Source organism: Dendrobates tinctorius, unplaced genomic scaffold, assembly GCF_039654945.1.
Source record: "Dendrobates tinctorius isolate UK_male_01 unplaced genomic scaffold, ASM3965494v1 ptg000058l, whole genome shotgun sequence".
In the NCBI taxonomy this organism is placed as follows: Eukaryota; Metazoa; Chordata; class Amphibia; order Anura; family Dendrobatidae; genus Dendrobates; species Dendrobates tinctorius.
The window spans coordinates 14,496,534-14,568,622 of NW_027361726.1; the positions used below are offsets into that span (position 1 = coordinate 14,496,534).

At 45.4% G+C, this 72,089-nt stretch overlaps 1 long non-coding RNA gene across 1 annotated transcript; it reads right to left on the reverse strand.

Annotated features, from left to right (window-relative positions):
* Positions 1-4,428: 4,428 nt before the first annotated feature.
* On the reverse strand, positions 4,429-43,223 carry LOC141092220 (uncharacterized). The gene is made up of 3 exons (XR_012232712.1): positions 43,087-43,223; positions 40,886-40,950; positions 4,429-4,866 (listed from the first exon to the last, which is right to left on the reverse strand). It is a non-coding gene; the product is annotated as an uncharacterized lncRNA (long non-coding RNA).
* Positions 43,224-72,089: the final 28,866 nt, after the last annotated feature.

Here is a 72,089-nt window from a genome sequence, read left to right on the forward strand (position 1 = left end):
ACTCCTTTGTGAATGAGATATTGCGCATGTACTGGACTCTCGTAGGCGACTCTGATAAGCTATATTAGTTTTGAGCTATATGTACTTATATCAACGTTACTGGTGTTTATTTTAGGGATGTTTATGGACGTCTGTTCGCATATCACCGCGAGCATGCGCATTCGCTAAAGCAACATTGCCCACAGTGACTGTGGGCGAGATACCACGCATGCGCTAGATTCAAATTTGTGACTTCTGTAAGATGCTAAGAGCGCGCAAGCACATTATGTGCTCTGACCTTGATCAGTGACGGCTTCAGGGTTGCCCACTGTGCGTCACCCACAATGCCTCACGCTGATCTCCTGCCGCCGGCTGTCAGCTGGTAAGAATCCGTTGCTAATTATTTATGTTTAAATAGATAGGCTTAGCAGAGCCAGATTACACTCACCTTGAAAAAGACACCTCGAGTGTCGGAACGCGTGGGTCTCTCTATACCGTTTTTGCTGTATGGCTGACCATTAGACGACGAGGCGACCGCTTATATCTTTCTCTGACTGGACTGGTTCATGGTGATGTATTAGTCTGCCTGTCTCCATTCTGGCTAAGCAATTTTTTCCACCACTGTATTTAGAGTTTGTGAGTGCAGCATACAGCAGGATCTGATTCTAGCTGTAATCACCTTCATGTGTGTCGCCGCATTGAGAATGTGGATTATATTTTGGTCACATCTCTTATATTTTTGAGCTTATACTAGCAGCACCGCCCACCCCGGTGAGTATAATATAGCGTGTTTTTCTTATCTTTCAAGTTACATCGGAGGCTTATCTACAGCATTACAGAATGCTGTAGATAAGCCCCCGATGTCTATGCCCGCAGCTGCAAGCCGAAATAAATGGGTGACAGATTCCCTTTAAATTTATTCAGTGAGTTGGCCATCACCACTTCCTCAGGAAGAGAATTCCAGAGCCTCACTGCTCTTACCGTGAAGAACCCTCTTCTATGCTGGTGCAGAAATTCTTTCCTCCAAACGAAGAGAATGCCCCCTTGTTCTTGTCACAGTCCTTGGTACAAACAGTTCATTGGATCTCTGTATTGCCCTCTGATATACTTGTACATATATATTAGGTCTCCCCTAAGTCTTCTCTTTTCCAGAGTAAATAGACCTAATTTTGATAACCTTTCTGGGTATTGTAGTGAACCAACTCCATTTATCATTTTAGTAGCCCGCCTGCAGTAGTTGGTAAAAATTTTGGGGGTGGGGATCCATTAAAAGGCATGAATCCCCTTCATTGGACGGTTATGTGATGGTGGTCTGGTGATAGGTACAGTTGTGGCCAAAAGTATTGACACCCCTGCAATTCTGTCAGATAATACTCAGTTTCTTCTTGAAAATGATTGCAAACGCAAATTCTTTGGTATTATTATCTTCATTTAATTTGTCTTAAATGAAAAAACACAAAAGAGAATGAAGCAAAAAGCAAAACATTGATCATTTCACATAAAACTCCAAAAATGGGCCAGACAAAAGTATTGGCACCCTCAGCCTAATACTTGGTTACACAACCTTTAGCCAAAATAACTGCGACCAACCGCTTCCGGTAACCATCAATGAGTTTCTTGCAATGCTATGCTGGAATTTTAGACCATTCTTCTTTGGCAAACTGCTCCAGGTCCCTGATATTTGAAGGGTGCCTTCTCCAAACTGCCATTTTTAGATCACAGGTGTTCTATGGGATTCAGGTCTGGACTCATTGCAGGCCACCTTAGAAGTCTCCAGTGCTTTCTCTCCATCCATTTTCTAGTGCTTTTTGAAGTGTGTTTTGGGTCATTGTCCTGCTCGAAGACCCATGACCTCTGAGGGAGACCCAGCTTTCTCACACTGGGCCCTAAATTATGCTGCAAAATTTGTTGGTAGTCTTCAGACTTCATAATGACATGCACATGGTCAAGCAGTCCAGTGCCAGAGGCAGCAAAGCAACCCCAAAACATCAGGGAACCTCCGCCATGTTTGACTGTAGGGACCGTGTTCTTTTCTTTGAATGCCTCTTTTTTCTCCTGTAATCTCTATGTTGATGCCTTTGCCCAAAAAGCTCTACTTTTGTCTCATCTGACCAGAGAACATTCTTCCAAAATGTTTTAGTCTTTTTCAGATAAGTTTTGGCAAACTCCAGCCTGGCTTTTTTATGTCTCGGGGTAAGAAGTGGGGTCTTCCTGGGTCTCCTACCATACAGTCCCTTTTCATTCAGACGCCGACGGATAGTATGGGTTGACACTGTTGTACCCTCGGAATGCAGGGCAGCTTGAACTTGTTTGGATGTTAGTCGAGGTTCTTTATCCAACATCCGCACAATCTTCCGTTGAAATCTCTTGTCAATTTTTCTTTTCCGTCCACATCTAGGGAGGTTAGCCACAGTGCCATGGGCTTTAAACTTCTTGATGACACTGCGCACGGTTGACACAGGAACATTCAGGTCTTTGGAGATGGACTTGTAGCCTTGAGATTGCTAATGCTTCCTCACAATTTGGTTTCTTAAGTCCTCAGGCAGTTCTTTGGTCTTCTTTCTTTTCTCCATGGTCAATGTGGTACACACAAGGACACAGGACAGAGGTTGAGTCAACTTTAATCCATGTCAGCTGGCTGCAAGTGTGATTTAGTTATTGCCAACACCTGTTAGGTGCCACAGGTAAGTTACAGGTGCTGTTAATTACACAAATTAGAGAAGCATCACATGATTTTTCAAACAGTGCCAATACTTTTGTCCACCCTCTTTTTTATGTTTGGTGTGGAATTATATCCAATTTGGCTTTAGGACAATTCTTTTTGTGTTTTTTCATTTAAGACAAATTAAATGAAGATAATAATAACAAAGAATTTGTGTTTGCAATCACTTTCAGGAAGAAACTGAGTATTATTTGACAGAATTGCAGGGGTGTCAATACTTTTGGCCCCAACTGTAGGTGACACCCGGCGATGGAATGTCGGGGTCACATTAACGTGGAAATGGGTGACACCCGGCGATGGAATGTTGGGGTCACGTGGTTATGATTCGGTTATACCGGTAACGGTGGAGACAACCTCTTCCCCGGGACTCACGGTGCGCCTGAGCTAACAGAAAACATGGCCAGGAGTAAAAGCGGGGGGGGGGAAGGGGCAATGCCCGGGGGTAAGTCACCAGACCTTACAACTTTAGAATTTCGAGGACCCCACCAAGTGTCTTTGAGTGAAAATATATTAATAAATTGGTTGCTGCTGTGACCTTTAACATCCAAGAGAAATGTGGTCTGTCGTTTGCTATTGGGAGTGGGAGGGGATGTTGGCAGGTGACGGGTAATTGACCACTCCAGGCATCATGCTCCTCATGTTCTCTCCGCATTGTAAGGGACACTTCTTTCACAGCTCTGGGTGGGTGTAAAAATTATCTCTTCTGTTTCCTTCATTTTAAACAGCAGGACATTGGTGGCGACACAAAAGATGTCCTGTATGTGAGGCGACTAATGAGGCACAATTAATTTATTTTTTCTTCTTTTAAGATTTCAAACACAACTTTAATTCAGCAGAAGTTTTTTTACATGTTTGTTAATGACGGTTAAATAGTAATGCATCTTACGCCAGCGTTCTGCATTCTGAAGATATTTTTCATGGAAGACACTGAAGAACGGAGCATAACGGAAAGATTTTTTATTTTTGAGAGTTAAGATGGTGGGAAATGTATAGAAGCAATTATGGCTGTGGACGCCCATCACTGGTGCCATTGATAAATCATGGATTCTGCTTTTAAAGGAGACATGACGGTCATGATGATCTAATGGATCCTGCTAAATAGTAATACTGTCAGTTGGATTTTCATAGAAGAGCCAAATATGCCAAGATAATTTATTGGGATCCATAAAGTTTCTGTCCCAGATTTGTTATTTTTGACAGCAATATACAAAACATTCCTTTTTTTTAGATACAGTGCTGTGCCAATTAATTGGGACAAAGCATTTTTTTTTAAGTAAAATCGTAAGTTGGTTACCAGTCTGTGATTCAAACCAGTTTTAACTGCTTTCAACAGCCACTCACACCTGCTCAAAGCAGTTATAACTGGTTTGAATCACTGACTTGTAACCAACTTACGATTTTACTTAAAAAATGCTTTGTCCCAATTAATTTACACAGCACTATAAATAGATAATAGTTAATAGATAATATATAATAGATAGCTAGATAATACATTGTGGGCCATTTATATGGATACACCTAAATAAATTGGGAATGGTTGGTGATATCAACTTCCTGTTTGTGGCACATTAGTATATGGGAGGGGGAAACTTTTCAAGATGGGTGGTGACCATGGCGGACATTTTGAAGCCGGTCAGTTTGGTTCCAACTTTGTTTTTTTCAATGGGAAGAGGGTCATGTAACACATCAAACCTATTGAGAATTTCACAAGAAGAACAATGGTGTGCTTGGTTTTATCATAATTTTATTCTTTCAGGAGCTATTTACAAATTTATGACCACTAATGAAATGTGTTCAAAGTGTTGCCCATTGTGTTGGATTGTCAATGCAATCCTCTTCTCCCACTCTTCACACACTGATAGCAACACCACAGAAGAAATACTAGCACAGGCTTCCAATATCCTTTGTTTCAGATGCTGCACATCTCGTATCTTCACAGCATAGACAATTACCTTCAGATGACCCCAAAGATAAAAGTCTAAGGGGGTCAGATCGGGAGACCTTGGTGGCCATTCAACTGGCCCACGAGACGACCAATCCCCTTTCCAGGAAACTGTTCATGTAGGAATGCTTGTACCTGACACCCATAATTGATGTTAATCTCATAGTCCTTTCTTTTTTGGCAGGGTCACTTCAATACTTAGCTCAAAATATTCCACATGTACCTTGTAGGAAAGAAGTGAGGATAACAGAAAATGTATTAAAAACATTATTCTTTATTAAATATTATTAAAAAATTGTAGAAAATTAAAATGACAGGGCAAAAGGCCTCCAAAAGAGGGGGATAGGCTACGGCAGAGCGGAATAGGTGGAAATTACATGAAAAAATCATAAACAACTCTTTAAATTATATGCAAATACAAAGGTTTTTCCATACAGGGATCAACATGCCTTCGTAAATGACATTAAACTGCTATTGTTTGCTGCTACTAAGTTTTGCAAAAAAGCAATATTGCACGTTGCCCAAATTGATTGATAGAGACCTAAAGTATAGCAGAAGGGTTTGTTAATTAGGGTACATCTGGAGATGCACAGAGAGATAGGTTGTAAGTAAAGTGCATGTGCATAAACCAATAAATGCAGTGGTTTTTTACCTGATGTTTAGAAGTGTATCGAGACTAGTGCAGCGTCCACAGGTGGGGACAGGTTAACTGCCGCAGGATGTCTCCCCCCGCCCAACAAGCGCCATTTCGCTAAGTAGCAATCCTGAGCCGAAATGTCGCCATTTTGGGCAATTAAATATCCACAGTTTTTCACCCTGAACTGGTGTGCTGCCTTCATTTTTTGCCTGGTGATTGCCTTGGAGGCACGGCACCCAGGAACACTGCCGGTGCTGCTTTTCGTTTTCTTTTCTTATATTATAGATAGAAAGTTAATATATGACAGATAGATAATAGATAGATAATAGATAGATATGTAGATGATAGATAGATAGATAGATAATAGACAGATAGATAGATAACAGATAGATGATAGATAGATAATAGATATATAGAAGATAGATAGATAGATAATAGACAGATAGATAGATAACAGATAGATGATAGATAGATAATAGATATATAGATGATAAATAGATAGATATGTAGATGATAGACAGATAATAGATATATAGATGATAGATAGATAGATAGATAGATATGGGATAGATAGATAGATAACATATATTTAGATGATAGATAGCTAGATAGAGAATAGATAGATGAGAGATAATAGATAGATAAAAGACAGATTGTAGATAAGGTAGACAATAGATAATAGATAGATAATAGAAAATAGATAGATAATAGATATGTACATGATAGATAGATAGATAGATAGATGATAAATAGATGATAGATATATAGATGATATCTAGATAGAGAATAGATAGATGATAGATAATAAATAGATAAAAGACAGATTATAGATAACAGATAGATAATAGATCAATAATAGATGATAGATAAATAGATAGATAATAGGTAATAGATCGATAATAGATGATAGATAATAGATCGATAATAGATGATAGATAAAAAGATAGATAGATGATAGATAGATAGATAATAGTCAAAACATAGATAGATAATAGATAGATACATGATAGATGATGGATAGATAGATAATAGAGAGATAGATAGATAGATAATAGAGAGATAGATAGATACAGTGGGGCAAAAAAGTATTTAGTCAGTCAGCAATAGTGCAAGTTCCACCACTTAAAAAGATGAGAGGCGTCTGTAATTTACATCATAGGTAGACCTCAACTATGGGAGACAAACTGAGAAAAAAAAATCCAGAAAATCACATTGTCTGTTTTTTTTTCATTTTATTTGCATACTATGGTGGAAAATAAGTATTTGGTCAGAAACAAGCAATCAAGATTTCTGGCTCTCACAGACCTGTAACTTCTTCTTTAAGAGTCTCCTCTTTCCTCCACTCATTACCTGTAGTAATGGCACCTGTTTAAACTTGTTATCAGTATAAAAAGACACCTGTGCACACCCTCAAACAGTCTGACTCCAAACTCCACTATGGTGAAGACCAAAGAGCTGTCAAAGGACACCAGAAACAAAATTGTAGCCCTGCACCAGGCTGGGAAGACTGAATCTGCAATAGCCAACCAGCTTGGAGTGAAGAAATCAACTGTGGGAGCAATAATTAGAAAATGGAAGACATACAAGACCACTGATAATCTCCCTCGATCTGGTGCTCCACGCAAAATCCCACCCCGTGGGGTCAGAATGATCACAAGAGCGGTGAGCAAAAATCCCAGAACCACGCGGGGGGACCTAGTGAATGAACTGCAGAGAGCTGGGACCAATGTAACAAGGCCTACCATAAGTAACACACTACGCCACCATGGACTCAGATCCTGCAGTGCCAGACGTGTCCCACTGCTTAAGCCTGTACATGTCCGGGCCCGTCTGAAGTTTGCTAGAGAGCATTTGGATGATCCAGAGGAGTTTTGGGAGAATGTCCTATGGTCTGATGAAACCAAACTGGAACTGTTTGGTAGAAACACAACTTGTCGTGTTTGGAGAAAAAAGAATACTGAGTTGCATCCATCAAACACCATACCTACTGTAAAGCATGGTGGTGGAAACATCATGCTTTGGGGCTGTTTCTCTGCAAAGGGGCCAGGACGACTGATCCGGGTACATGAAAGAATGAATGGGGTCATGTATCGTGAGATTTTGAGTGCAAACCTCCTTCCATCAGCAAGGGCATTGAATATGAAACGTGGGTGAGTCTTTCAACATGACAATGATCCAAAGCACACCGCCAGGGCAACGAAGGAGTGGCTTCGTAAGAAGCATTTCAAGGTCCTGGAGTGGCCTAGCCAGTCTCCAGATCTCAACCCTATAGAAAACCTTTGGAGGGAGTTGAAAGTCCGTGTTGCCAAGCGAAAAGCCAAAAACATCACTGCTCTAGAGGAGATCTGCATGGACGAATGGGCCAACATACCAACAGTGTGTGGCAACCTTGTGAAGACTTACAGAAAACGTTTGACCTCTGTCATTGCCAACAAAGGATATATCACAAAGTATTGAGATGAAATTTTGTTTCTGACCAAATACTTATTTTCCACCATAATATGCAAATAAAATGAAAAAAAAACAGACAATGTGATTTTCTGGATTTTTTTTTCTCAGTTTGTCTCCCATAGTTGAGGTCTACCTATGATGTAAATTACAGACACCTCTCATCTTTTTAAGTGGTGGAACTTGCACTATTGCTGACTGACTAAATACTTTTTTGCCCCACTGTAGATAGATATGGGATAGATAGATAGATAGATAGATAGATATGGGATGGATAGATAGATAAATAGAGAGATAGATAGAGATAGATAGATAGATAGATAAGTCAAAAAATAGATAGATAAAAGATAGATAATAGACATTCTTCTTGATGTAGTGTCACTTTTCTGATATGTTCTTGAGTGGCAGATTTCCCGTAGCTGTGGCGTTCGGCCCCTCAGACCGGCCAGGACAGATGTTATTTTCGATGCTCTGTTTACATGCAGACATCCAAGTATCTCATCTGCTTTCCTGCTTCATGAACATTAAGGGGAGGCAGAAGCACAGACTGCTCATTATTTCTGCACAAATATGTATTATTGTTGTTGTGTTTGCCAGTAGGCATCAACGCCAGATAAGGGCACGGCTTACTCATGAGTGACATGCCAGCTAATCCCGCATCACACTGCATTAATATTTTGGATAATTCAGGAAATGGCAAATAAAGACAAATTCAGCAGAAATATATCTGCATAATACAGATATAATCGATGAGCTGAGACAATAATCTCGGCAATCGCCCTGGTTATCAAATCATTAGGTAAAATTAATTTCCTTCTAAAATTCATCATCTGCTGTTCCTGTCTCCTGCAGTTCCTGTCTCCCCCCATCGTACACCCAGCCAAAATGAGCTGTAAAAGTGCACGACTTTGTGGCGCTGATCTCCGACTTCCTTCCATTTCCTACTCTGGGTAGATCGTGCCTGGAGTACTGGGATGTTGACCATTTAAAGGAAATCTTTCACCCCATTTTTGGCCTATAAGATGTGGCCACCACCATCAGGGGCTTATCTACAGCATTCTGTAATGCTGTAGATAAGCCCCTGATGTAACCTGAAAAAGAAGAAAAACAAGTTATATTATACTCACTCGGGCGTCCGGTCAGATGGGTGTCGCGTTCAGGTCCGGCGCCTCCCATCTTCATACGATGCCGTCCTCCTCCTTGCTTCATGCTGCGCTCCTGCACAGGCGTTCTTTATCTGCCCCGTTGAGGGCAGAGTAAAGTATGCAGTGCGCAGGCGCTGGGCCTCTCTGACCTTTCCCGGCACCTGCGCACTGTGGTACTTTACTCTGCCCTTAACAGGGCAGATAAAGTACGCTTGCGCAGGAGCACAGCATGAAGCAAGGAGGAGGACATCATCGTATGAAGATGGAAGGCGCCGGACCGGACCGCGACACCCACCGCACCCGCCCTTGCCCCCTGGTGAGTATAATCTAACTCGTTTTTCTTATCTTTCAGATTACATCGGGGGCTTATCTACAGCATTACAGAATGCCGTAGATAAGCCCCTGATGGTGGTGGCCGCATCTCATAGGCTGAAAATGGGGTGACAGATTCCCTTTAAAGGTAATGATCCCACAGCTCCGTTGTCCGCTTCAAGCTTCCTACATAGGTCCTGATAGTGAGTGAGACCAGGAGATGCCAGAGTTGCACAAATGACCCTTTGCCTGCATGCCCAGCCTGAAAGAGCTGAGAGGCAGAGTTTACCACGGAGACCCCTAAATGGAGGTAAATGTGAAAAAATAGTGACCAAAACCTGCAGAAGAGATGCCAGCGGGGAACATGAAAGAGCGCAGATCCTGTGACACAGCTGAGAGAGAGAGCAGAATCTGCGAGTGAGCAGAATGTTTCCCCATGATGTTCAGTCAAATTTTCCAACATTTAGTCCATTTGCAAAGTACAAAGTATTCCGCCAGCACAATATGTCCACAGTCATGCCCTTTTGTGCCAATTCCCCACTTTTCGCACCCCTTTTGCTACTAGCACATGCCAATTATTATTACATTATTAGCCTCAGCACCTTGATGAAGCCTGTAAAGGTGAAACATACCGAGGAGGGTTCTTTGAAATTTTAAATAGCACTCTGCCCAAAATTATACACTTTATATGGTTATATGGCTTCTAGCTTCCTGACTAATGGTGGACAGCAGCAGTCTTCTATTAAAAGATGCTATTAATATGATAGCTACATTATTACTGATGGTTTAATACAATATTACATTAAGTTTCTCATAAGATGAGACATATCAATAGCAGTGTCTGGCCACAGCAGCATATACATCAACAGCAATAACTAGCTGTAGGAACAAACCCATAGTTGTGACTTTAGGGATCATCAATACATTACTGGCATCATCTAGATACAATAAAAATTGCATTGATGGTATAGAAATATATTATGGCTAGATTTAATGATCAGAATATTATGCAATTGTCCACTTCTCTGTGTATAGAGATTCTCAATGTATCAGAGGTTGCTGATAGCTACAGTTGTAAGGGGTTACAAGGCCCCAAGCACGTCCCAGTTAAGTATTAATGCTGTACATATTATTGTATATATTCTTGTTTTAGGTCTTGGAAATGCTGCAATGTATATAGTGCTAATGTTTTATAATATCATATTGTATGTTCATAGTTGTCTAAGGACAGTGTAGTTTGGCCACTAGATGGTGCAGTTTAGCCTACATACTATTAGATAGGAATTCCACATAGTGTATATACTATAGTAAGAATAAGAGGGTTAGCATGTGAATAGTTAAGATAGTGTATAAGTCGGTGTATAAGTCAGGAAAGACTTCCTGATAGGTCTCAGTTGGGGCCAGGGCACCCACTCAGCTCACTTGAGCTAACTAGCTCTGGGCAACACCGTGCCGCACAATGTTTGCAAGCGTTAAGGCCCAGCCATCTGATATTTGTGGCCAGGTCATCATCATAAGTAGAAGCAGCAGCAACAGTTGCTAAGGAAGACTAAGCATTATGGGCAGGTCACTCAACATGTGGCAGCTTATTGCATGGGCTGATGCTGTCAGGACTGGGGCGAAACAGTCAAGGGAGTCCCCAAATGGAGTAAGCCTACACATGGAGGATGCTGGAGAACCGAACGGTATGGTTCGTTCCGGAAGCAAGCTTAGTGACACAGAGAAAAGGGCAGGGACAGAGGAAGAGTTGCATGATGTGAAACCTTTTGCTGATGTTGGAGCAAATATAGATATGCTGTGTACAAGGATCAGTAAAGTTGTTAATTTGCAAGTTGATTTGGACTGTGGCTCGTGTTGTGAAAAACCGGACCGAGGAAGCCTCCAGAAACGTACAGAGGGCCATGACGGTGCAGGTGAAGAAGCCACAGGTATGCAGAGCTATGGAAAGTATGTGTATGTGATGGGGGGGACAGGGTGCGCTAATGCAAATGCTACCACCCTGTACCTGCCTCACGCATTAACAAGTGAATTCATATTTGGCTACAGTAGTAATATATTTTACCCAGGTTTAAGGACCAGAAATAATGTGAAATAATAGCTTATAGCTTTCCCATAAAGTTTTCCAGTGTATAAATTGTTGGGGATTTGGTTATTTATTGTGAAATTTGTGTCTGCCCATTAACGGTTATAAACTTTACTCTTTGGGTACAGTGTGATCTTACTCTACACTTGATCAAATGCTCAATAGATTTACTTTATTTTTTTGAGCTAGTTACAAGTTAAATGTTTTTTTTTTTTTTGGGGGGGGGTCTGGTTATAAATAGTGTTGAGCATTCCGATACCGCAAGTATCGGGTATCGGCCGATATTAGCGGTATCGGAATTCCGATACTTAGTTCCGATACTTTTGTCATATCGGATTCCGGAATCGGAATCGGAATAGGAAGTTCCCATCATGCTATGAGCCTGCTTGCTTTGATTAAGCCAATGGGAATCCTCCGAAGTGTGGGCACATCCTGTTAGGCATGTAGGCATGTTAACTATTGGCATGGGTGTGATTGGCTGCCGAAATGATGTCATGATGCACTATAAAAGCCACCGCAGCCGCCATTTCTGGTCACTCTGCTGTGAATTCAGTTAGGGACAGGCTGCTGTAGAAGACTGTGAGGGACAGTTAGAAATAGCGATTCCACCAAACATCTAGTGCTTTACCCAGGCTACATAAACCACCACTGTAGCCTTCTTTGCCCTAGCAGCAGTGTTCACAGCTGTCTGCAAGGGCTGTGTGAGTGCAGCTCACGCTGTGGAGTGGGTCCTGCAGCCACGTCAGGCTGTAGGCCACCCAGTGTGATCACTGCTGCCTCATACATCTTTTATTTTTTGAGCTGCATTTTTTACATAATTTCAATCTAGTGTGCTTCCATCCGTATCCATATACGTTGGTTGCAAACACTAGTAGTAGACAGCGGAGCCTTTCTGCAGCCTTTCAGTGCTAGTGTCCACTTTGCTGCACTGTTCACGGCTGTCTGAGAGGTCTCTGACTGTGTGTGAGTGCAGCTCACGCTGAGTAGTGTGTCCTGCAGCTACGTCTGGCTGTAGGACGCTCAGCGTGCGTCAGTGCCTCACACATATTTTTATTTGAGTGCAGCTCATTTTTTCTTCTATTAGTGTGCATCCATCCGTCTCCATCTACGGTGGTTGCAAACACTATAAAGGAGTACACAGCGGAGCCTTTCTGCAGCCTGTCAGTGCCAGTGCCCACTTAGCTGCACTGTTGACGGCTGTCTGAGAGGCCTCTGACTGTGTGTGAGTGCAGCTCACGCTGAGTAGAGTGTCCTGCAGCTACGTCTGGTTGTAGGACGCTCAACGTGCGTCACTGCCTCACACATATTTGTCTTTGAGTGCAGCTCATTTTTTCTTCTCCTATTAGTGTGCATCCATCCGTATCCATCAACATTGGTTGGTTGCAAACACTATATAGGAGTAGATAGAGGAGCCTTTTTTTCTGGCTTGTGCCCTGCCGGCGCAGCCAGATTAGTATTACCCAATTTTTTTGGAGCCTCATCTTTTGCATTGTAGGTTACCTGCCTGCATTGTAATAGCTCCAAAAAGTTGGTGATACTATCAGTTTCAATTCTTTGTTCACATACTTTGAGTTTGTTTCCAACAAAGAAACCACAAAAAAAGTTCACCAAACACTACATTTTGAACTTGTGTAGGCCACATCAGCTCCTATTAAACTCTAGTCCACACACACACACACTTCATAAAATTAGTGTTTCTTGTACCTGTAACCAGCTGTTCAGGAATAAGCACACTAAGGCCCCCCTTTGTACTTTTTTGCCTATCTTAAGCAGTCTTGCAAGATGAAGAAGGCAGGGAGTAAGGCGCGGGGCGTGGAGTTTCAGCAGGGAGAGGACGTGGGGATTCTGCAGGGAGAGGACGTGGGGATTCTACAGGTAGAGGACGTGGGGATTCTGGGCCTGCTGCGGGCACCAGTGGATCAGCATCCCCCAGTTTTAGCAGGCAACAGTCCTTTATGCGCAGCTTTGTAGGACCTCAACGTACCCCACTGCTGCGGGAGGAACAAATTGAAGCCGTTGTCGGATGGATGGCAGCTAACGCATCGACTTCAATTACTTCCGCATCCTCTCAGGGTCAGAGCACCGAAGAGCAACCATCTGTCTCTTCACCACCTGCCAAAGTGCCCAGGCAGTCAGAGAGACATGGACAGGAGCCATCACAGTCTCTACTTCTGTTCTCGGAATCTGTTGGCTTGGAAAGAGGGGGCCAGCCAAGCAGCATTCCTGAATGTGAAGAAGAGGGAGTATGCAGTGATGCGCAACTTCTTTGTCCCTCTGAATCTGAAGAGGCGAGTGGGCCAGTGCCTATGGTCAGCACACCTCAGTACGCATCAGATGATGACGAGACTCAGTTGCCACTTTCTGGTGCGTACGGTGCTGGCGAGACAACCCCGGAGAAGCAGCTGTTTGAAGAGGGGAGGGAAGATGATGAGGTCCTTGACCCATCATGGCGTGAGCAACAGGAAGGTGGTGGGAGCAGCTCGGAGGAAGAGATTCCCCTACCGGCCAAAACAGGAGGCAGAGGGAGGGGGAAGACTTGGTTGCCTGTACCCTCCACTTCGGCACCCGTTAGGAGCATTCCTCCTTCCAAAGGCAAACCGGGCGCTCACAAGAGTTGCAGTGCGTGGTCCTTTTTTGACACAGTTGCAGATGACATTTGCTTTGTCAAATGCAAGCTGTGTCATCAGAGAGTCAAAAGAGGGAGAAATGTCAGCAACCTCAATACCACAAATATGTGGAAACATGTGCGCACCAAGCACGAGTTGGAGTTGCAGAGACACCCTGAAGACGTAGGCCAACGTACAGCACCACCTACCACCTCTTCAGTTCGTGTTGGGCCCTCTTCCTCCAGCTCACACACTGCTGGTTCGGCTTCCTCACAGGATCGCCAAGGAAGAACCTCTGCCACTGTTGTCCGGAGACCCTGTCAGATTACACCCATAGCAGCACGTTCCCATCCATCACAGCCATCGGTAGCACAGGCATGGGATAAAAGGCGCCCTTACTCGGCAAACCATCCCCGAGCAGTCTCTGAATGCTGGCATTGCCAAACTTCTGGCAGTTGAAATGCTGTCATTCAGGCTGGTGGACACTGACACCTTCCGGGACTTAATGGCATTGGCAGTCCCCCAATACAACGTGCCCAGCCGCTTTTATTTCAGCAGGCGAGCCGTCCCTGCCCTGCAGAAACATGTTGAGGGCAAAATAAAACATGCGCTACTAAACGCCGTTAGTAGCAAGGTCCACCTGACCACCGATGCGTGGACCAGTAACCATGGACAGGGACGATACCTTTCCCTCACTGCCCACTGGGTCAATGTTGTGGAGCCGGGTACGGATCTGGAGAGTGGCGCTGTACGTGTTCTTCCAACGCCACGGATTGCAGGACTCCAGTCTGTACACATAGACTCCTCCTCCTACTCAAGTTCCTCAGAAACAGCAGAGCAGGAGCCTGTTACGACCGATATGAGCACAGCCGTGGCCAAACGTCAACAGGCTGTACTCAAATTAATTTCTTTGGGGAATCGAAGCCACACAGCGCAGGAGCTCTGGAATGCTATCAAGCTGGAGAGCGATGTGTGGTTTGGGCCAGCGAATCTCCAGCCGGGCTTGGTAGTGTGTGACAATGGCCGAAATCTGGTGGCAGCTCTTGGCCTAGGCAACCTCACACACATCCCATGTCTGGCACATGTTCTTAACTTGGTCGTGCAGAGCTTTCTGAGGGACTATCCGGATCTTGCTGCACTGTTGCACAAGGTCCGCATAGAGTGCGCTCACTTGCGACGTTCCAGCACGGCAAGATCGCGCCTCGCTGCTCTGCAGCGACGATTTGGCCTTCCGGAACATCGCATCATATGTGACCTACCCACCCGGTGGAATTCAACGTTACATATGTTGGAGCGGTTGTGTGAGCAGCAGGCAGCAGTCATGGAGTACCAGCTGCATCAGGCGCAAACAAGTCGCACTGTGCGCCGTTCACACTTCAGCACCATTGAGTGGGCCTCTATGAAGGACATCTGCCTCGTTTTGCGTGCCTTCGATGAATCCACGCGGATGGCGAGTGCAGATGATGCACTAGTCAGCATGACTGTCCCCCTTATCTGCCTGCTTCAACAAACACTGCAAGCACTAAGGGATGAGGTTTCAGAAGAGGTGGAGGATGAGGAGTCCCAAATGCCATCTGCTTCTGGACAGTCTGCGCTACGTGTTTCCTCACAAAGGCCTAGGCAGGGGACACTTTGTGAGGAGGATGAGGAGGAGTCGATGGAGGAGGAAGACATCTCTCCAGAGGAGGGAGGTACACAAACCTCTACTCAGTATGTACAGCGAGGGTGGGGTGATGCAGAGCAGGCCGAGGTCACGCCTCAAACAGGGGACAGCGGTTCTTTGGCAGTTGGGAGTCTGCAGCACATGGTTGATTTCATGCTGCAGTGCCTGAGAAACGACCGCCGCATCGCCCACATTCTCGTCTCGGCTGATTATTGGGTGTACACCCTCCTAGATCCTCGCTACCGGGACAGCGTACAAAGGCTCATACCAACGTTGAACCGGGAGCGTAAAATGCGGGAGTACGAAGAGTCACTGGTGCAGTCCATAATGTTTTCCATTCCACCCGACAGCATTGTTGCTAGTGCTTTACAAAGCAGCTCTGTGCGTCGAGGCAGTGGAGGAAACTCTGCACAAAGAGGGAGCAGAGGCAGCGCCGCAGCACAAGGCAAGACCACTATGGCCCAAATGTGGCAAAGTTTTGTGTGTCCACCACAATTGTCTACACCATCAGCGACGCCTCGAGTCAGCAGGAGGCAACGCTTCCGTCAGATGGTGTCAGACTACATGTCTTGCCCTGTCGCTGTACTCCCAGATGGCTCTTCCCCCTTCAAGTTTTGGGTCTCTAAGCTGGATACATGGCCAGAGCTTAGCCAGTATGCATTGGAGGTGCTGGCTTGCCCTGCTGCCAGTGTATTATCGGAACGTGTCTTTAGTGCCGCAGGTGGTGTACTAACAGACCGTCGCACGCGACTATCTTCCGATAATGTTGACCGGCTGACTTTTCTGAAAATGAACAAGGCCTGGATCTCCAAAGACTTTGCCATTCCTCTTACAGACTAAATTAGTGGTTGGCAACTGTATCCAGGTCTGCTGGTGTGTTCATTTTTCTACCACCTGAACTATAATCCCTTTGCTTCAACACAGCCAGTTGTCGCTCAGATGTGTCGTCTGCACAGAGAAACACACTAGCTCCTGTGTTAGTGGGGTTCAGTAATGCCAGCTGATCCCCTGCTGTGTGGACGGCAAAGTCACCAGCTCCATCAACATTCAAACCACTACTGATTTTTAACCGTGCCCAACTTAGGTCTCTGGCTCCACTGTCTCTACTATTTCCCCTGACCTCCAACCCCGCCATCTACATCTCTGAAGTGGCGTCAGCACAATCTACACTTGTTCCTGTGTTCCTGTGGCTCAGTCCCATCAGTTTATCCCCTGATGTGTGTCCGGCAAGGTCTCCTGCTCTGTCCACATTCCCATAACCAGTAGTGGGAATGAGGACAGAGCTGGCGAACTTGCCGGACAAACATCAGGGGATCAACTGACGGGACTGAGCACCAGTAACACAGGAACAAGTGTAGATTGTGCTGACGCCACTTCAGAGATGTAGCTGGCGGGGTTGGAGGCCAGGGTAAATAGTAGAGACAGTGGAGCCAGAGGCCTAAGTGGAGCATGGTTAGAATCAGTAGTAGTCCACAACCTCCATAAAAACCGCTGCCCATTGGCCTCTGCATGCGGCATGCGTAATCCTGGGCTCCAACAGCGTCAGTTGGTGTTCAGAAGTGTCGTCTCCACAGAGCCAAACACATTCGTTAGAGTGTTAGTGGGGTTCAGCACTGCCAGCTGTTCCCCTGCTGTGGAGATGGCAAGTCTCCTGCTGCCTTCACCTGCCAAAATCCAGTAGGCCACAGCCTGCTCCTTGCCTAATCCTGGGCTCCAACAGCGTCAGTTGGTGTTCAGAAGTGTCGTCTCCACAGAGCCAAACACATTCGTTAGAGTGTTAGTGGGGTTCAGCACTGCCAGCTGTTCCCCTGCTGTGGAGATGGCAAGTCTCCTGCTGCCTTCACCTGCCAAAATCCAGTAGGCCCCAGCCTGCTCCTCGCCTAATCCTGGGCTCCAACAGCGTCAGTTGGTGTTCAGAAGTGTCGTCTCCACAGAGCCAAACACATTCGTTAGAGTGTTAGTGGGGTTCAGCACTGCCAGCTGTTCCCCTGCTGTGGAGATGGCAAGTCTCCTGCTGCCTTCACCTGCCAAAATCCAGTAGGCCCCAGCCTGCTCCTCGCCTAATCCTGGGCTCCAACAGCGTCAGTTGGTGTTCAGAAGTGTCGTCTCCACAGAGCCAAACACCTTCGTTAGAGTGTTAGTGGGGTTCAGCACTGCCAGCTGTTCCCCTGCTGTGGAGATGGCAAGTCTCCTGCTGCCTTCACCTGCCAAAATCCAGTAGGCCACAGCCTGCTCCTCGCCTAATCCTGGGCTCCAACAGCGTCAGTTGGTGTTCAGAAGTGTCGTCTCCACAGAGCCAAACACATTCGTTCAAGTGTTAGTGGGGTTCATCATTGCCAGCTGATCCCCTGCTGTGGAGATGGCAGTCTCTCCTGCTGTCTCCGCATTACAAAGACAGTAGGCCTCTGCCTACACCCTCCTATTTCCTGGGCTTCAACACAGCCAGTTGTAGTTCGGAAGTGCCGTCCACACGGAAAGAGATACTTGCTCCCGTGTCTCAGTGGGGTTCAGTAATGTCAGCTGATCCCCTGCTGTGTGGATGGCAGTCTCTTCTGCTGTCACCTCATTCAAAATACAGTAGGCCTCTGCCTATACCCTCCTATTTCCTGGGCTTCAACACAGCCAGTTGTAGTTCGGAAGTGCCGTCCACACGGAAAGAGATACTTGCTCCCGTGTCTCAGTGGGGTTCAGTAACGTCAGCTGATCCCCTGCTGTGTGGATGGCAGTCTCTCCTGCTGTCACCTCATTCAAAATACAGTAGGCCTCTGCCTACACCCTCCTATTTCCTGGGCTTCAACACAGCCAGTTGTAGTTCGGAAGTGCCGTCCACACGGAAAGAGATACTTGCTCCCGTGTCTCAGTGGGGTTCAGTAACGTCAGCTGATCCCCTGCTGTGTGGATGGCAGTCTCTCCTGCTGTAAACTCATTCAAAATACAGTAGGCCTCTGCCTACACCCTCCTATTTCCTGGGCTTCAACACAGCCAGTTGTAGTTCGGAAGTGCCGTCCACACGGAAAGAGATACTTGCTCCCGTGTCTCAGTGGGGTTCAGTAACGTCAGCTGATCCCCTGCTGTGTGGATGGCAGTCTCTCCTGCTGTAAACTCATTCAAAATACAGTAGGCCTCTGCCTACACCCTCCTATTTCCTGGGCTTCAACACAGCCAGTTGTAGTTCGGAAGTGCCGTCCACACGGAAAGAGATACTTGCTCCCGTGTCTCAGTGGGGTTCAGTAACGTCAGCTGATCCCCTGCTGTGTGGATGGCAGTCTCTCCTGCTGTAACCTCATTCAAAATACAGTAGGCCTCTGGCTACACCCTCCTATTTCCTGGGCTTCAACACAGCCAGTTGTAGTTCGGAAGTGCCGTCCACACGGAAAGAGATACTTGCTCCCGTGTCTCAGTGGGGTTCAGTAATGTCAGCTGATCCCCTGCTGTGTGGATGGCAGTCTCTCCTGCTGTCACCTCATTCAAAATACAGTAGGCCTCTGCCTACACCCTCCTATTTCCTGGGCTTCAACACAGCCAGTTGTAGTTCGGAAGTGCCGTCCACACGGAAAGAGATACTTGCTCCCGTGTCTCAGTGGGGTTCAGTAATGTCAGCTGATCCCCTGCTGTGTGGATGGCAGTCTCTCCTGCTGTCACCTCATTCAAAATACAGTAGGCCTCTGCCTACACCCTCCTATTTCCTGGGCTTCAACACAGCCAGTTGTAGTTCGGAAGTGCCGTCCACACGGAAAGAGATACTTGCTCCCGTGTCTCAGTGGGGTTCAGTAATGTCAGCTGATCCCCTGCTGTGTGGATGGCAGTCTCTCCTGCTGTCACCTCATTCAAAATACAGTAGGCCTCTGCCTACACCCTCCTATTTCCTGGGCTTCAACACAGCCAGTTGTAGTTCGGAAGTGCCGTCCACACGGAAAGAGATACTTGCTCCCGTGTCTCAGTGGGGTTCAGTAATGTCAGCTGATCCCCTGCTGTGTGGATGGCAAAGTCTCCTGCTGCCTACACAGTCGTACCACTACTGATTTTTAACCGTGCTCCAATTAGGCCTGTGGCTCCACTGTCTCTCGTATTTCCCCTGTCCTCCAACCCTGCCAGTTACAGCTCCGAAGTGGCGTCTGCACAATCCACACTTGTTCCTGTGTTACAGGTGTTCAGTCCGGTCAGTTAATCCCCTGATGTGTGTCCGGCAATGTCGCCTGCTCTGTCCACATTCCCATCATGGGAATGTGGACAGAGCAGGCGACATTGCCGGACACACATCAGGGGATTAACTGACCGGACTGAACACCTGTAACACAGGAACAAGTGTGGATTGTGCAGACGCCACTTCGGAGCTGTAACTGGCGGGGTTGGAGGACAGGGGAAATATGAAAATCAGTGAAGCCACAGGCCTAAGTGGAGCTTGGTTCAAATTAGTAGTCTACAACCGATCTTAAAATTTCTTCAATGCAGCCTCAGCCTGCTCCGTGCTTGTCCCTGGGCTTCAACACAGCCAGTTGTTGCTCGGAAGTGCCGTCTTCACAGAGTAAAACACTAGCTCCTGTGTTTGTGGGGTTCAGTAACGTCAGCTGTTCCCCTGCTGTTTTGATGGCAATCTGTCCTGCTGCCTCCCAATTGACAGCACATTAGGCCTCAGCCTGCTAAGTGCTTGTCCCTGGGCTCCAACATCGCCAGTTGCTGCTCATAACTGACTTTGGCACGAGTACTCCCTCCTGCCCAGCTTGGTTCCAGCCCTGCCTGCTGTTTCCGGGAAGTGTCAATGTCAGTTTGCCACCCCAAGTTGCCATGTCGTGTTGCGGTTGGGTTAGCCGAGGCTAGGGTGCCAGCAGTTTAGGTGCTTCCTATGTGGACTGCGGGTTCTGGTAAGAAAGGCTTGTTCCATAGTGCCAGTAGGACAAGCACCCCCTGTAGGACTGTGTGATTCGGTAACTGCGGCCAGCTTGCGGCATGCCAACTTTGCTTTTCAGGGGTAACTTCTGATACCCCTCCGGGTTCCAGCACCGTCAGCTGGTTCTCGTCAGAGCCTTTGGCCTAGGTGCCTCCATCTCGGTATCCGAGTTCCGGCAACGTCTGCTGGTCCTTGGTAGTGCTTTGTAGCACAGGTACCTCCTGCTTAGTAACCGGGTTCCAGCACCGTCAGCTGGTCCTCGGTTGTGCCATTGGCTCTTATTCCTTCTGCTGCCCCTCCGGGTGCCAGCACTGTCAGCTGGTCCTCGCTATTTCCATTTGCTCTTGCAGCTTCTGCTACCCCTCCGGGTTCCAGCACCGTCAGCTGGTTCTCGTCAGAGCCTTTGGCCTAGGTGCCTCCATCTCGGTATCCGAGTTCCGGCAACGTCTGCTGGTCCTTGGTAGTGCTTTGTAGCACAGGTACCTCCTGCTTAGTAACCGGGTTCCAGCACCGTCAGCTGGTCCTCGGTTGTGCCATTGGCTCTTATTCCTTCTGCTGCCCCTCCGGGTGCCAGCACTGTCAGCTGGTCCTCGCTATTTCCATTTGCTCTTGCAGCTTATGCTACCCCTCCGGGTTCCAGCCCCGTCAGCTGGTTCTCGTCAGAGCCTTTGGCCTAGGTGCCTCCATCTCGGTATCCGAGTTCCGGCAACGTCTGCTGGTCCTTGGTAGTGCTTTGTAGCACAGGTACCTCCTGCTTAGTAACCGGGTTCCAGCACCGTCAGCTGGTCCTCGGTAGTGCCATTGGCTCTTGTTCCTTCTGCTGCCCCTCCGGGTGCCAGTACCGTCAGCTGGTTCAAGAGGACAAAGAACAGGAAGACAACCACCAAGATGCAGAACAACAAGAGAGAGAAGACAAAGAAGCATAAAAAAAACAAAGCAGAAGAACATTAAGCATAAGACTAATACTCTGAGCAAATGATATTATCTTATTTATAAGCAGAAGAAGACTAAGCAGTGTATGGGGGTGAGTCCGTTCCTCCTCGTGGTGCCCCTGGAAAAGGCCTGCTGCTGCAGGCCAAACTGAACGTGGACAAATCCTGTTGTAAATCTTTTGTGACAGGCAGAACGGAAGGTGTAAACTTCTAACTTTTCTAGATAACAACTACAGGAATGCCTGACACAAACAAGAATATGATGAAGAAGAATAGGAAGAAGATGAAGAAGCTGAATATGTAGAATAATAATTGTTGAATAAGAAGAATATGAAGAATGTAAGAAAAGGAAGAAGAAGAAGAAGAAGAAGAAGAAGAATGTAAAAAAAGGAAGTAGAAGAATTTAAAAAAGGAAGAAGAAGAAGAATGTAAAAAAAGGAATAAGAAGAATGTAAAAAAAGGAAGAAGAAGAAGAATGTAAAAAAAGGAAGTAGAAGAATGTAAAAAAAGGAAGAAGAAGAAGAAGAATGTAAAAAAAGGAATAAGAAGAAGAAGAAGGTAAAAAAAGGAAGAAGAATAAGAAAGAAGAAGAAAGAAGAAAGAAGAAGAAGACATACATGTCTGGCAAAATATAAATGAGGCTAACATAGTCAATATCTTTGTAACTCCTAACATCTTTAAAAAAAAAGTTTAATTCCTGCTATTCCATTTGATTGGGCTAAACCTCTATGGCTTTAATGTCTCCTCCACCTCCCACAATACATTCTACATTATTCTTAGTTGTTTTTCATGTAGAATTAACCTACAAGGAAAGAAAGGGTTTTTTTTAATTCCGATATTTTGGCCCCATTGACTTGCATTGGTTCCCGGTATCGGAATCGGCGATACCGATACTTTTTTTTAAGATCGGCCGATCCATTCCGATCCGATATTTTCAAGTATCGGCTGGTATCGCTCAACTCTAGTTATAAATGATTTTTTGACCTTTCCCAATTGGTTTAAAATGATTATAATCTAAAGCCTTCCAATACCCGAGAGCCTTTCTATAGGATATTGTCACCAGAAGGAGCCACAAGCTTATGTTACATGCTCCAATTGTTTGGACTTTTAGGAAGCTATGTAGCAAACTTTTTGGTAAAAGTCAAGTTCAGATATGCAGGATAGAAGATAAAGGGTGGCACATGGAGGCAGGGGAGCGCAGGTGACCGTGCGGACTACAGACTTTTCTCGTACACACAATACTTCAGCAGGTGCAAGTACCCACGCTCCCCCGCCTCCATTTTCCACCCTTCATCTTCTATGTTGCACATCTACAAATACAGGTAATGATAAAAGAGACAATTTCTATTTTATAAAAATACATTTAAATAGGGTAACAATAGTAACACAACACGTGTCCTCTGTGTAAGAAATAGTAAAAATAATTACATATATAATAAAATAAAATATATAGCAGGCTGGCAATTAATCAATCCAAGATATATATATAAGAATAAATTGGTATATATTTATAACGCTTCTCATACAAATGAGGGAAAAGAGGGGGGGATAGCAATCTAGTTACACAGTGTACCTAATCAATAATCAACTGTGATTTTAATACAAAGTGCAAAGTGCATAAATAGTGTGACCATTACATACAATAAACAAGTAAGTGTAAAAAATGCAGTTAAAGCACTTATTGTAGAATATGGCTTTTAAACAAAAAAAGAGCCAGGTGCAAAAATGTAAACAACCAAGTAGTGTGGCCTTTGAATAGTGCCCGTGTGCATATATATGAAATCAATATAATAGGAAGGGATTGAGAAGAATATATACCTGAAGCACAGCCTGCCGGTCACAGAGAAACACTGCCCCAACGCGCATTTACTCCGAAACGCGCGTCGGGGCAGTGTTTCTCTCTGACCGGCAGGCTGTGCTTCAGGTATATACTCTTCTCAATCCCTTCCTCTTATATTGATTTCATATATATGCACACGGCACTATTCAAAGGCCACACTACTTGGTTGTTTACATTATTGCACCTGGCACTTTTTTTGTTTAAAAGCCATATTCTACAATAAGTGCTTTAACTGCATTTTTTACACTTACTTGTTTATAGTATGTAATGGTCACACTATTTATGCACTTTGCACTTTGTATTAAAATCACAGTTGATTATTGATTATGTACACTGTGTAACTAGATTGCTATCCCCCCCTCTTTTCCCTCATTTGTATGAGAAGCTTTATAAATATATACCAATTTATTCTTATATATATATATCTTGGATTGATTAATTGCCAGCCTGCTATATATTTTATTATATATGTAATGATTTTTACTATTTCTTACACAGAGGACACGTGTTGTGTTACTATTGTTACCCTATTTAAATAAAGGTATTTTTATAAAATAGAGATTGTCTCTTTTATTATTACCTGTATTTGTATATTTTATACTTCTTCATTGACCTTAAATTCGAATAATGCTTTTTTGGTTTTTCTAAATGTCTTCGAATGGTCTACCATTCTTTTTAGCTGCTGTATATTATCTATGGGAAATAACGATTAGGATACTTATAGATTATATTATTTTTTAGAAAGATATATACAGATATTGCTAAATTCAGGCTATTTTGGTATTTATGTTGCACATCTGAATGAGCTCATCTGCCGGGGTGCTCACATGCACCGGTGAGTCTTTGGTGTGAGAAGCAATCTGTCCACAAGCCCAATCCTATGCTTGCGTGGACTTATCTGACTTTGTTTAATGCGGTTTTCCTTCTCCTTTCTCAAAAGTCGAGCTCGTATTCCCTGATTTGTTGACTAGAAGAAGCCTTCTACTGCATGACCACAAAGACCTTTCAATCCATGTCTGATCAGCTACATTCAGTCTCTAGGAATATTTTATTCCTTTGACACAATGACTAATAATATTAATGACTGCAGTAGATACGGGGTACACAGTATATGGCGCAAATAGACCAGGGGCGTAACACCCGTGGTCGCAGTTGCGACGGGGCCCCTGAGCGCTTAGGGGCCCGGGCCCCAGGGCCGCCAGTCAGGGTATTAATGCCCTGACTGTCGTATGGAGCCCCGATGAGCAGAGAGGGCCCGCATCGGACCCCAGTGGTGGGGCAGGCTGGGTGGGAGGGGGGGTCAGAGACGCACCATGTCAGTGCCGACTCCCCCGTCACCGCATTGAACTATACCGGCATCTATGACGCCGGCACAGTTCAAAGCAATGATAGAGGAGAGAGCGTCAGCTGACACTCCCTCTCCCATCATTCCCCGCTCTGCCTCTGACACAGGGGGTGTGTGATGATGTCATCACGCTCTCACTGTGTATCAGGCAGAGCAGGAGACAGGAGCAGCCAGCATCGTGGGTACGAGGAGGTACAGTCAGGACTGTGGGGCCATTCTCGGGGGAGCTGTATAACATGGGGGGTGCTGTGCTGTATACCTTGGGGGGGTGCTGTGCTGTATACCAATGGGGGGGTGCTGTGCTGTATACCATGGGGGGTGCATACCACAGGGGGTGCTGTGCTATATACCATGGGGGGTGCTGTGCTGTATACCATGGGGGGCGCTGTGCTGTATACCATGGGGGGTGTATACCATGGGTGGGTGACATGCTGTATACCATGGGGGGTGCTGTGCTCTATACCATGTGGTGCTGTATACCATGGGGGGTGCTGTGCTCTATACCATGCGGTGATGTATACCATGGGGGGCTGTATACCATGCGGTGCTGTATACCATGAGGGGGTGCTGTATGCCATGGGAGGCTGTATACCATGCAGTGTTGTATACCATGGGGGGTGCTGTGCTGTATACCATGCAGTGCTGTATACCATGGTTGTATGCTGTGCTGTATACCATGGGGGGCTGTGTACCATGCAGTGCTGTATACCATGGGGGTGCTGTGCTGTATACCATGAGGGGCTGTATACTATGGTGGGAGTGCTGTGCTGTATACCATGGGGGTGCTGTGCTCTATACCATGCGGGGCTGTGCTCTATACCATGCGGGGCTGTGCTCTATACCATGCGGGGCTGTGCTCTATACCATGCGGGGCTGTGCTCTATACCATGCGGGGCTGTGCTATATACCATGTGGTGCTGTGCTATATACTATGCGGCTGTGTTATAAACCATGGGGGTACATTATATTCTATGGGGGAGGCTGTGTTATATAATATGGGGGGCGACATTATATTCTATGGTGTAGCAAGTCAGACTCCTGTCCTCCGCTCCTTTCATTCTCTATGTGAGGGTGGAGTTATGGAAGCGGTGGGGCTGTGGACAGTTCGAGGGATGGAGCCTGGGCTGGTCTCAAGGGGGCGCCAAAAATTTTGCCAGTATGTGGCCCCGAAATTCTTAGTGGCAGCCCAGGGTGGGTGGCCCCATTTGAAAGTTCGCACCGGGGCCCATAACTTTGTAGTTACGCCACTGAAATAGACGGTACAGAAGGTATATGGAGAGGATTCACATACTGCAACTATGTGACATGCAGATATCCTGTGTATATACAGTAACACTCCCATTGTGATTAAGACTCCGACTCCTTATATTTCACATTTTACAATCTGTGCAACTCGGACAGCAATATGTTCATCATGTCTTAGAGGCAAATGATGCTATTCTCATTTCAATGAACTGATTTCAGACACTGATCTGATGAAATTAGAGGGAAATCTCACAAAAGAATGTAAGCTCTAAGGGCAAAATATAACATTTTAACTTATAAAGTAAAAAAAATCTCATGATATCCTAATTAGCGATGAGTGAGCACTAAAATGTTCGGGTGTTCGTTGCTAAAACCAAGCAAATGTTCATTTGGAGGAACAGGTATAATGGTAGTCAATGGGATAGCCAAGCTTTTTTTCTGGAAGACCCTACAAAGAGGTCTGGGGGCAGTGAAAATATTCAAATGGATGGGAAAAGTGCTTAATGGAAGAAGAACAGCATGGGGATGACCCCTGGATCTCTGACCCCCAGATCAAAGATGCAGGGTGAGGAGGAGCAGGAAGCGGTGCAGGAACAGCTGTAGTAGGTGGAGGAAACTCTGATAGAAGTAGGGCCAGCAATCCTCAGCGTTGGAGGCACATGTGCTGTGCTAAGGTGTGACTCGGCCTCGGCCTCCACAATGTTCCTCCTCCTTATCCCAAATTTACCATTCCCCAGCATCATCTTCTAGTGGTCGTGGCTGCTCTAAGTTTTGTGCATCGCTAAAACAGCAATTCGTTCTGTCCCTCCTTGAGCATGACGGTTGAGAGGCCACAATCAAGAAATATTGTGGAAAACATCTCCTCAGAGTGTCCTAGTGTGGGATCACTGGTCTCCTGGGACTCAACAAGGTGGGAGGAAGGAGGATAAGGGTGTGGATTAAGTGACCAAACTTTAGGCTGGTGAGACTGGACTGTGTGGAAGACTGGGTAGTGCTGTCAACCCTGCTGTAAGCATTATCTACTAGCCAACCGACCACCTGTTCACACTACTCTGGCTTCAGAAGCGTTGTGCTGTGCCTCCCTGCAAAGTGGGACAGGAAACTATGTATTGTGGATGGGCATGTTTCTTGTGCTCCAGCAACAGGCGTAGACATACCTGTCTTACGTCCTCAGCATCTGAGAGCACCACCATCATTACCTCAACTTCCCTGTCCTTTAATACGCATTATGTAATTGCTAGGTCTCTTGAAACCAAGTTTATTTTTAATAAAATAAAAAAATTGGTCACCTGCATCAAAGCATTTTTGTGAGTTTTCTCCACTGTAATATAACAGAAAGTATATAAAAATGTATGGATGACAATCAAATTTGATCCAGAAAAATGTTTCAATGCTTTTTCAGAGTTTAAGACAACACAGAAGTACTCACAGACCAAGTAACAATGTATGTCTGAGAAACGGAAGCCTACAAATTTTTTTTCAACAAAAAATAAAAAACGAATCTGAACTGAAATAGTAAGTTAATGTGTATGCACAATGTAAGTACATATTAACACATGACCATTAACCAGAGAAAGCAAAAAGCAAAAAACACAAATATCCTGAACTAAAAAGTAAAAAATAAACTGCAAATAATGCATAAAGGTAATAATAATAGTAATAAGGGTATTTAGTAAACATAATTTTGATCAAAATAATGTAGAAGCCATCCCGCCATGTCACGGCAACCCTTGTGGGACAGTCCCTACTCTAGTATTTAAAACCTTTTCACTTGCCAAGTGACGTGAATGTGAACAAAGAACGAGCAGCTGAACCACTAGTAAAAGCTTAGGCCAGACAGGATGGTTATTATTATTACCTTTATGCATTATTTCCAGTTTATTTTTTACTTATTAGTTCAGGATATTTGTGTTTTTTGCTTTTTGCTTTCTCAAATTTTTTTTCAACACTGTTTATCAGTTTCAGAGATCACAGAAATATATGAAAGTGTAAGTGTAAACCAAGACAATGTTTCAATGATTTTTGGGTATTTTATGTAATAAAAAATGACCTCAAAGCACGTAATACTTTATGGATCAAAAAATATATTTAATTTTTTGCAGCTATACATTTACCAACAGACTGCACAGGCCTAATCCCTGTCTACAGACTGGATTCTGTCACTCTACCTGCTCCTGCGACTCTCTCTTCATCCCTAGGCTAAATGCAGATTGTATGTGGTACAAATAATTAGCCCTTAGAAGGGCTGTTAGTGTGATGGTTCAGTTTCAGTACTAGTATCAACTCTACAGGCCTCTGATTCGTTATACTGTGCATACACCGGCCTGGACAAGTACTCTCTCCCTCTAAAATGAAATGTCTCAGAGCTGTGCAAAGGCATCAGTGTGCCGAGCCTGTCCTTTTATAACCCTTGATGATATTGCATGGCCAACCAATTACAGTATTGCCACAACCAAGATGGCTACGGCATTACAGTGATGCACAGGCAATGCCCACATCGATCACCGTATACTTGAGTGATAACCGAGTATCAATGAGTACGATCACTCATCACTAATCCTATTTCAAAATAATGACTGTGAGACCAAGTACAACATTTTCCATTTCCCATAAAATAAAGGGCATGTTGCCCGCTAATAATCCAAGTAAAATACTGTCACCTACATACAAAATAAAAACTAATATAGCACTGCCCTCTACAGTATGTACAAGAATATAACTACTAAAATACTGCCAATATGTACAATAATATATCTACTATAGTACTGCCCCTTATGTACAAGAATATAACTACTATAATACTGCCCCTATGTACAAGAATATAACTACTATAATACTGCCCCTTATGTACAAGAATATAACTACTATAATACTGCTCCTATGTACAAGAATATAACTACTATAATACTGTCCTCTATGTATAAGAATATAACTACTATAATACTGCCCCTATGTACAAGAATAGAACTACTATAATACTGCCCCTATGTACAAGAATATACTGTAATACTGTCCCTATGTACAAGAATATATCTACTATAATACTGCCCCCTTGTACAAGAATCTAACTACTATAATACTGCCCCTATGTACAAGAATATAACTACTATAATACTGCCCCTATGTACAACAATATAACTATTATAATACTACCCACTATGTAATAGAATGTAACTACTATAATACCGAAAATATACAAAAAAGTTTAGTGTCTGCTCACCACCTCCTAGAGGGCGCGGATCCTGTTGTGCAGCAAGTTTTCAGAACTTAAAAAGAATAAGTCCAGCGCTGGACTTATTCTCTTTAAGTACTATAATACTGCTCCTATGAACAAGAATATAACTACTATAATACTGCTCCTATGTTCAAGAATATAGCTACTGTATTACTGCTCATATATATAATTGCCTTAAATTGTCTGCCATCCACTTCCATCTGGAAGTCCCCGAATCCCACAATCCATCGCACTGCACCGAAAGTACGCTGACCACCATTTTGGAACACCCAAGTGATGCCGCTCAGATCCAGGACACAGCTGCAATCCCAAATGCCATTGCGATCTTGACCGCTGCTCGGATCCAGGTCACCGCTGCGATCCCGAATGCCGCTGTGATCCCAGCTGCCACTCGAATCCAGGCTGCCGCTGCAATCCCGACCGACGCTGGGATCTCAGCTGCCGCTCGGATCCAGGCTGCCGCTGCAATCCCGAATGCTGCTGTGATCCCAACAGCCGCTGTGATCCCAGCCGCCGCTCGGATCCAGGCCGCTGCTGCAATCACGAGGCTGTGAAAGAGGTGTAACGAGGGGGTATAACGAGAGGGGTGTAATGAAGGGGGTATAATGAGAGGGTGTAATGAGGGGGGAGTAATGAGAGGGGTGCCGCAGCCGGACCCCCGCCAGGACTTACCGCCTGACTACACGTGCCGGATCCCGCCGCTGCCTGCCCGCCCACCTCCATGCAGTCACAGCTGGCAGGAAAGACCGCGGCTTGAGGCCTGTGCTGGAGATTGGGTGCGGCCACCCTCTGGTGGCGCCGCACACCAACTCCGGAACAGGCCGCAAAACACCGTCTTTCCTGCCGGATGTGACTGCACGGGAGTGGGTGGGCCGCCACCCCCAGTGCCACAAAGCTGCCCCCATCGTGATGTTACTGCCCTCCCGATGCGATAGCATCGGGCAAACATCTAGTAAGAATATAAATACTATAATACTGCTCCTATGTGCAAAAATATAACTACTATAATACTGTCCCAATGTGCAAGAACATAACTACTATAATACTGCCGTCAATGTACAAGAATATAACTACTATAACACTGCCGTCAATGTACAAGAATATAACTACTATAACACTGCCCTTTATGTACAAGAATATAACTACTATAATACTGCTCCTATGTACATGAATATACCTACTATAATACTTCCTACTATGTACAAGAATAAAACTACTATAATACTGCTCCTATGTACAAGAATATAACTACTATAATACTGTCCTCTATGTATAAGAATATAACTACTATAATACTGCCCCTATGTACAAGAATATAACTACTATAATACTGCCACTATGTACAAGAATATACTGTAATACTGTCCCTATGTACAAGAATATATCTACTATAATACTGCCCCCTTGTACAAGAATCTAACTACTATAATACTGCCCCCTATGTACAAGAATATATCTACTATAATACTGCCCCCTATGTACAAGAATATAACTACTATAATACTGCCCCTATGTACAAGAATATAACTACTATAATACTGCCCCTATGTACAACAATATAACTATTATAATACTACCCACTATGTAATAGAATGTAACTACTATAATACCGAAAATATACAAAAAAGTTTAGTGTCTGCTCACCACCTCCTAGAGGGCGCGGATCCTGTTGTGCAGCAAGTTTTCAGAACTTAAAAAGAATAAGTCCAGCGCTGGACTTATTCTCTTTAAGTACTATAATACTGCTCCTATGAACAAGAATATAACTACTATAATACTGCTCCTATGTTCAAGAATATAGCTACTGTATTACTGCTCATATATATAATTGCCTTAAATTGTCTGCCATCCACTTCCATCTGGAAGTCCCCGAATCCCACAATCCATCGCACCGCACCGAAAGTACGCTGACCACCATTTTGGAACACCCAAGTGATGCCGCTCAGATCCAGGACACAGCTGCAATCCCAAATGCCGTTGCGATCTTGACCGCTGCTCGGATCCAGGTCACCGCTGCGATCCCGAATGCCGCTGTGATCCCAGCTGCCACTCGAATCCAGGCTGCCGCTGCAATCCCGACCGACGCTGGGATCTCAGCTGCCGCTCGGATCCAGGCTGCCGCTGCAATCCCGAATGCTGCTGTGATCCCAACAGCCGCTGTGATCCCAGCCGCCGCTCGGATCCAGGCCGCTGCTGCAATCACGAGGCTGTGAAAGAGGTGTAACGAGGGGGTATAACGAGAGGGGTGTAATGAAGGGGGTATAATGAGAGGGTGTAATGAGGGGGGAGTAATGAGAGGGGTGCCGCAGCCGGACCCCCGCCAGGACTTACCGCCTGACTAAACGCGCCGGATCCCGCCGCTGCCTGCCCGCCCACCTCCATGCAGTCACAGCTGGCAGGAAAGACCGTGGCTTGAGGCCTGTGCTGGAGATTGGGTGCGGCCACCCTCTGGTGGCGCCGCACACCAACTCCGGAACAGGCCGCAAAACACCGTCTTTCCTGCCGGATGTGACTGCACGGGAGTGGGTGGGCCGCCACCCCCAGTGCCACAAAGCTGCCCCCATCGTGATGTTACTGCCCTCCCGATGCGATAGCATCGGGCACACATCTAGTAAGAATATAAATACTATAATACTGCTCCTATGTGCAAAAATATAACTACTATAATACTGTCCCAATGTGCAAGAACATAACTACTATAATACTGCCGTCAATGTACAAGAATATAACTACTATAACACTGCCGTCAATGTACAAGAATATAACTACTATAACACTGCCCTCTATGTACAAGAATATAACTACTATAATACTGCTCCTATGTACATGAATATACCTACTATAATACTTCCTACTATGTACAAGAATATAGCTACTATAATACTGCTCCTATGTACAAGAATATAACTACTATAATACTGTCCTCTATGTATAAGAATATAACTACTATAATACTGCCCCTATGTACAAGAATATAACTACTATAATACTGCCCCTATGTACAAGAATATACTGTAATACTGTCCCTATGTACAAGAATATATCTACTATAATACTGCCCCCTTGTACAAGAATCTAACTACTATAATACTGCCCCTATGTACAAGAATATAACTACTATAATACTGCCCCTATGTACAACAATATAACTATTATAATACTACCCACTATGTAATAGAATGTAACTACTATAATACCGAAAATATACAAAAAAGTTTAGTGTCTGCTCACCACCTCCTAGAGGGCGCGGATCCTGTTGTGCAGCAAGTTTTCAGAACTTAAAAAGAATAAGTCCAGCGCTGGACTTATTCTCTTTAAGTACTATAATACTGCTCCTATGAACAAGAATATAACTACTATAATACTGCTCCTATGTTCAAGAATATAGCTACTGTATTACTGCTCATATATATAATTGCCTTAAATTGTCTGCCATCCACTTCCATCTGGAAGTCCCCGAATCCCACAATCCATCGCACCGCACCGAAAGTACGCTGACCACCATTTTGGAACACCCAAGTGATGCCGCTCAGATCCAGGACACAGCTGCAATCCCAAATGCCGTTGCGATCTTGACCGCTGCTCGGATCCAGGTCACCGCTGCGATCCCGAATGCCGCTGTGATCCCAGCTGCCACTCGAATCCAGGCTGCCGCTACAATCCCGACCGACGCTGGGATCTCAGCTGCCGCTCGGATCCAGGCTGCCGCTGCAATCCCGAATGCTGCTGTGATCCCAACAGCCGCTGTGATCGCAGCCGCCGCTCGGATCCAGGCCGCTGCTGCAATCACGAGGCTGTGAAAGAGGTGTAACGAGGGGGTATAATGAGAGGGGTGTAATGAAGGGGGTATAATGAGAGGGTGTAATGAGGGGGGAGTAATGAGAGGGGTGCCGCAGCCGGACCCCCGCCAGGACTTACCGCCTGACTACACGCGCCGAATCCCGCCGCTGCCTGCCCGCCCACCTCCATGCAGTCACAGCTGGCAGGAAAGACCGCGGCTTGAGGCCTGTGCTGGAGATTGGGTGCGGCCACCCTCTGGTGGCGCCGCACACCAACTCCGGAACAGGCCGCAAAACACCGTCTTTCCTGCCGGATGTGACTGCACAGGAGTGGGTGGGCCGCCACCCCCAGTGCCACAAAGCTGCCCCCATCGTGATGTTACTGCCCTCCCGATGCGATAGCATCGGGCACACATCTAGTAAGAATATAAATACTATAATACTGCTCCTATGTGCAAAAATATAACTACTATAATACTGTCCCAATGTGCAAGAACATAACTACTATAATACTGCCGTCAATGTACAAGAATATAACTACTATAACACTGCCGTCAATGTACAAGAATATAACTACTATAACACTGCCCTCTATGTACAAGAATATAACTACTATAATACTGCTCCTATGTACATGAATATACCTACTATAATACTTCCTACTATGTACAAGAATATAACTACTATAATACTGCTCTCTATGTACAATAATATAGCTGCTATAATACTGCTTCTATGTACTAAAATATAACTAATATTTTATTGCCCCAATGTACAAGAATATACTATAATACTGCTCCTATGTACAAGAATATACTATAATACTGCTCCCTATGTACAAGAAAAAACTACTATAATACTACCTCTATGTACAAGAATATAACTACTATAATACTGCAACTTTGCACAAGAATATAACTACTATAATACTGCCCCTATACACATAAATATAACCACAATAATGCTGCTTCTATGTGCAAGAATATAACTGATATAATACTCCCTTTGTGCAAAAATATAACTACTATAATACTGCTACTATGTACAAGAATATAACTACTATACCACTGCCCATATGCACAAGAATATACCTACTATAATACTGCCCATATGTACAAGAATATAACTTGAATGATATTGCTGCCTATGCACAGAGAATATGACTATTATAATACTGACCCTATGTGCTAAAATATAACTTCTTTAATAGTGTCCCCATGAACAAGAATATAACTGCTTTAATCCTGCCTCTATGAACATGAATATAACTACTCTAATAATGCCACTGTGTACAAATATGTAACTACTATAATACTTCCCCATTTACTGGAATATAACTATTATTATACTGCTCATATGTACAAGTATATAACTAGTATAATACAGTCCCTATGTACAAGAATATAAATACTATAATACTGCATCTATGTACAAGAATATAGCTACTATAATACTGCCCCCTATGTACAAGAATATAACTACTATAATACTGTCCCTATGTACATGAATATAACTACTATAATCAGGCCCGGATTGGCAATATAACCAACCGGGCATTTTCCCGCTGGGCCGCTGTCACGTGGGCCGCGGGCGGCAGCGCCCGAACATCTGGCCGCTTGCCAGCTGCTGCGGCCACTGTGGCTCCTGCCGCCGGCCCTCTGCGGGCACGGCGGTGATAGATTCAAGTTCCTCCCGCACTGCAGGGAGATAAGCCGCCACGCCCCCCCACGCACCCCATCCTCGCCCTAGCATGAGACCCCCTCCCCCCCGCAGCCACTCACAGTGTCGCACTCGCTTGCCTGCTCGCTCTGTTCGCAGGACCTGTGATGAGATCACAGGAGGGGAGGAGTCAGGGGGTCACATGATCAGGAGCCTTTGTCCAGACCCCCGATCATATCACCCCTGACTCTGCCCCTCCTGTGACCTCATCACAGGTCCTGTGCGCTCAGCCGTGCCTCTACCGTCTGCAAGACTCTGCTTTGCTGTTGTCATGGTGCTGGTTGAGGTATGTGTGGGGTCAAGATTTACAGTGTGGATGTACCAGAGCTGTGTGTGTACGAGGTGTACGGAGCGGAGCCGTGTGTGTACGAGGTGTACGGAGCGGAGCCGTGTGTGTACGAGGTGTACGGAGCGGAGCCGTGTGTGTACGAGGTGTACGGAGCGGAGCCGTGTGTGTACGAGGTGTACGGAGCGGAGCCGTGTGTGTACGAGGTGTACGGAGCGGAGCCGTGTGTGTACGAGGTGTACGGAGCGGAGCCGTGTGTGTACGAGGTGTACGGAGCGGAGCCGCGCGTGTACGAGGTATACGGAGAGGAGCCGCGTGTGTACGAGGTGTACGGAGAGGAGCCGCGCGTGTACGAGGTGTACGGAGAGGAGCCGCGTGTGTACGAGGTGTACGGAGAGGAGCCGCGCGTGTACGAGGTGTACGGAGAGGAGCCGCGCGTGTACGAGGTGTACGGAGAGGAGCCGCGCGTGTACGAGGTGTACGGAGAGGAGCCGCGCGTGTACGAGGTGTACGGAGAGGAGCCGCGCGTGTACGAGGTGTACGGAGAGGAGCTGCGCGTGTACGAGGTGTACGGAGAGGAGCCGCGCGTGTACGAGGTGTACGGAGAGGAGCCGCGCGTGTACGAGATGTACGGAGAGGAGCCGCGCGTGTACGAGGTGTACGGAGAGGAGCCGTGTGTATGAGGTGTACGGAGCGGAGCCGTGTGTGTACGAGGAGGAGCCGTGTGTGTATGAGGTGTACGGAGAGGAGCCGTGTGTGTACGAGGTGGAGCCGCGCGTGTATGAGGTGTACGGAGAGGAGCCTCGCGTGTACGAGGTGTACGGAGAGGAGCCTCGCGTGTACGAGGTGTACGGAGAGGAGCCGCGCGTGTACGAGGTGTACGGAGAGGAGCCGCGCGTGTACGAGGTGTACGGAGAGGAGCCGCGCGTGTACGAGGTGTACGGAGAGGAGTCACGCGTGTACAAGGTGGACGGAGTGGAACCGTGTATGTATGGAGTGGAGCCATATGTGTACGGGATGTACGGAGCGGAGCCAAGTGTTTACAAAGCATACAAAGCGGGCTTTTCCCACGGACACAGGAGTACACGGCGGAGCCCCGAGGAGCATTTTAAAACACACACATGACGTTCCACCTGAAGTGATGTGCTGGAAGCTGACCGGAAATGAGATAATTTCTTGAGGAGATTGTGACGGAACCAGGAATGCTTCAGATCCATCACCGTGTCCTCCTCCGACAGCGCAGACAGCAGGATCGCCTTGGAATCGGGGATGTCGGCCATGTGAGCTGATCATGATAGGTCCTGCATCGGGAGGCTCAGGTGGGCACTACAATGGGAGCCGGGCTGCTATAGTATCTTTGTAGAATCTTTCTTTGTTTCTTTCTCTCTTTTTCTTTCTTTCTCTGTTCTTTCATTCTCTCTCTAATCTTTCTTTTTTCTCTCTCTGTTCTTTCTTCCCCTCTTTCTTTCTTTTTCTTTCCTCTCTTTCTCTCTGTTCTTTCTTTCTTTTCTTTACTTCTTTCTTTCTTTCTCTCTCTGTTCTTTCTCTGTCTCTCTCTGTTCTTTCTCTGTCTCTCTCTGTTCATTCTTTCTTTCCCCTCTTTCTTTCTCTCTCTGTTCTTTCTCTGTCTCTCACTGTTCTTTCTTTTTCTCTCACTGTTCTTTCTTTCTTTCCCCTTTCTTTCTCGCTCTCTCTGTTTTCTTTTTTCTCTCTCTCTCTGTTTTCTCTCTTCCTTAGTGCCAGTCAGTGTGCCCATAATGCCAGCCACTGTGCCCTCAGTACCAGTCAGTGTGATCAGCAGTGCTAAATGGGTGCGATTAGGTGTGGACATGGGTGTGACTAGTTGTGAAATGGGTGTGGTTGGGCGTGGCCAAAATTTACAGTCTTTGTCCGTCTTTCCCTTCTTCAAAAGTTGGGAGGTATGATAGGGGCAGCTATGACCAGGGGGTCTGGTTGCCCAATAGAGAGCAGTTCTGCCAGGAATTCTGTCATCATGCATACAAAAGGGGACAGCGCTTTGGGAGGAGTACTGTACCTAAAAGCAATAAATAGGACTGAGCTGAAATACTGGGCACAGCTGTGACTACATGTTATATAGTCGTGTTAATCTCCTCTCACTTCTTGTAAACTACAACTGTACAAAGATATTATATAGTCACCATGTGACTAGTGGGCCTGTGTAACTTCAAATGCCAGGGCTGAATTTTAGTCCCAGTCCGGCCCTGACTATAATACTGCTCATATGTACAAGTTTATTACTATAATACAGTCCCTATGTACAAGAATATAGCTAGTATAATACTGCCCCCTATGTACAAGAATATACTACTATAATACTGCTCCTATGTACAAGAATATAACTGCTATAAAACTGCGCCTATATATAAGAATATAACTACTATAATAGTGCTCCTATGTACAAGAACATAACTACTATAATACTGCCCTATGTACAAGAATATAACTACTATAATACTGCCTCATATGTACAAGAATATAACCACTATAATACTGCCCCCTATGTGCAAGAATACAACTACTATAATACTACCCCCTATGTACAAGGATATAACTACTATAGTACTGCTCCAATATACAAAAATATAACTACTATAATACTACTCCTAAGTACAAGAATATCACTACTATTAAAATCCCCTGAAAAAGACCAGCGTTGAAACGCGTGTAGAGGCGGCAGGCAGGGGTCCACATCTCTGATATTATGTAAGTTATAGCCTTCAGATTTTTGCACTCTGACTTTGAAATGCTCTAATGAATAGTGCACACTACTGCACTTTATGTTACCGGTCTGTTACATACTATAACCTCAATTCCTACACATGTTCCCTGATGGGACAGATTTTCATAGGCAAAATAATCAGGATGTATTCTAATTCTTTTTGCACATGTATTTAGATATCCATTGTCTATTTACACAAAATATATAGATCTTTATTGCTTATTTGCACAAAGTGCGCACTACTGCACTTTATACCGCATCCTAGTTATATTCCCCTGTCTAAGTTTGACTCCTTATGGGACATTTTGATATACCGTAATATAATTGGGGGATATCCAGATGTAATATGAGGTGTAGTCCTGCACTGCACATGTCACTTTATTTGAATATAATTCATAGTATTGCTATACTTATATATATCTACTACCCCTAAAAATCCTGCTTTTTTTTCTTTTGTGATTTGATATTGTTTTAAAAATCTATTTTTTTGATTAAATAAACTACAATTTATTCTTATATTCTCAGACCTTTTCTTGTGACTCACACAACTGGAAGGATTTTTTTTTTGGTGTTCATTGAATTGTTGAGAGCTCTTTTCATTAATTTGGGAAACCTTTTTTTGGGAATTCATACCTATTACTACTCCCCCTATGTACAAAAATATAAAAATATAACTACTATGACAATGCTTCTATGTGCAAGAATATAGCTGCTATAATACTTCCCCATGTACAAAACTATAACTACTATAATACTGCTACTATGTACAAGAATATAACTACTATAATACTGCTACTATGTACAAGAATATAACTACTATAATACTGTCCCCTATGTGCATGAATATAACTACTATGATGCTGCTTCTATGTGCAAGAATATAACAGCTATAATACTCCCCCATGTACAAAACTATAACTACTATAATACTGTCCCCTATGTACAAGAATATAACTACTATAATACTGTCCCCTATGTACAAGAATATAACTACTATAATACTGCTACTATGTACAAGAATATAACTACTATAATACTGCTCCTATGTACATGAATAAAACTACTATGATACTGCTTCTATGTGCAAGAATATAACTGCTATAATACTCCCCCATGTACAAAACTATAACTACTATAATACTGCTACTATGTACAAGAATATAACTGCTATACCACTACCCATATGCACAAGAATATGCCTACTATAATACTGCCCCATGTACAATAATATAACTCGAATAATACTGCTCCCCATGCACAGAGAATATGACTATTATAATAATGACCATATGTACAAAAATATAACTTCTATAATGCAGCCCCTGTGAACAAGAATATAACTACTATAATACTGCCTCTATGTACAAGAATAAAACTACGGTAATACTGCCCTCTATGAACATGAATATAGCTACTCTAATAATGCCACTGTGTGCAAATATATAACTACTATAATACTTCCCCATGTACAGGAATATAACTATTATTATACTGCTGTAGTGTACAAAAATATAACTACTATAATACTGCCCCCTATGTACAAGAATATAACTACTATAATACTGCTCCTATGTACAAGAATATAACTACTATAATACTGCTGTCTGTGCAAGAATATAACTACTATAATACTGCCCCTTATGTTCAAGAATATAACTAATATAATACTGCTCCTATGTACAAGAATATAACTACTATAATACTGCTGTCTGTGCAAGAATATAACTACTATAATACTGCCCCTTATGTTCAAGAATATAACTAAAATACTGCCCCCATGTACAAGAATATAACTACAATACCACTGCCTCTATGTCTATGACAGCACAGTACAGTCCATGTATGTCTCAGGTATTTGAGTGTCATCAGGATCACCCCTCTCTGAGGGCTAAATTCTGGTGATGAGGGTTTGTATTTTGTCCAGACACCACTTCTTCTGGCCCTGGAAGCAGCTGTAAAACATTTTGGGCATCGGTGCAGATTTCTTCTTGAGTCTGTGAATCTCTGGAACATACTTCTAATGCCAATGGCATAGAATGTGTGAAGATCTCTTCAGACTCACCTACCATTGGTTCCCCACAGTCACTTGGGCATTGGAGAGTTATGACACGGGGGAAAGCAAGGGTGACTTGGGTGCCTCCTCTGTGGACTGTACTGGGTGTGATGTTGAGGTGGAGGAAGAGGAGGAGAGGCCACTTGAAGCTGAACTTGCCATCCATTTGAGCACATGCCCTTTCTGGGCCTCATCAAAAAGGTGTATGGCTGTGCATCTGCCAAAGAAAGGTAGTGGAGTAGCCCTTCCAGTAACAGAAGTTGTCAGTTTTCTTTGTATAGAATGTGATGTTGTTGGTTCACTAGTGACTAGTGCTTTCACAAACACTACCACCTACCCCACGAACACCAAACCTATTCCCCCTTCCATCATAACCTCACTTTTTCCCAGTCATATTGCTCAGATAGTGTGGCAGGAGCACAGTGTTAGCAACAAAAAGTTAGACTTCTCACTTTGCACCAGCTCTGCATACAACTGAAATTCTGAGGTACTAAATGACAAGGTGAAATATGGTGTGCTGAATCATGTTAGTCGCAGAACAAAGAATTGTTTAGTGTGGATGAAGCCTGTATGACAAAGACAAAATTCAAACTGAGATTTCCCCTACTGTATCACATTAATAACAGTAGAATTTTGTTTTGTTTTCTGTGGATGAGGCCTGTATAAAATAGACTATAAGCTCCGAACAATTTCCAACTGAGATATCCTCTACTGTGGAATGTTAGTAACAGAAAAAATTAGTTTTTTTGTGTGGATTTATGACATTAGTAACAGAAGAAAGAATTGTTTGAGTGTGGATGAGGCCTGTATAACATAGACTAGATGCTCCAAACAATTTCAAACTGATATCTCCCCTACTGTATGACATTAGTAACAAACAGGGCTGCCACTAGGAATTTCGGGGCCCCATACTGGCAAAATATATGGGGCCCCCCTTGAGACTCCGCCCAGGCTCCACCTCCAGTTCCGCCTCCACCCTAGCTCTTCCTCCATCACGCAAACCTTCCAAAATCCCTCCGACCTTTCACTTCTAAGCTACTGGATTATCCTGAGCACTGCTGCCTTATGTTATCATTGGGCATTTGGTTTTCCAGCAGGTCAGTATCATCCAGTAGCTTATATATACATTGCTACTGGGGAGTCGGCGGGGGAAGGAATCATTATACAATCATTATACAATCATTCCCCCCCTCCCCCTTCGACTCCTCAATAGCAATATATATATACGGTAAGTACAATCACATACTGAAATGGTGGAGAAACGAATACATGGACTTGTTACTTACTCACACAGCCGGTGTTGCCGCCGAGCCCACCACCCAGTCAAGAAGAATCTAATGGACGCCTCAGCCTGCCCACCAAATGAATGGAAAGTGTATATTATTGCATATATAATCACTGATTATACACTACAAAAAATATCTTTATTGGTAATTATTAAAAAACGATAAATTATAGAACGTAAATACACCTCAAAACGTAACTGTAAATGATTATGTAAAAAAAAAAAAAATAAATAGGAGTCAAGAGTAAGGCTATGTGCACACACTGCGGATCGTTCTGTGGATTTTTATCTGCAAAACCGCAGCAGAACCGCAGCAAAAACTGCAGCGTGTGCACATAGCCTAAAGGGCTGATCACCCCATTTAGTTTGCTAACTTTTATACAGTCATAATTCAAAAACTCTTAAGGCTACGTGCACACGCTGTGGTTTTTGCTGCGGTTCCGCTGCAGTTTTGGCCCTGCGGAACCGCAGCAGTTCCGCAGACATGGTACAGTACCATGTAACCCTATGGGTTTTCAAAACCGCTGTGCTCACGCTGCGGTTTTTTCCGCACGGTTTTGCGTTTTTTTTTCCACAGCATGTCAATTGTTTCTGCAGATTCTGCTGCGGTTTCACACCTTTAACATAGTAGAGGTGTGAAACCGCAGGGCAAAACCGCAGGTCACTTTACCTGCGGTTCCGCAGGAAAAAACCTGCAGGTGAATCTGCAGCGTGTGCACATAGCCTTAGGGTATGTTCCCACGATCAGTAAATGCTATGGTAAAGTAGACCCCTTAAGGAACTTATCTAGATGTGTGGTGAGCACTTTGAACCCCCAAGTGCTTAACAGTTTATAATGTAGAGCCATAAAAATCAAAAATCTAATTTTATTTTCACAAAAATGATCTTTTCACACCCAAAGTTTGTTTTTCCCAAGTGTAACATGAGATATTGGACCCTAACAGTAGTTGTGCAATTTGTCCTGAGTAGGCTGATACCTCATATAGGACTACGGGCTGAGCTGTAGGTGGAGACAGTCAACATGCTGGTACTGGTCAGCACAGTCTGTGATAACTAAAAGGATAGGACTACGGGCTGAGCCGCAGGTGGAGACAGTCAACAAGCTGGTACTAGTCAGCACAGTCTATGCTGACTGAAAGGATAGGACTACAGGCTGAGCTGCAGGTGGAGACAGTCAACATGATGTTGGTACTGATCTCAGCACAGTGTGTGCTGACTAAAAGCATAGGACTACGGGCTGAGCTGCAGGTGGAGACAGTCAACATGCTGGTACTGTGCATGTGAAGCACAGTCTGTGCTGACGAAAAGGACCGGACTACGGGCTGAGCTGCAGGTGGAGACATTCAACAATGTGCCTACTAATCATGGACGCTGGAGATTTGTCCCCCTGGGCCCTGGCTCACCCCATCAGCCCCCTGGCTCACTCCATCATCAGCCGGGCCTCCTGGCTACCCCCCCATGAACAGCCTGGCCCCTGGGTCCCCACAGGACCCCCTGGCTCCCCAGGACCCCACAGGATCCCCTGGCTCCCCAGGACCCCACAGGATCCCCTGGCTCCCCAGGACCCCACAGGATCCCCACAGGACCCCCAGGCTCCCCAGGACCCCACAGGATCCCCACAGGACCCCCTGGCTCCCCCGGACCCCACAGGATCCCCATGAACAGCCGGGCAGGCCCCCGGGTCCCCCACGAACAGCCGGGCGGGCCCCGGGTCCCCCACGAACAGCCGGGCGGGCCCCCGGGTCCCCCACGAACAGCCGGGCGGGCCCCAGGGTCCCCCACGAACAGCCGGGCGGGCCTCCGGGTCCCCCACGAACAGCCGGGCGGGCCCCAGGGTCCCCCACGAACAGCCGGGCGGGCCCCCGGGTCCCCCACGAACAGCCGGGCGGGCCCCCGGGTCCCCCACCATCAGCCACCCGGGCCCCTGGGTCCCCCACCGTCAGCCACCCAGGCCCCTGGGTCCACCATGCCCCACCATCAGCTGCCCGTGCCCCTGAGTCCCCCACCATCAGTCACCCGGGCCCCTGGGTCCCTCACAGGACCCCAATGTCCCTCATGATCAGACAGCAACTGTCCGGCCTTGCCGGGGCCCCCAAACTCCCCCCCATGATCACAACAACCGGCCCCGAGCCCCCAGACTCCCCATGATCAGCACAGTCAGGGCCCCCGACACAGACAGACATAAAAAGAATATTCACTTACCTGCTCGCTCACCATCCACCGCACCATCAGACCGACGTCTTCTGCTCTGCTGCAGCCGCTTGCCTCCCAGTCCCATGCCGACGCCATGTGCACACTGCTCTACTGCTTGCTCAGGAATGAGGAAGTGAAGAGCAGCGTGTGACGTGAGCCAAGGGCGGTGCTGGAGTGGACCATAGTGCACTGGGGGTGGGGGAGAGAAGAGGAGGAGGAGGAGCCCAGCGCTGGCCGGACCTTCCCTGCTGTCTGTCACAGTGAGTGAATGTAACACCACAGGCAGAGCAGGCTGAGGGGGAGGATGGGGGGGGCCCGAACCGCTGAAAAAATTGTAGGGGGGGCCCGGCCGGGACCCGTGCGGCGAGTGCGGACCAGACTGCAGCGTCCAGCTTGCTCAGGCGCCACCGCGGCCGCTGGGCCTGGGCGGGCCCCTCTAATCACCGGGCCCCATACATGTGTAATGCCTGTCATGCCCTGATGGCGGCCCTGGTAACAGAAGAAAGAATTTTTGAGTGTGGATGAAGCCTGTATGACAAAGAAGATATACTCCAAAAAATTTCAAAATGATATTTCCCCTATTGTAGAACGTTAGTAATAGAGTATTTTTTTTTCTGCGGATCAGGCCTATATAGCCTAGACTAGATGTTCCAATCTCAAACCAAGATCTCCCCTACTATATTACATTAGTAACAGAAGAAATTTGTTTTTCTGTGGATGAGGCCTGTATAACACAGACTATATGCTCCAAACAATTTCCAACTGAGATCTCCCCTACTGTATTACATTAGTAACAGAATATTTTTTTTTCTGTGGATGAGGCCTGTATAACATAGACTATATGCGCCACAGAGATCTCCCCTACTGTATTACATTAGTAACAGAAGAATTTTTTTTTTCTGTGGATGAGGCCTGTATAAAATAAACTATAGGCTCCAAACAATTTCCAACTGAGATCTCTCCTACTGTAGAATGTTAGTAACAGAAGAAATGTGTCATTTTGTGTGGGGATGAGGCCTGTATAACATAAACTAGATGCTCCAAACTGAGATCTCCTCCACTGTATCACATTAGTAACAGAAGCAGGCCTGGATTAATGTGCCCAACCGGGCATTTTCCAGCTGGGCCGCTGTCATGTGGGCCGCGGGCTGGCAGCGCCCGCTCATCTGGCCTCTTGCCAGCTGATGCAGCCACTGGTCTGGCTGTTCTTCATGCCGCCGGCCCTCTGCGGGCACGATGGTTATAGCAGGGAGATAAGCCACCATGCCCCCCCACGCACCCCATCCTCGCTCTCCAGAGAGAACCCCGCTCCCTCCGCAGCCACTCACAATGTCGCTTGGCTGCTCTCTTCTCTGCGAACAGGACCTGTGATGAAGTCACTGGAGGGGAGGAGTCAGGGGGTCCCATGATCAGGATCCTCTGTCCAGACCCCTGATCATGTGACCCCTGACTCCTACCCTCATATGACCTCATCACAGGTCCTGCGCGCACATCCCTTCCTCTTGGTGTCTGCAGGACTCTGCTGTGCTGGTTGTCATGGTGCTGGATGAGGGAAGTTTGTGTGGGGTCAGGAGGGGTTTACAGGATGGATGTAGTAGGGCTGTGTGTGTGTACAAGGTGTACGGAGCAGAGCCATGTGTGTACGAGGTGTACGGAGCGGAGCCTCGTGTGTGCGAGGTGCACGGAGCCGCGTGTGTACAAGGTGTAAGGAGCAGAGTCGCATGTGTACAAGGTTTGCGGAGTGGAGCCATGTGTGTACAAGGTGTACAGAGCGTGCCACGTGTGTACAAGGCATACGGAGCATAGTCGCATTTGTACGAGTTTTACGGAGTGGAGCCATGTGTGTACTGAGTGGAGGCATGTGTACGCGAGGTGTACGGAGCGGAGCCATGTGTGTACAAGGCATACAAAGCTGAACCGTGTGTGTATGAGGCGTGCAGAGCCATGCGTGTACGAGGTGTATGGTGGGGAGCATTCATACCTCCCAACCGTCCCGTATCCAATGGGACAGTCCCGATTTTGAGAGAGAGAATGCCCCAGCTTACTTTTCCCACAAACACAGGAGTACACGGCGGAGCCCCGAGGAGCACTTTAAAACTCGCACATGACGTTCTACCGGAAGTGACGTGCTAGAAGCTGACCGGAAATGAGGTAATTTTGGGAGGAAATTGTGACGGAACAATGGAGGCACTTCAGGGAATGCTTCAGATCACCGTGTTCTCCTCCGACAGCACGGACAGCGGGATTGCCTTAGAATCAGGGATGCCGGCCATGTGAGCGGATTATTATTATTATTATCATCATTAATTATTATTATAGCGCAATTTATTCCATGGCGCTTCACATGTGAGGAGGGGTATACATAATACATACAAGTACAGTAATCTTAAGCAATACAAGTCACGACTGGTACAGGATGAGAGAGGACCCTGCTCGCGAGGGCTCACAATCTACAACGGGATGGGTGAGGATACAGTAGGCGAGGGTAGAGCTTGTCGTGCAGCGGTTTAGTGGATCGGTGGTTACTGCAAGTTGTAGGCTTGTCGGAAGAGGAAGGTCTTCAAGTTCTTTTTGAAGGTTTCCATGGTAGGCGAGAGTCTGATATGTTGTGGTAGAGAGTTCCAGAGTAGAGGGGATGCGCGGGAGAAATCTTGTATGCGATTGTGGGAAGAGGAAATAAGAGGGGAGTACAGAAGGAGATCTTGTGAGGATCGGAGTTTTCGAGCAGGTAAGTATCGGGAGACTAGGTGTCATGTCGGACGCTGTTCACACCACAGCGTCCGGCAGGCAGAGGTAGTTCCACCTCCAGCCACTATAGCCTCAGTGGCGCCGGCTTGATCTTCTGGCTCTCGGGGGTTAATCCTGCTGGAGACCAGGTTGGATGGTTAGTCACGCCCTCGGTCTTTAAATAGTCATGCTGGCCTATGGGCGTCGCCGATTATAGCTTGTGTTTCATACCAAGTGGTTCCTGTCTGGAGTGGAGGTGTTGCAGAGAGAGAGATTCGTATCTGGTGGCGTATGATCCGTTGTTATCCTTTCTCCTTCCCATATTTGTGTTTAGTTGTGCCCTGCTCACATTACTGTATATTCCTCTGTGTGTGCGGCGCAGTGCAGTTTAAGTTCTCCCTGTCTGTCATAATTTGTGTGGGGGCTTTGGTGGTGTGACTCCTCACTGGGTGGAGGGTGGAGGGTTAAGTGCAGGGCTAAGCAGGAGACAAGGAGAGGTTGGAGGCTCAGGCATTTGCACCATCAGCAAAAACCCTGGGTTGAGGGACATCACAGGGGCCCCGGGTATTACAGCCTTAGTGGAACTAAGCCCCCGTGACACTAGGTCACAGATGTATGGAGGACTCAGGTTGTGGATGGCTTTGTATGTCATGGTTAGGGTTTTGAAATGGAGTCTTTGGGTAATGGGGAGCCAGTGCAGGGATTGACAGAGGGGAGAGGCCGGGGAATAGCGAGGGGACAGGTGGATTAGTCGGGCAGCAGCGTTAAGAATAGATTGGAGGGGTGCGAGAGTGTTAGAGGGGAGGCCACAGAGCAGGAGGTTGCAGTAGTCAAGGCAGGAGATGATGAGGGCATGGACTAGGGTTTTTGCAGATTCTGGGTTGAGGAATGTACGGTTCTGTGAAATATTTTTGAGTTGAAGTCGGCAGGAAGCGGAAAGGGCTTGGATATGTGGTTTGAAGGAGAGATCAGTGTCAAGGATAACCCCGAGGCAGCGAGCTTGTGGGACTGGAGAGAGTGAGCAGCCGTTTAATGGATAGGTCAGTTGGGGGGGTCACATGAGATGGGCGAAAGATGATTAATTCTGTTTTATCCATATTAAGTTTTAGAAATCTAGCAGAGAAGAAGGATGAAATAGCAGACAGACATTGAGGGATTCTGTTTAGTAGGGAGGTGATATCTGGTCCAGGGATGTAGATCTGTGTGTCATCAGCATAGAGATGATACTGAAAGCCATGAGATTCTATGAGCTGTCCGACGCCGAAGGTGCAAACGGAGAAGAGCAGGGGCCCTAGGACTGAACCTTGCAGGACTCCAACGGATAGGGGGCGCGGTGAGGAGGTGGTGTGCAAATTGGAGAAGCTGAATGTCCGGTCTGCTAGGTATGACGCAATCCAAGTCTGTGATACCAAGAGATGAGTGGGTCTATAGTAATAGGGAATGGTCCACTGTGTCAAAGGCAGAGGACAGGTCCAGGAGGAGGAGGACAGAGTAGTGTCGCTTGGCCTTGGCGGCTAGTAGGTCATTGGTGACCTTAGTTAGGGCAGTTTCAGTGGAGTGGTGTGGCCGGAAGCCGGATTGCAAGTGGTCAAGGAGGGAGCAAGAAGAGAGGTGGGAGGATAGTTCAAGATGGACTTGTTGTTCCAGCAGTTTTGAGGCATAGGGGAGAAGTGATATAGGGCGATAGCTAGATACAGAGGATGGGTCAAGAGAGGGCTTTTTGAGGATAGTGTGATTGAGGCATGCTTAAAGCTTGAGGGGAAAACACCAGTTGTTAGTGATAGGTTGAAGAGATGGGTTAGGGTTGGGATGAAGACTGTTGTGAGGTTTGGGATGAAGTGGGATGGGATCGGGTCAAGTGCACAGGTGGTGAGATGTGATCTTGAGAGCAGAGTGGAAAGTCGATCTTCTGTAATGTTGGAGAAGTTGGTTTTGGGGGAGGAGGGCAGGGCAGGTAGGAGGAAGGGCACTGGGGGTTGTTGACCAAAACTGTCTCTGATGTTATCAATCTTCTCCTTGAAAAATGAGGCAAAGTCTTCAGCTGAGATGAGTGGAGAGGGAGGACGTGCTGGGGGGCGGAGGAGAGAATTGAAGGTGTTGAATAACTGTTTAGGGTTGTGAGACAGGGAGGATATGAGAGATGAGAAGTAGGTTTGTTTTGCTGCAGCGAGTGTGGCCTTGAAAGTAGTGAGGGACTGTTTGAATGTGATGAAGTCCTCATTGGAGTGGGATTTTTTCCATCTCCGCTCAGCAGCCCTGGAAGCCCGCCTCAGTTCTTTGGTCAGACTCGTGTGCCAGGGCTGTCTGTTGATTTTGCGAGTTTTGGTATGTTTGAGAGGGGCAACTGATTGCAAAGCTACAGCTATTGTGGTGTTATATAGAGCGGCAGCGGCATTCGCATTGTGTAGGGAACTTATGTAGCGGATCATATGTCCTGCATCGGGAGGCTCAGGTGGGCACTACAATGGGAGCCGGACTGCTATAGTATCTTTATAGAATATTTCTTTATCTCTCTGTTTCTTTCTCTCTCTGTTCTTTCCTTCTTTCTCTCTCTAATCTTTCTTTTTTTTCTTTCTCTCTCTCTGTTCTTTCTTTCTTTTCCTCAGTATCAGCCACTGTGCCCAAAATCGCTGATGTACATACACTGTATATACATCAGCCTCGAGTCAGCACCTATCTATACATAAACCTCAGCAACAGTACATACATAATCCTCATCACTAGAGTTGAGCGAAACGGGTCGAAAAATTTCAAAAGTCGCCGACTTTTGGCAAAGTCGGGTTTCATGAAACGAAACCCGACCCTAGGATGAGGTCGGCCACGAGTTCGGCAACTTACGTGCCAAAGTCGCGTTTCAAAAGTTTGTTTTGCGCTCTTTTTCAGCCAATCAGGATCCACGGACACTGTGGGCAACGTGATGACATAGGCAGGGGTCACCACCATCTTTCAGAAGGGCATGCAAGTGATTGGCTTGCTTTGGTGGGCGTCACAGCAGCAGTTTTATACCCCATAAAAGGGCGTGCACGCCGACCGCCATGTTACTCATGCTGATCTCAGAATAGGGAGAGCGTTAGGCAGGTAAGAAGACACCAAAAACTGCTTCTGCTGCTAGCGATTTTGCCTGTATAACACACCAGTCACTGTGTGTGCAGTGCAAGGGGAGGCTATATTTTGCTGGATCAGCGGTGTTGGTTGTTAGGCTGCCTTCTAAGGCTTCCTGACGGCTGCATTGCTGTTTACCCACTGCTCTGCAAACTGCTTTTTTAAAAGCATTCCCAATTTTTTTTTTGTCCTGCTGAGGTACTGAGCGTGCGTTTTTCAGTGCGTAACTAGTATTATGAAGTTAATTAAGGTTGACAAGCTTAAGTAAGAAGAATTGATGCTTTTGGCATTCAAATGGGCACTGTTGGTGTGTTTCCTGTCCTCTCACTGCCGACTTTTATTCCCCATTGACTTACATTGGGTTTCGTGTTTCGGGACGACCCCGACTTTTCCCTATAGTCGGCCGATCTTGCTCGACCCGACTTTTGGAAAAGTCGGGTTTCACGAAACGAAACTCGACCCTAAAAAAACAAAAGTCGCTCAACTCTACTCAGCACCAGTATATACATCAGCACGTGTATAATACACAGGTGCTTGGGCTGATGTATATACAGGTGCTGGCGGGGGTGATGCATATACTGGTGCTGACTTGAGGCTGATGTATATATGGGCTGTATGTATATACTGTACATCACTGATCAGCCACTAGGCAGCATCTATATATATATATCAGCCCTAGCACCCGTATATACATCAGCCCCCCGCACCTCTATATACATCAGCCTCAGAACCTGTACATACATCAGCCCCAGCACCCGTATATACATCTGCCCCAGCACCCGTATATACATCAGCCCCAGCACCCGTATATACATCAGCCCCAGTACCGTATATACATCAGCCCCAGCACCCATATATACATCAGCCCCAGCACCCGTATATACATCAGCCCCAGTATCCGTATATACATCAGCCCCAGCACCCGTATATACATCAGTCTCAGCACCCGTATATACATCAGCCCCAGCACCCATATATACATCAGCCCCAGCACCCGTATATACATCAGCCCCAGCACCTGTATATACATCAGCCCCAGCACCCGTGTATACATCAGCCCCAGCACCCGTATATACATCAGCCCCAGCACCCGTATATACATCAGCCCCAGCACCCATATATACATCAGCCCCAGCACCCGTATATACATCAGCCCCAGCACCCGTATATACATCAGCCCCAGCACCCGTATATACATCAGCCCCAGCACCCGTATAATCATCAGCCCCAGCAACCGTATATACATCAGCCCCAGCATCTGTATATACATCAGCCCCAGCATCCGTATATACATCAACCCTAGCACCCGTGTATACATCAGCCCTAGCACCCGTATATACATCAGCCCCAGCACCCGTGTATACATCAGCCCCAGCACCCGTGTATACATCAGCCCCAGCACCCGTATATACATCAGCCCCAGCACCCGTATATACATCAGCCCCAGCACCCGTATATACATCAGCCCCAGCACCCGTATATACATATGCATATACAGTAGTCTCAATGTGATATATATTCAGCTGTATGTAACATAATATAATACTGTCAATTATAATGTAGAGTTCTGTGTTTATAGTGTAGAGCTGTTCATATAGTATGTTGCTGTGTATATAGTGTGGAATCCACACTATATACACTGACCCATCTCTACACTATATAATATATAGAATCATAGAATCATAGAATCGTAGCGTTGGAAGGGACCTCCTGGGCCATCTGGTCCAACCCCCTGCTCAAAGCAGGATTCGCTAAATCATCCCAGTCAGATGTCTGTCCAGCCTCTGTTTGAAGACTTCCATTGAGGGAGAACTTATCACATCTCGTGGCAGCCTGTTCCACTCATTGATCACTCTAACTGTCAAAAAGTTTTTTCTAATATCTAATCTGTGTCTCCTCCCATTCAGTTTCATCCCATTGCTTCTAGTCTTTCCTTGTGCAAATGAGAATAAAGTTGATCCTTCTATAATGTGACAGCCCTTTAGATATTTGTAGACAGCTATTAAGTCTCCTCTCAGTCTTCTCTTTTGCAAACTAAACATTCCCAAATCCTGCAACTTTTCCTCATAAGACAGGGTTTGCAGACCGGTCACCATTCTGGTCGCTCTTTTCTGAACTTGCTCCAGTTTGTTGATGTCTTTTTTAAAATGTGGTGCCCAAAACTGGACACAATATTCCAGATGAGGTCTGACCAAAGAGGAGTAGAGGGAAATAATGACTTCACGTGATCGAGACTGTATGCTTCTGCTAATACATCCTAGAATTGCATTTGCCTTTTTTGCTGCTGCATCACACTGTTGACTCATATTCAGTCTGTGATCTATTAGTATACCCAAGTCTTTTTCACATGTGCTGTCACTTAGCCCTATTCCTCCCTTTCTGTATATGCTTTTTTCATTTTTATTGCCCAGATGTAGTACTTTGCATTTCTCCCTGTTAGAAACCATTCTGTTAGTTGCTGCCCACTTCTCCAGTTTATTTATATCTTTTTGAATCCTCTCTCTCTTCTCTATTATTAGCTATCCCTCCTAGCTTTGTGTCATCAGCAAATTTAATCAGTTTACCCTTAATTCCTTCATCTAAATCGTTGATAAAGATGTTGAACAATACAGGGCCCAGGACAGAGCCCTGTGGTACCCCAGTTGAGACATTCTTCCAACTGGATGTGCAGCCATTTACGACCACTCTTTGGGTCCGATCACTAAGCCAGTTATGAATCCACCTAACAGTTGCCTTGTCCATTCCATACTTAGTCATTTTTTCAATAAGGATTGTATGAAAGACTTTGTCAAATGCTTTGCTGAAGTCAAGATGTACTATATCTACAGCATTTCCTTGATCCACCCAATCAGTGATTCCATCATAGAAGGAAATTAAGTTAGTCTGACATGACTTATTAGTTACAAACCCATGCTGACTCTGTTTAATCACTTCATTCTTATCCAGGTACTGACATACATGTTGTTTAATAATTTGTTCAAAGATCTTTCCTGGTATAGAAGTCAGACTCACCGGCCTATAGTTGCCTGGGTCCACCTTCTTCCCCTTTTTGAAGATAGGAGCAACATTTGCTCTTCTCCAGTCTTCTGGCACTTCTCCTGTTCTCCAAGAATTTTCAAAGATTATGGAGAGGGGTTCAAAAATTTCTTCTGCTATCTCCTTCAGTACTCTGGGGTGTAATTCATCTGGACCTGGAGACTTGAATTCATTTAGGTTAGTTAAGTGTTTCCTCACTATCTTTCTGTTTATAGATATCCTGGATTCTCCTATTCCCTTAATAGGATAGTGAAGAACAGTTGATGTTACATTTCCTTTCTGAGAGAAAACAGATGCAAAATAGGAATTTAAAAGTTCAGCCTTCTCAACATCCTGTCTTACCATTTCATCATTTTCATCCTGTAAAAATCCTATAGCATCTTTGACTTTTCTTTTACTTTTGACATATCCCCAAAATCCTTTATTATTGCTTTTGACATCTCTTGCAAGCCTCAGTTCATTTTCAGCTTTAGCTAATCTGATTTGTGCCCTGCAGGTTCTGCAGACAGCATTATATTCTTCTTTAGATATGCCTCCCTCTTTCCATTTTATATACATTTTTTTCTTCCTTTTTAGCATGTGCTTAAGTTCTGTGTTCATCCATCCTGGTTTCCTTAAATGCTTCCTATTCTTCCCTCTTTTCGGAATTGTTAACAACTGTGCTTTGAGAATTTCATTTTTCAAGATTTCCCATCCTTCCTGGACATTTTTGTCTTTAAGGATATCCAGCCATTGGATCCCTCCAATTCTCTTTCTGAATCCCTTAAAATCTGCCTTTCTGAAATCTAACCTTGACGTCTGAGTCTTCACAGGTCTTCCGCCTCTAGTTATCCAAAATTCTAAAATAGCATGGTCGCTACCTCCCAGGGTCCCAGCCACTTTTACCTCCTCAACCATTTCCTCCCTGTTTATAAGGATTAGATTCAAGGTAGCAGATCCCCTTGTTTTCTCCCCTACCTTTTGGAAGATAAAGTTGTCAGCAAGAGAGGATAAGAATTTCCTTGACCTGTTAGGCCTCTTTCACACTTCCGTTTTTGACAATCAGTCAAGATCCGCCAATTTGGGAAAAAAACGGAACCGCCATTTTTCTTTGCGGATCCGTTTTTTTCCCCATTGACTTTCATTATTGGCGGATCTTGACGGATTGCCGTCCGTTGCATCCGTTTTTGTGAGGATCCGACAAAATGTTGCTGTCCGTCAACATCCTCAAAGATTTCCAAACGGAGCTTGCAACCTTTTTTTGGGAGGCGGATCCTCCAGACACAGATTTAACCCGAAATTCTGTCTGGGTGCCGGACAAAAAAAAAAATTCTCTCTCTCTCTCTCTCCCCTTCCCGGCCAGCGGTTCCTTTAAATTTCCTTATTTTGCGGATCCGTCAAAAAACGGATCCTGTGGCATCCGTTCACATCAGTTAAGAGCGGATCCGCTTGTCCGCCTTTTTGGCGGATTTTCACTGACACAAAAAACTGAAGTGTGAAAGAGGCCTTAGTTTTGCCTGAGAGAGATTCCCAACAAATGTCTGGATAGTTGAAATCTCCCATGACAACTATGTCATATTTTTTGGAGAACTCGGCCATTTGATGCATAAAGAGTTCATGCATATCTTCAGCTTGCACAGGCGGCCTGTAGTAAATGCCTACAATGGTGCCCTTTCCATTGTTCTGTCCTTGTATTCAGATATACGCGTTTCTAACGTACAATGCGACACCTCCTCCTCGTTTATCAAGTCTGTTTCTTGCAAATAAGTTGTATCCTTCTAGTCTTGTATTCCAATCATGTGTATTGTCCCACCAAGTTTCAGTGATTCCAATGACATCATATTTCTTTTCCTGTGTTAGTAGTTCCAATTCTCCTTGTTTGTTGCCCATGCTTTGTGCATTAGTAGAGAAACATATTAGTTTGTGATAGGTTTCTCTTTCTCCAATATTTTTATTATTTTGATTCTTTTGTCTTTGTTCTTCCTTTCCACTTCTAATAGCAGAGTTCTCAATAGCATTTTTCAGGTGTATGGCTTTTTCTGGTCTTTTGCTTCCCTTCCCATGTTGTTCTAGTTTAAAGCTCTCCTTACAACTGTAGCAAGGCGACTTCCAAATACATGCTTTCCAGTCTTCGTAAGGTGCACCCCATCTCTAGCAAGTAGTCCATCGTATAAGTAATTCTCTCCGTGATCCAGAAATCCAAATCTTTGCTGACGGCACCATCGACGTAGCCAGTTGTTCACCTGCAGAATCTTATTCCACACACACAGCTCCACTCTATATTCCTTACCACAGTATATATTGTGGAGTTGTGTACATTGTGTATACTCCTCCTGTCCTGTATACATGATGTAAATATAAATATCTGCTGTAAGTGTGTGTATCTATGAAAATAAAAAGCGCTCCGATGAATTGTGCAAAGTGGCGGACTCTTTATTAGCCCATGTGACAAAGTTTTGGATCTATGACAGATCATTTCTCTGCTATGGAATTGAAATATTACCACATGGGCTAATAAAGAGTACTCCACTTTTCTCTTATTTAATCATTTAATCGGTGTCCTAAAAGCATTTCACCCACTGCTTAATATTTGGTGGTGCTCAATTATGACACATATCAAGGCTGACATCACCACCCGGCAAAAGCAGGCAAGTGCCTTCGGGGACTTGGCATGCTATGGGGCTTGTAAGTAGTGGGGCTCCGGTGCCAGCGCCGACACAGTTGAAAACAATGATAAGTGAGGGAGCCATCTGCAGATGCTCTCTCCTCATTCCCCTCTGTGACTGAGCTCTGTGACGTCTTAGTGTAGAGGGTGCAATGACCTCAATACAGCGAATCGTCTGTGCCAAGCAGTGCAGAGGATCACAATACACTGAGGAGACCAGAGCAATGGGGACAGGGAGAAGTATTATATGGGGCCCATTATATTGTATAAAGTAATATATGGGGCCCATTATACTGTTTGAAGTAATATACAGTATGTGGACCCATTATACTGTATGGACCATTATATGGGGCCCATAAAACTGTATGCAGTAATGTATGGGGCCCATAATAGTGCATGGAGTAATATATGGGCTCATTGTACTGTATGGAGCAATATATGGGGCCATTACACTGTATGAAGCATTATGTGTTGCCCATAATACTGTATGGAGGACTAGGTGGTGCCCATAATACTGTATGGAGGACTATGTGATGCCCAAAATACTGTATGTAGGACTATTTTGTGCCCATAATGCTATGAAGGACTATGTTGTGCCCATAATACTGTGTGGAGGACTTTGTGGTGCCCATAATACTCTATGGAGGACTATTTGGTGCCCATAATACTGTATGGCGGTCTATGAGGTGCCTATAATATTATATGGAGGACTATGTGGGGCCCATAATACTGTATGGAGGACTATATGGTGCCTATAATACTCTATAGAGGACTATATGGTGCCCATAATACTATAAAGAGGACTATGTGGTACCAATAGCAATGTATGGAGGACTAAGTTGTGCACACAATACTGTATGGAGGACTATGTGGTGCCCATAATACTGTATGGAGGGTTATCCAAATTCGGAAGTTCTCCCCTATCTTTTGGATAGGGGATGACTTTCTGTTTGTTGTGGATCTGACCACTGGGACCTCTATGATCCTAGGAAACGTAGCTTTGAAGAGCACCATGTAAATGGAGCTGTGGTCCAATCATACGCACTGTGACGCCATTAACATGTGGCTCTTCAAATAACTCCTATAAGAGATTGATGAGGGGATGACAAAGTATAGCAAAAATTCACTGATCGGGGTGAGGAGTGTTATAGTTTGTGGGCTGGTGGGGTTTGTGTGGCAGGGCTGCATTTTTGTCCCAGTCCGGCCCTGAATAGAAGTAATTTCTTTTTAGTGTGGATGAGGCCTGTATAACCTAGAATATATGCTCCAAACAATTTCAAACTCAGATCTAGCCTGCTGCATTACGTTTGCTAAAAAAAATATAGATTTTTTTAATGTGTAGCAACTCTGTACACAGAACAATTTCATCATCAGTAAATAACAAGATGGGACATGGCATGCTGTATCACGTTTAGCAACAGAAAAAATATTATTTAGAATGCTATACTCGTGCATGGAGCACAATAGAAGCAGTGCACAACACACTTCTATGAAATCTGCCTTGCTGTCTTTGTCTGTGGACATGGCACAAAAAATGCTGGAAGGTCGATTTCACAGCCACACAGGACACTACCAAGCTAACCTATCTGAGTAAGAAACAACCACCTAGGTAACGAGGTAAATTCTATCAGTGCCTAGGTCCAGCATTAGGAGCAGCCTCTCTGCACTGTTATATTGACAAAATGGCATTAAAACAAGATGTCTGCTCTTTATATAGAGAGGGACATGTGATTTCAACAGCCAATGACACAAGTCGTTGTGTAAGGACATTGTGGATGTTTCCTGAGCCCTGATTGGCTAGCCGCAATGTGCACAGATAAAGTTAGGAAAAAAATTTACAATCACGCCGCACCTCAGAGCTATCTCCACCCCCTACCCTCACCAAACATGTGCCCCACAATCATGATACACCACTATCCTAACCAAATATGCTTGAAATATTTTCCCGCACTTTTTAACGAATGTTATTGATTTTTTCTGATTTTATAAAAATTTGCTTGTGTTACTGATTACGAATCCGAATGTACCATATTCGTGTAAAATTTATGTTTGGTGATCGGTTTTTGAACATATTCGCTCATCACTGGTTGTGAAGTGGGGGGAAATAAGGGTGATTGGGGTGCCAACTCTGAGGTTTGCTCTGTGTGTGAATTAAGGTGGAGCGAGAGGAGGAGAGGCCACTTGATGCTTGCCATCCACTGGAGCACATGCTCTTTCTGGCCCTCGTCTACAAGGCGTACCGCTGTGCGGCTACTAAAGAAAGGGAGTGGAGTAGCCCGTCCAGTAACAAAAGTTGTCAGTTGTCTTTGGATAGGACGAGATGGTGTTTGTTTAGTAGAGCATTCAGTAACATTAACATCTACACCTCGAACACCAAGCCTATTCTCCCTTCCGCCATGACCTCGCTTTTTCCCACTCATGTTGAATGTTTCTTCCCTGTTTTTTACCAAATGTTTCACAACCCTATGCCCAGACTTGTCAATCACCTGTCACTAAATTAACAATCAGTATTTATTTGCTGAGATAGTCTGGCTGGACCACACAATTAGCACAAAGGATTGAGATGCTGAATGGTCGATTTGACACAGCGTCCTATATATCTGAAGTAACTGACAATAAACCGCCTAGCTAACTCTCTGACTACTTTCTACCCCATCAGCAGCAGCAGCAGCCTCACTACGCTGTTAGAATGACAAAATGGCGTTGAAGCCACACATCCGCTTTTTATATGGAGAGAAACGTGACTTCTGCAGCCAATGACACAAGCCCTCGTGTCTGAACGTTGTGGATGGTTTCTGTACCCTGATTGGCTGCCGGAATCTCCACACAGTAAATTAATTTAAAAAATGTATAAAAAAAGAATAACAGTCTGCCGCTCCTCTGACGTCTCCCCACCCCTCCCCTCATTAAACACATCAACCCTGCTCATCATACAGCTCTGCTTTCCTAGCCAAAGTCCTAATAAAAGCATTAGTGGAAATGCGATGATTTACCAAACTGTGACCGAATTTTGCCTATTTTGAAGAAAATGCTCGGAAAACTGAACCCGAATCCGAATGTGCAACGTTTGGGCCAAATTTGACATTAGCGAACGTTTTCCGTACTAGTCCAATCATCTCTAGAGTCTGGAGAAGACAGAGAAGCCTGGAGAGGACAGAAATGTTTGGAGGGGATAGTGTAATCTGGAAAGAGAAGAGATGTCTAGAGCGGAGTCTGAAGGAGGCAGAGAAATATGAAGGGAATATGTGCCTGGATGGCACCATGGAGTCTATGGGGGACTAAGAAATCTGGAGGATCAGAGATGTGTGATGAAGACAGAAGTACAGTATCTGAAGAGGAAAGACAAATGTGGAGAGGACTGAGCACTGGACTGGACAGGGCTATTTGAAGGGGATGAGAGGTCTAGAAAGATAGAGGAGTCTCAGAGGACACTGAGGTATCGGAAGGGTTGAAAGAAGTCTGGAGGTGACAGAAATGCATGAGATGGACAGAAAGGGGTGGAGGTGGCATGGTGGTGTCTGGAAAGGGCAGAAGTTTATAGAGGGGAAAGAAAGTTTTTAGAAGGTGACAGAGGTGTCTGGAAGAGACAGTGGTCTGTAGGGAGACAAAAGGGTCTTGACTGGATATTAACTGGGCAGATGAGTTTAAGGCTGTGTGCACATGTAGCTTTTTTTGCGTTTTCGCAGCGTTTTTTAACAGGCGATTTTGCCTCGCAAATGCAAAAAAAAGCATCCCATGCAATCTTAAGGCATTCCACACATGCTGTGCTAATGCTGCGTATTTTTCCGTGGCGGAATTGCATCGCGAAAAAATACACAGCAGGCTCAATCTTTGTGCGGAATTGCGGCGATTCCACACACCTAGGAATGCATTGTTCCGCTTACTTTCCGCATGTGGCTATGTGCGGATGGTACCTGTCATGATCCATGCTGGATCATGACTGATATAAAGCACAGATATAACAAGAAAAAAGACTATGCATATATGTGGGATCACCACACAAAAAAAAACTAAATCACAAAGCTATATATGAATAATTTTATTGCATTTCTGCAAATAATAAAATTATTCATATATAGCTTTGTGATTTAGTTTTTTTTTCTTGTTATAGCTCATGGTTTATTTTACTTGCATGTGGTGATCCCCGTGGTGTGATTTTCATAATATTAGCTGGATGGTGCCCACTCATTGTGTTTTTCAAGTGATATAAAGCACAGGTAACCTTTTTTTTTTTCCTAAGCTGTGCTTAACGTGTTTTTGCCCCACGATGGCCATTAGGATTATTGCACTGTGGTGTTGTTTGTTCTAAGTTTGCCCCCCGGTGGTGGTGAGCGTCATTGCACTCTAGTTTCTTTTGTTTAGTGCACATGATTATAGTGCAGGTGTGATTGCTGGCTCTGCTATAAAAGAGTCACAGGTGTTGCAATCAGTGTTGGTGATAGTGTTCATTTCAACCATCCTTGGTGGAGGAAGGATCTAGAGAGAGGTCTTAGCAGCTCAGTCAGAGCCCTGGTGTGAAAGTAGTCATAGGGGATTTCCTGGTAGCTCTGACAGAGCTTGGTGGCAGCGATTCAGGAGGAGAGCTGCATGCTGGTGGTGGACTCTGTTGCCAGGAGCAAGTGCAACAGAGTAAAGCTAAGTTGTGTTTCCCCTTTTGTGTTTTCTCCTTAGTGTGTATTAGTACAGCAGAGGTGGAAGGTGCCTGCGCCACCCAGCTCCCTAGCAAGGGATAGGTGTAGGGTGTGCAAGGGCGACAGGTTCGTGATCGGCACCCGGTGCGGAACCGGCATAGGGAACGTAAGGAGCTTTAGGGACACTGACTCTGGGGAATGCAGGAGGTCTCCATGTCCCCTATCACAGGGCCCACCATTGTAACTGTTTCCCTACCCCTTGTCTTGTTTTAGTTACCGGCCTGCGAGCCGTGTCACACAGGACAGTATCACGTGCCATGTCCTGTTGTTTTAGTTACCGGCCTGCGAGCCGTGTCACACAGTATGGGTCCATGTGACATTATCACCAACCCAACTTTTTTTCTGCTGAGCCATGGACCCAGTTCAGCCCTTTGCCCAATTGCTGAAGACCCTTACTAATGAGATTAGAGGGCTGTGCGGAGGGTTGGTGCGGCAACTGCGGCTGTTGGTGGGCTCTGGGGGCTTGGTCCAGGAACAGGCTCAGCCAGAACCCAAGATATCCCTCCCTGACAGATTTTCTGGAGGGAGAGATCAATTCTTGGTTTTTCAGCAAGCCTGTAAATTGTATTTCAGGTTGCGCCTTCGTTCATCAGGGAGTGAAGAGCAACGGGTGGGAATCATTAGGTCCCTTCTTAAAGGGGATCCCCAATCCTGGGCCTTCTCCCTACCGGACGATTCTCTATCTTTAGAGTCCGTGGACGAGTTCTTTGCAGCTTTGGCGCTTGTGTATGGGGATCCTGATGGCGTCGCCCTGGCGGAATCTCGAATCCGTAGGTGTAAACAGGGAGCCCGGGTCGCTGAGGAGTACTGCTCAGAGTTTAGGAGATGGGCCACTAATACTCAGTGGAATGACCCTGTACTTAGGAGTCAATTTGTGCAGGGTTTGTCTCCAAAGTTGCAGGATACTCTGGTGCACTACGCCGCTCCCAGGTCGCTGGAGGCCGCCATGTCCCTTGCCATCCGGGTGGATAGACGCCTTAGGGAAAGACATATACAAAAAGTGCCCCCTGATGTCCTCACTAGGGAGGAGGACCCACTAGTGCGGATGGAGGAACCCAGACAGCCCGATGTTGTTGATACAAAAAGGGGGGTGTCTGCGACTCGTCGTGGTGGGGGTATGCTTTTCCTGTGGGAAGCCTGGCCATTTTATGAGAGCCTGCCCAGTTCATGCCAAGTCTCCTGATGAACCCATGCAAGTAGGGGGAGCTAGTTTGTTTTTGGAGCTGCCTATGGTTTGGGGAGTGGGGTCGGCATGTTTGTACTGTGGGCAGACTGGTCATGTCCTGAAGGCTTGCCCATTGCGCCCAAATTATCTGCGCCATCTGAGAAGCCGCATTCCCCTAGTCACTTGGAGGGAGGCGACCAGGGAGTATACATTTCCTCTATTTTGCCCTCCCAAAATACCTTATCAGCAGAGGTCTTGGCTGGCGGCGTACCGGAGGTAAAAGATTGGCGGATGAGGGAAGTAGCCAGCTGGGGGCACTCGTGTGAGGGCTGCTACCTAGGAATTACTGTCTCTGCCGTCTCTCTTCAACGGACCCCTTCCTCTCTGGTGAGGGCAGCAGATGTGCTGCAGGAGAGTAGGGGCAAGTCTCAACCCTCGCCATTGGCCAACCCTAGGAGGCGCAGACCTTGTGGTGGAAGGGGTTGGAGGGTGATGTACCCCTTGGTGAGATGCGGGGGTGTGAGAGTGGTGACAGGGGGATGCCTCTGTTGTCAATCCCAGAAAGAGTTCTCCAAGTGGTGACAAACGAACGAGTGGCAATAAACATTCAGGTCCGGACCTGTGTGTGAACGAGCGTGTATGGGTGGCCACTGTCATAGCTGCTTTTGTTCTGACCAAGCGCCAGCTGTCCAGATCACCAGTGAGTCCAAATTGTGAGGTTTTTCGCCCTTTCTGTTGCAAGCGCTTGGAGACAAAGAGACTTCAACACACAAGCCGTGGTCAAATCACTTTATCTGACGTAATGAAATATAAGACATGTTTTTATACCATTTACAGCAATATGTGACTCTATGGAGCTCATTTGGCCCTCACCATCACCTCAGGGTCGTACTTTGTTTACAATATACCCAGAACACGTTGTTGAGAACAAATATGATAAAAAGTATAGTTTCCTTGAAGACAGAGACTACTAGTCTACATAAGAATAATTCTAGCAATAATAAGGCAAAAGGCAATTGAAGTCTTAAAGGCATTTAAAGGGATATAAAAGCAAACCATTAACTCTTCTATATCAATTTCCCCCTTTTGTAAATGGTATAACCTTTGCCACAGGGTCAGCTGATGTCCACAAAGGAGCTACTGTCTCATGGGTCTAGTACCCATAAGGGGGCTTCCTACCTGCTTCGCCCATCCACCCTCAGTGTGGACACTCACTTTCCCCATCAGCAATGGCCACCTGGGGTCTATGATACACTACAGAAGGTTCAGCCTTAGATTCTTTTTTTCACACATACATTATTCAGTAGCTTAAGTAATACATATATTAGCGCTTTTACGGCTACATAAAATAATAAGCAAAACATCAAAATTTGCATACAAGTCTGTATAATGCCAAAAAAAATCCATCCTGCTAAGCTATTAAACCAATTTGCTGGATTTAGGAAAGAGAATGTGTTACCCCACCAGGAGTCTCTCTTTGCACTGTGCTGCTTTAACAATTGGTCTCTAAGTTCACCTATTTTGTCTATACTGGCCCTGATCTGCAGGGTCGATAGAATTACGACAGGTGGGACCAATTATTTGACACATTCCTCCTTCTTTTGCGGTCAGGTAATCTAGTACTATAGTATGCTGGTTAGTAACTACGATTAATTGTCTCTGTATTGTATTAGTTTCATTAAGAACTTCAAGAATCTGGAAAATCTGATCATCCAGGTAGTCGGTAGCTTCCACTAATTTATCCCACATTTGGGTTATGAAGGGGTATATTAGCATACTACGGAATATTTTATTTGTTATCCCTATTTCTACTAGATGCGGCCTACCATTTGGCTTATTGTCTGCAGCCCTTCTATACGAGGTGTGAATTTGTAACTGCTGCAGTATCTATTTTACTATGAGGAACTATGAAAGTGGCTGGTGTCAGTTTAGCAAGAGTGCAGACCCCTCTTATGTCCGGGCTCACCCACCTGTAGGCACGATGTCCGCAAACCAAGAATACTCCTTTGGGAAGAACACAAACGTGACCAGGGGTCTGTATACATTGGTATAAACTCAAAAGTCCTGACCTACTGTAGGCTTATGGGTGCATCAAGTATTATTCATTTGTTTTCCACTTACACCAGATGTACATTTACCCCTTTCTTTCCTTATTATTTTACCCGTAGATGATTTACAGCCTTCAACACCATCCTGGTACACCGTCTCATTAACCTGTGTTTGATCATGAGTGTATATACGGAAGCAATTATTGTCCTCACCACAGGTGTCTGCTCCAGTGTGTTGAAGACTGAACTACAGTCCATCATTGGGAATAGGGTCTGAGTGAGGAATTTCAGTCCTCCTCCTGACGACCATATTTCCGACATCTGAGTCATATTCCCGCCACCACATTTGTACCTTTAGGCCGCGTTATATTAAACTGAAACCAGGGATTAGCGGCCCATTCGACTATAGCCAATGAGGCAGATATATCATGGGGCACACCTAGATTGAGTCCAAGTCTCATTATGTATGCAGTGTGGGGTTAATACCTCCCATGGCTCCAGAGGTAAGGCTAAGTACGGCATAGTCCTCGCAGATACAGGGCTGTGTATACAGATCCAACAGTCCTTCAGTTTCTGTCCTTCCATGTCCTTTATAAGAAGAGCATGATGCCGAATAAGTTTGTTGTCCCAATCAGCATTTAATAGGTTGTCCTGTGTCTCTGTAGAGTGTAGTAACCCTGTCACTGCCAGCAAGGTGATGAGGAGAACAGTCATTCTGCTGTTGACAGGACCTTCTTGCAGTGATTGGCGTGGATCCAGGTGGGCTTTCCCTCAAGTTTTACTGAAGTGGATGTGGTCAGCTGGACTTGGAAGGGGCCGTCAAATCGTGGGTCCAGGCTCCTTCTCACGTGTCTGCGTATAACCACCCAATCACCTGGATTCAGCTGATGCACATCTGCACTGGCATTAGGATCTGGAATGTATGAGAACACATGTTTATGCACCACATTAAGTCTTTCCTGCAAGGCCTGGACGTAGGCTGTCATAGCACCGTGTTGCATCTGTAGCACCTGTGGGAAGTACAGACCAGTCTTTGGTGCACTACCAACAGGACTTCAGAAGGAGACAAGCCTGTGTTTCTATTTGGAGTGAAAAGAGTGCAAGAGGCAAGCACTCTACCCAGCTCTTTCCTGTTTCTGCCATGGCCTTTTGAATTTTCAGTTTAAGTGTCCCATTTAGTCTTTCCACGTTCCCACTACTTTGTGGCCTATATGGTGTATGAAACATTTGCTGTACACCCGGGGCCTGCATGACTTCCCTCATTATTTCTCCCGTGAAGTGTGTACCCCTATCTGTTTCTGCGGCTTCTGGGACACCATACCTGCAGATCAGTTCTTTCATCAGTTTGTCTGTAGTCATTTTAGCATTTGCACATTTTACCGGATAGGCTTCCGGCCAACCAGAGAAGAGATCTACACATACTAGGATATTTGCATACACTCCTACCTTGGTAGCTGTATGTCGTCAATCTGCAGTCTCTGAAACGGGTAGAGAGGCCTAGATGTCGCTTTCTTAGGGACTTTTACTGTTTTACCTGGGTTGTGCTGTGCACAGATGAGGCATGATTGTACAAGTTTCGCGGCTGCGTAACTGAAACCAGGAGCGATCCAGAAGGCATCTACCATGGCACACATGTGACTTTTTGAGGTGTGAGTGGGGCCATGTGCTGCTTGCGCCATGATTGGGAACAGGGACTTTGGTGGGCACAATTTATCCTTATTCTCCCATACTCCATTTGAGTTCAGCTCAGCTCCCAGTCTCCCCCGGTGTACCTTCTCTGTTTGGGCAGCTTTTTGCTGGAGGGATTTCAGGACATCTAGGCTCAATGTGGCTGGAATACGCTGACTCCCCGCCACCATCCACTGCTCTCTCTAGGCCGGCTTGTGCTACTTTAGCAGCCTCGTTCACCCTTCTGTTGCCCTCTACCTCCACGGAGTCACCTTTGTGTGTGCTTTTACCTTGACATTGCCAACCTGGACTGGTAACATCAATGCCTCCATCAATTGTTTCACCAGGTCTGCATTTTTAATGGGCTTCGAATCTGTGAAAATATTAGCGACTTTACCTGCAGCGGCTCTACACGCCTCAGTGAGTGCCTTCAACTCTGCCTCCTGCGCCGACATGTGAGGAGAGAGTGGTTCCGCTCGTATTACCTCATGTGAGGATACTACTGCATATCCAGTGTAGAATCGTCCATCCTGGTGGTATCTGGAGCCATATACAAAAAAGAAACTCAAAGTCTGCATTAGGAACAGGTTTTTTCATGAACATGTGCAAACCCAATTGTCTCCTGACTCATCAGTTCTATGCAGACATGTTCATGTGTCATGTCAAAGTATCCTTCCTCACTCACTAATACGGTCACCAATTCCCCCTTTTCTGAATCCACAGGCAGGAGGGTGACTGGATTCAGAACGTTACATCTTTTGAGGGTGACATACTCAGGAATTAGTAGAGCACACTCAAGTCGGAGCTGTCTGGCCATAGACAGATGTTTTGGTTGAACTTGTACGAGTATGGCATGGATGTCATGTGGGGAATAGATTGTGATCTCACATGCCTTTCCTAGTAGTAGTGCAGCTGCTCCTACCGCACAGACACAATCAATTTTGTGTGAGGTCCCGGGTCTGATGACAAGCAGTCATAAAGGGGTTGGAATATTTGTGAAGTGGACCTTATCCAAGGCCTACTGTAGGTCACTAAACCTAGGAAAGTGCATAGATGCTGATGTGACCTAGGAGGGAGATCTTGAATTGCCTGTTTCCTGTCAGGTGTCTGGTACCTTCGGCAATATAATGTCCCGACAAATGTCACCTTTTGTTTGTAATACTGTAATTTGTCACGTGAGACCTTGCAACCCTTAGGGTCATCCACGTACTGTAATAGTACAATCAGCGGATGAGGTGATTGCCACTACTCAAGGATGTCTGCCATTGCTGCTGAATAGATGGCAGGGGATTTCTTTCCCCCTTTGTGGGAGGACTGTCCAACAATATTGTTCATCTCTATGAGTAAAGGAGAAAGATACTGACAGTCTGGGTGCAGGGGTACAGAGAAGAATGCACCTGCTAAATCAATGACTGTGAAACATTTTGACATTACTGGGATCTGTGACAGTATTGTGTGTGTGTGTTAGGGACAATTGAGGTCACACTCACTGTATCATCATTAATAGCCCTTAAGTCATGAACCTTTCTGTAAGTGTCAGCAAACCCTTGAGTCCTTTTTTTTTTTCCTAATGGGATACAAAGTGGTGTCGCAGGGGGAAGATCTTTGCAGTCCAGGGGGGGTTTCTTTGCACCAGAACCCCTGCCTTAACATACTCTCTAATATCTCTGCTCGGGGCAATTGATTTGGCTAGGCTCAAGGGGTATTGCTTTAAACAAGGAGGAGTGGTTCCTTCTTTCATTTTAATCATGACAGGGGGAATGGGCAGCCGACCCACATCAGTTTTTCCCCTTGCCCATACAGTGTCTGGCACCTGTCCCATTTCCTCATCCTCAGGCATTTTGGTGTCAGGTGTTAGTTTCACCGCTTTTGTCATATACACCATTGCCGCAATCTTACACAAATGTTTATCTGAGAGGGGACTTGTGACTGTAGTACCCTCAGGAGAGTACTGTATGATGGCCGGGATCGCACTCAGCACATCTGCTCCCAGTAATTTCATAGGGGTATTGTCACTAACAATAAGTTTTGTAAGTACCACAATTCCAGCACCTCACTGTTTCTAGGTCCTTAGGTCCCTTATTACGTCTCCACTTTTTTCCTTGTGCTCCAGCATACATGACAGGTCGTCTTATTGTCCTTGTTTGCTCAATTTCTTTAGCTACCTTAAGGAGGTCTTTCGGATCTACATGTCTCCATTCAGTTCTGGCTGGCTGTACTGCGTCTCGTAAGTCTTTGTTCATACCGTCAATGAATGCATTCACCAGTATTCTAACATCAAGTGGGTTTATGCAAATGTACCCCATGTCTGCCCATTTCAGCTGTATCCGTCCAAAGTACATCTCTACCCTCTCTCCTTTTTGCTGTGTCACATTAGTCAGGAGTACGGACTGCTCTGATTGTTCCACTGTAGCCCATTGTCTTTGTGACTCACAGTACGTCTCCCCAGACAGTGCAGATTTATCATCCATGCCCCAAGCCTGATTCTTTGCCACATCTGTATTTGTCTTAATTATATGTCCTAGTGCGTCACCTGCCTTTAAACTCACCAACCTCTCTAGGTCTGCCCAGGTACAGTTATATGTCTGCTGTACTTCCTTTATGTGTCTGTAAAATGGGAATGGTTGGTCTTCAGGGTCAGGCAGCTGCTTCAGCAAAGCTAGCCTGTCAGAGGGGCTCCAGGGATAATACACCTGCATCTTTCTTATTCTAGTCGCACTTCTAGGTCCTGATGGGGTAGGTCGTCTGATGTCTACTGTCAGCTTACTCCTCAAAGGTCAATGTCCCCACTACCCACTATCCACACTATTATGTCAGCTTCTTATAATCTTGTCTGGACAGGATTTAGTGCAAGTCACTTAGGTCAGTAGCACAGGTCACACAAGTAGCTATTCAGTCTGGGTTTGTCTGAGTCTGATCACAGTGTTTACAAGTCCATCTGTTTTGTCTGGGTCTCTGGTTAAATTTTGTCAATCAAAACATTCATAATACACCTTCCATACTGCTGCACATTCATTATCAAGCATCATTTATTTACTTGCTATTTTCTTCCCTTGTCTGTGCCTTTTTGTACATCCAAACATTCACACTCTGGTATTTTTGCCTTTTTAAAATATTGGTCCAACCTGCTTTACTGCTTCCTTTCTTCTCTGTCTTTTACAATTTGCATAGCTGTCTTGGACCCCATTGGGGGCACCGAATGTACACAGAAAAAGTTGCCATGGCTTCAACCTTTTTCTACCGACAGCTCACCTTTATTCTGAAATGCCCCTCTAGTGTGCCTAACCATATCTACGGGCGGCCACACGTAGCAAGTCAGAGCGAGCCTGCCAAGGTGTAGCGGGAAGGCTCCTTGCCTCTCACCCGGTAGACCTACAGGATGTAACGAGAAGGCTCTCTGCCTCTCACCCGTTAGATCAGCTGGCTAGCATAGGAACAGGCCTGCATCCTTCCAGCCCAGCTCCATGGATTGTTGTGGGAAGGCTACTTCAACTTTAGACAGCTCACCTTTATTCTGAAATGCCCCTCTAATGTGCCTAACCATAGCTACGGGCGGCCACACGTAGCAAGTCAGAGCGAGCCTGCCAAGGTATATCCAGAGGGCTCCTTGCCCTCGCCTCTCACCCACAACAAAAAACCCGCTGACTAAAGTAAGAAGGCCCAGGTGTGATAGGCCTCTGAACTACTTTATCAGCCGTACAGTCGGCTACCTCCTCTGTTGATACACAATTTGCTATACAAATCAATCACACAACTAGAAGCAGGTTCAAACACATTAATGACCAAACAATCACTTTCAATGACCAAACAATCACTTACAATTTCCTTCTAAATTAGGCACCATATTTTACTTTTAACTTCCAACTTCAATTAAGTACTGTTGCTTTAAAATGCACAAATCTTTCAGCGCGTACCTTACGGATAGAATTACAGAGAATTTTGAGCACAGCTCACACTCAGCAGAGATAAGAGTGAAGGGAGAAGAAAAACTGCGCAGCGGCATCATTCCCCCCTCCCATCAGAGCGTCCTTCACAGAGTTCCGTAGTTCTTTAGATTTATCAAAATCAAGTTCTACAAAGAAACTCAAAATCACGGGATTTCACTGTAAGAGCAGATAACTGTATAATGAGATTAACTGAGTCTTGCCCTTTTATGGCCAAATGCATTCAGGAAACTTTACAATGTAATGCCACATATAACACGATCTATATCATTACTCAATTCATTAAATCTCAGATGTAGATTTGAAATATCTATAACGCATCTGTCCGGGATTCCACCACAACTAGAAAGGTAACAAATCTCTTGACACAAAAATGATGTGTGATGATTCATTCATACGTGCTCATTCAGGGATTTTTTTTCCTTTTTTTTCTTTCACTTTTCAGAGGTCATTTGATTTTACAAAGAGAAGATAATAAAAAATCCCTTATATCAATCACTCTGCCTAATTCAGCTCAAAGTGAGTCGAATAATGTCCTCTGTCACATACAGAGGACCACGCCTAATGGAACCCCTCATCAATCAGGGATTTATTTATATCCCTTATACGCAATTACTCATCTCTTAACTCATTCAGAGGTACTCATAGACATACATACAAAGATTCACACAGCCTGCCTATCTTGGACTTTAGATATTTGATTGACACTTTAACTTACAGCAGTGTCCACTGACACTCTGAGAACACAAAAGCCAACTTCTTAAACAAGAAACATTGAAAACCAGAGCAACCAAAAACCACAGCCCTATACAAAATACAGCCTCATATGATTTTCTGCCAATCAAAAACAACAACAACTGCACAGAGTCTATCCCAGACTTTGTTTGTGCTACACAGTACACCAGTATACAACCAGTTAGTATATTAGTATATTGCTAGAACAGATTGACAGATAATACATTATTATCTTATTACTCTATTATTCAACTCTCACACAGACATACTCACCACTCACTGGTGATGTGGGTTCTTTTTGAACCGTGCTGTTACAGTCTTACCCAGAGATATGTAGAGATCCTTAGCGAGGTTGCAAATGCAAAATCAGTGTAAGAATAAATGTTCTCACCTGCTGCAGCCTGGATTCTGAATTTTTCAACCTCCCAGGAAACTCCCACATACGGATTCCGAATAGACTGGTTTCCACGGCCCCACGTTGGGCGCCAAAACTGTCGTAGCTGCTTTTGTTCTGACCAAGCATCAGCTGTCCAGATCACCAGTGAGTCCAAATTGTGAAGTTTTTCGCCCTTTCTGTTGCAAGCGCTTGGAGACAAAGAGACTTCAACACACAAGCCGTGGTCAAATCACTTTATCTGACGTAATGAAATATAAGACATGTTTTTATACCATTTACAGCAATATGTGACTCTATGGAGCTCATTTGGCCCTCACCATCACCTCAGGGTCGTACTTTGTTTACAATATACCCAGAACACGTTGTTGAGAACAAATATGATAACAAGTATAGTTTCCTTGAAGACAGAGACTACTAGTCTACATAAGAATAATTCTAGCAATAATAAGGCAAAAGGCAATTGAAGTCTTAAAGGCATTTAAAGGGATATAAAAGCAAACCATTAACTCTTCTATATCAATTTCCCCCTTTTGTAAATTGAAGTCTTAAAGGCATTTAAAGGGATATAAACCACCAAAAAACATCCAGTGGAAGTGTGTTGTGGAGTGTTACCAGCTCATACCAAACATACACATACACAACCCGTTCCCCAGGTCAGAGCTTCGGAGATGTGTGTTGCCTCCAGAACATACGTTGCCAATACCAGCAGGCTCGTTTCTCATAAACCTGACATGCAGGTAGTTGCTGGGGTGAACTCTGGGTCTGGGCGCCCCCGCTGTAGGTGGTTCCCTAATGGGGAGTGGTCTTGAGGATCCAGAGGCCCCTCATTAAGGGGAGGGTACTGTCATGTTCCATGCTGGATCATGATTGATATAAAGCACAGGTAACTGTTTTTTTCCTAAGCTGTGCTTAAGGTGTTTTTGCCGCCGGTGGCCATTAAGATTATTGCACTGTGGTGTCGTTTGTTCTAAGTTTGCCCCCGGTGGTGGGGAGCATCATTGCACTCTAGTTTCTTTTGTTTAGTGCACTGTTATGATTGAGTCACCGTAGGAGGCAGACACAAAAATAGAAGCTACATCCAGAAAACCAGAGAAGTTGGCAACTATCAGATTGCAGACCCCTGAACCTTTCAACACAACTAGCAGTAGCCGTGGGGGGTTCCTACGATGCCCTAGACCCCTCGATCACAGCCGGAGAGATAAATAGCCTAAAGACAGAAAAGGAAATCTAAACTGCCCCAGAGCAGACCCCAAAGTAAAAGGCAGCCCCCAACATATAATGACGGTGAAGCAAGATGAAAAAACACTCACACAGATAGAAAGATAGGCTGAGCAAACGATGGGGCCCAAGCTAACTAAACAGAAAAGGAAAGGAAGGTTGCTGTCTGCAATCTGCCAAAACCCTATCAAAGACATAAGCCAACAAGCTGATACGGAAAAAGACCCTGAAGCAGCTAGGCTTCAAAAACTAAATCAGCACTCAGGTATTTTCAGAAGACAGAGCTAAAGGAATTCAGCACACCCCAGCAGGGAATGGCAGAAATCCAGAAAAACAAAGCAAAACAAAGTCAAAGCACAAATGCAAAAAGCCGAGCAGAAAACTTAGCTTTAGAAGAGCGGGAATTCAGACTGGTCTCCAAGGATCCCACAGAGAAATCACCCGCAGGGCAGAAGGGCGTCGGCAGCCTTATATCCAGTCAGTAACTCCACTCAGCCAGTCATCATCAGGCTCAGGTGTTTGATAATCAGGCTCACTACCTTTCTTTACCAGAAGAGGGAGTTCCTCGGGCCTCAGTAGTGAAGGGGAAAATGAACTCACAACAGTACCTCCCCCTTGAGGAGGGGTCACCGAACCCTCAACCACGCCACCAGGGTGATCAGGGTGAGCCCGATGAAAGGCACGCACCAATCTTTTGGCATGAATATCAGAGGCAGAGACCCAGGAATTATCCTCCTGACCATAACCCTTCCACTTAACCAAATACTGGAGTCTCCGCCTAGCCAGACGGGAATCCAGTACTTTCTCTACCTCATATTCCATGTTACCTTCAACCAATACAGGGTCTGGAGGTGCCACCCCCGGAACAACATGTTCAACAAACCTCTTCAACAAAGATTTATGGAACACATTATGGATTTTAAATGTGACAGGAAGAGCCAAACGAAAAGAGACCGGATTAATAATCTCCAAAATCTTGTAAGGTCCAATAAATCTAGGCTTAAACTTAGGAGAAGCCACCTTCATAGCAATATTTTTTGATGATAACCACACCATATCACCAACCTTAAACTGGGGACCAATGGTCCTATGTCGGTTGGAAAACCGCTGGGCCTTTTCCTGGGAGAGAGATAACTTATCCACCACTTGGTCCCAGATCTGGTGCATTCTCTCCACCACAGTGTCAACACCTGGGCAGGCAGAGGGCTCCACCTGCCCTGAAGAAAATCGAGGAAGAAACCCAAAGTTACAAAAAAAAGGTGACATCAAAGTGGCAGAACTAGCTCTATTATTTAAAGCAAATCCGGCCAAGGGCAAAAATGAAACCCAATCATCCTGATCAGCAGAAATAAAACATCTCAAATATGACTCCAAGGTCTGGTTTGTTCTCTCTGTCTGCCCATTGGTCTGAGGGTGAAAAGCAGAGGAGAAGGACAACTGAATTCCCAGCTTGGAACAGAAAGTTCTCCAAAATCTAGACACAAACTGGACTCCTCTGTCAGATACAATGTTCTCAGGATTCCCGTGCAAGCGAACCACCTGTTGTAAAAACAGGGGCACCAACTCAGAGGAAGACGGCAACATAGGGAGTGGTACAAGATGAACCATCTTAGACAATCTATCACAAATCACCCAAA